Raw genomic sequence first — 72,089 nt, 5'->3', positions numbered from 1 at the left:
TATCAGCCTGTGAGCAGCATGAACAGTGTGTATGAATATGCTAAGATATATAAAGTATGAAAACGGTAAGCAGTATAGTATAAATATATAGATATTAATTTCATGATGATAAACATTGTGGAACAATGATGAAAAATGGGAATGGATGTGGCGACGTAAAACTGACACAAAACAACAACAAACTTTTGCCAGCCAATTGGAGAGTTTCATCAGCAGCACGTGGTAAAAACCACCAATGAGCGCTCAGCTCGAGATACCAGCGAGACGTTTCCCATCAAGCATTTCGCTTCTGCAGCCCGTGGAGAGCAACTGCGCCAACTCGCCTCGCCTCGCTCTCAAGGCTGCGGGCGTCTTTGTCCCGCGAAATTTCAAAGTCTCATGTGGGCGGGCCTCCAGAGCAAGTCGGACAAAATGACTAACCATCATGCAACGCACTAGCAAGACGTTGATCGCAACTGCGCAGGTCTGCGCAGGTCTTGCTTGTCTCAAACAAGCCTAATAATGAGGAAGGGGAGTTCTCACGTGAGTGGGTTGCGTTAAGATAAACAGGCTTCAAAAAAATGCATGCAGTTGAGAACGAATGACCAAGGGATTATTAACATGTTTATTTGGAGCATAGAATAAATATATTACAAACAAAATCAAATGCAACCCAAAAATGTGGTGAGGCTGAACAGCCCACTTAGAATAATTAAATCATTTAGCTCTGATTCACCTTACTTTGAAATGCTCAACCGGAAGTGTATGTTGTTGTGATTGCGCCAACCAAGCAGAGTGATTAGTTTAGTTCTGTTTATAGTTTGTGTTTATGAGCCTCTGGGTGGTTAGTGCCGTTTATTAACCTCACAGTCGGCTGGATACTGCTCCATTCAGCATGATACGTTGGACTAACGCGTGGGTTTAATATGTTTATTTTAGTTTGAGACGCTAACATTAGCTGCTGGCTCTCAGTTAGCATTAGTTATCAGAGCCGTTCACTGACCCTCGGACATATGGACACGTTTTGTTTACGTCTCCAGAGTCCACCGGACAGCTGTAAACTCTAAATAAACTGAAGTAATTCAGCTTGACTGCTGTCTCCAGACATGTCCCAGCCTGCAGACTGTGATGACTCCACTCCCCTGCTCAGGGAGGACGCAGACAGGTGAGTGAATGGCCGTATCTCATTTCTGGAATTTCCCCTCCTCTACTCCTATCCTCGTGTCTTAGGTCGGTTAAAATAAATCCTTGCTTCCCTCACTTGCGGTCGTTTCCCCTGCGTCTAGTCCCTCCCACCAGGGAAGCATGGAGAGACGCAAGGAAAACCACGAGAAGCAGGGAAATTAGGTTTATAAGAGCAATGGGAACGTCCTTTCCTCCGGAGCGTCACGTGAAGCGACGTCCGTTTGTGATGAGCGGCCGCACAGCTGTTCGTCTGACAGCAGTCAACAAGCCTGCTGGGATGAGGCTATGGTCTCAAACAATGAGACCACACCTCATCCCATCTCCTCCTTCCCTCACTCGCTTCCCTTCCTTGCGTCTTAGCTCTCCCGCCTCCGTAAGATGCGAGCGAGAGACACGAGGAGGTGACGCGAGGACAGAGGAGTCCTCAGGTATTAGGCTTGTTTAGACAAGCGAGACCTGCGCAGTTTGCGATCAAACGTCTTGCTAGTGCGTTGGCATGATGGGTTAGATCATTTTGTCCGACTTGCTCTGGAGGCCCGCCTACATGAGACGTTGAAATCTCGCGGGATAAAGACAGCCCGCAGTCTTGAGAGCGATGCGCGGCGAGGGCGAGCACAGTTCCTCTCCACGGGCATGCGGAAGCGAAATGCTTGATGGGAAACGACTCACTGGTTATCTCCAGCTGAGCGCTCATTGGGTGGTTTTACCACGTGCTGGGGATGAAACTCTCCAATTGGCTCGGCAAAAGTTTGTTGTTGTTTTGTGTCAGTTTTACGTCACCACCTCCATTAACATTTTTCATAATTGTTCCACAATGTTTATCATCATGGAATTAATAGCTATATATTTTATACTATACTTGCACTGCTTACCCTTTTTATACTTTATATATCTTAGCATATTCATACACACTGTTCATACTGCTCACAGGCTGCTGTGTATCTAGTGTATTCATAGCCCTCACTGTTTATTCATCATTCAATTCATTCTATATTTTATTCTGTCTATTGTGTACATTACTTTTCACTTCACTGCTTGTTGCACCTGGTTAGAAGCTAAAACTGCATTTCGTTGTCTCAGTACCTGTATATGTGCAATAACAATAAAGTTGAATCTAATCTTGAGGCAGAATAAAATGTATTTACTTAGTACATATCTGACATTAACGATTAAACACATGTGGTCATTCTTTATAAAATGCAAACCGAGTCAAGCCGACTCCGGAGGGTGGCGGTAATACACCTTAAAGTTGTTTGCAATCCGCCAAAAAAACCGAGAGAAGAGAGAAGGAAGAAGACGACTCCCGAGCTGTCCGACTTCAGGCGAGCTTTTTGAGACCTCCCCCGGCTGCGATCGGCTATTCTCGTCTACTTTCGAGGCGAGCCGCAACGCGTCTCAACAAGCCTATTAATTGGATGGCCTCGTTCACAATCAAACGTCACTCTTAAACGACTCTGTTTAATGATGACATGTGGCACAGCTGTATCCCCTCTCATCGGGCCTTAACTGAATAACCCCTTAGAACCCGGCCCATTTGTCGTTAAATATTTATTTAAATGAATGAATCTTTCTCTTGTTAGTCAAGGAATTCAATGTATGATGGTTGGTCCTGCTTTTGTGTTCCGTTTTGGTGTAAAATGTAGCCTACATTTAAATAAATATAGGCTATAATTATAGTAATGTAAAAGCCTTTTAGAAATCAATTGCACATAATAATTCCCACGGAGCTGTGAGCACTTTAGCACTTGTGACGCTTTTCCACTCATCTTCCAGTTGTCGGTTTTCCTCTGTTGAAATCGACCAGCTGTGAAGGTGGGGTCGGGGCTTTATACGCGAGTAGTGAAAACACTTCCGCGTAGTCTGCTCGCGTGTATCCTCCCTTTCGTCTCCTCCCCGTACCCCTCCTCCCTCACCCCTCCTCAGAGGGTTTCAAATGTCCCCTCCTCGACTCCTCGGTCCTCCGGTAGTGACCCGGAAATGAATTTCAGCGCGCCATGTTGAAGGACATCTAATTTCTCTAAATGCACTTCGAGGGACCGAGCATCGAGGAGGCTCTCTGGAGGAGCTCTAACTGAGGAGACACTGATGCATCCTCCACGGCTCCTCCACGGATGCATTTCCGGGAACGGTGGAGGCGTGACGCACGGCCGGACTTATTTCAGCCAATGACAGCTCTACATGCATCCCTTGGATATTACGGCCCGTCTACACTACAGGCATAAAAAAATCTTGAAGCTGGGCGTGTCTGAAGCTTGGCAATTTTTTGCGACCAACAACCAATCACATTGGTTGCCCCCGACATACAAAGCAATAGCAATGTTAAAACGAAGTAAACTGGATATAAAATCCCCAAACAGGCGAAAACCTACCAGTTTCACCCACTGTATCTGCCACCTCCCTCCATGCCTGGTTCCTCCGGTTTGTATCCCGGTAAATCGTTCTGGTCGGAAAGAACCGGGTGATTTGATACCGTAATTTCTCGTTTGGAATATGAGGAAATGAACTGCGGTCTGGCTCTCCCAGCTTGCACGCGGTTTGATTGGCTAGCGATTGGCGGGAATTGCAAAAACGGGATTTGATTGGCTGACGCCAGCTTCGAGCAAGCATCGAGCCTCAAAAGTTGAACACATTGTTCAACTTTTGACGCCGATAGACGCTCGCGATGCTTGCAACGCCGCCTTGCCATGCTACCCACAATGCAGTTCGGCGAAGTTTGAAAATATCCTACGTCACCCCATTCAAATGAATGGGCGAAGCGTTGAAAGCATTTTTTTACGCCTGTAGTGTAGACGGGCCGTTTATAGTAGTAACTGCTTTCATCGCAACGCAATGTTTACAGTGAGAACAGCTGTGAGGTCCGTGCAGAAAGCAGAGCAGTGTGTAAAATATATATCTCTCAGTATAACAGGCCTACATTACTTTCTGTATTTGTATGCTGTAGTTTAGTAGATATCTACAAACAAAGAGTCGATATTTTTCTAAGACCATTAGTGCTTCACATAATAAAATACACAACGGCTGTAGCCTGATTATGCTTTAGGAGCAGTAGGTGTGTGTGTGGTACAGTGTGTAGGTGTGTGTTGTACAGTGCGTAGATGCGGCGGACAGACGGGTCTCAGTTGGTTTGGTGTCCTATGCTTACTTTTAATACTTGTACAACTTTTGGCCCGCAATTTCAATTCCCCATTTCAGCGACCTGAGAGAGGGGTGGGGGGGATAGGCCTATATCCAGTCTCTGATTGTGTTACGTTATTATGAGAGTGCTCTCATACTTGTTTGATTCTGAAATTGTATATATTTATATAAATATTAGGGCGCGTTAACGCAAAAAAAAATTAACGCCACTAATTATTTTAACGCGATTAACGCATGTGTATTTTTTTCCTCGGCCGCCCCGTAGTTTCAGAGCGCATCGAGTTTAAAATACCATCTACAAGCTGATGCTGACAGCCCCGCTCCTGCCGCCCGCTTGTGGCAGACCACACTTCCACGCTCACCGGCAGGCACCGACTGGCTGTTGGGAGGACCGGGAGGGTGTGTGTATGTGTGGCCCGAGCGAGCGAGAGAGAGACCTTACGTGCATTGTTGTTGTTGTTAGCATCTGGTGCTAGCTAGCTGCGCTAACGGATATGGAGCTGTTTAAATGAAAACAGAGGAGCGACATTTCGCCACAACTGCGCCGAGCACTTGACTTTATGCAGGAAGCCAGACAGTGGGACATTGTACGAAAAGTCAGCACACTCAGCACGGATAGTGCGCAACATGATTGCAGCGTCCAGGCAGCTCCCGTTCGAGCATAGGCCTATGCCTTGAGTTGCACATAGCTCCAACGATCCATCTCACACACACACACACACACACCATTTATATTGTATTATTGTATGAGAGAGGTTCCAGGTTGAATTGAGGCGAATATTTGTAATGTTCATAGGTTGTTGTTAGGGCCGGGACTTTAACGCGTTAATTAAGATTAATTAATTACACAAAAATTAACGCGTTAAAAAAATTAACGCATTTTAATCGCACTTATTTTTGCACCGCGGAACGTTTCTCACTGGATGAGTTTCAGGCGTACCGATTATACTGGAGCACCAACTAACGTTCATGACTTCAGACAACAACAAACCACGGTGAACAACAGTGGGAAATGTTGTTTTAAAAAACGGACGGATGGAAGCGTTGATAAGAGCACGGTTGTGTGCAAATTATGCAAAAAGGAATTCGCATATCACCGCAGCACATCAAGCCTCAAGTATCAGCTCAATGCAAAACATATAGCAGCTAGCGTGGAAGCTAGCGTGGACGTTAGCCTCTTTTATCGCGTTCACACCAAAAAGAGCCGGTACTAAAATTAGTTCATGAGAACCTTTTTACCCCCACGAAAGTCCATGCTAGAGAGCAGGGACTTTCGTACGGCTCTCTTGTGAGAAAATAGCTATATTTCTGATTGGCTGGGCGGATTGCAAACCACGCCCCGTAAAACTCCCAAAAAGTTTGGTGAAGCCGCCATTTTATTATCCTCGCATTAGCATTATTAGCATTAGCCCAGCGCAGAAACGCAGAGAGACTAACTTATGGCAACACAAAATAAAACATGGGAGCGGTGGAGATGAGGAGGTGTCGGCGTTCTGGCGATTTACTCGGAAGGCTTCAGTAGAAGCTGCTGGGACTCCCAGCAGCTTCTACTGAAGCCAGTCCCCAACTCCGGGGACTTCCGGCCGGGGACTTTGGGCGGCAGTATACGCCGTGAAGTGGTTTGCGGCCTGCCAGTAAACCTAAAGCAGAAGAAGAAGAAGTGACGTCAGCGGCTTAATTTGTTCTCATGAACTAAGTTCTCATGAACCTTTGTGGGAAAAGTACTGCGGTGTGAATGCGCCTAATGGTATACTAAAATCCATGTGAAAAAAATTGCTTCTCACTGTTCTTAAGTCAAATATTTATATGCGATTAAAAATGCGATTAATTTCGATTAATTAATTACAAAGCCTCTAATTAATTAGATTAATTTTTTTAATCGAGTCCCGGCCCTAGTTGTTGTGTTTAATATTCATGAGAATATTTGTCATTGTTCAAATGATAATAAACATTAGCATAAAGCATATGTGTCCACTGTTGATAACAGTATTAAAAACTTGAAAAATATTCCTCTAAGGTACATTTAAAACAGATAAAAAATGTGCGATTAATCGCGATTAACTATGGACAATCATGCGATTAATCGCGATTAAATATTTTAATCGACTGACAGCCCTAATAAATATATGTGTGTGTGTGTGTATATGTCCGCATCTGTAGCCTGTTATTGTCTCATTATACCGCACTGTGAATGAATTAAAAGTAAATATATAAGTCATCATGAACACATCTGTCCATCAGACAGAGGGCTGCTGTGCCTCCTGTCATCATTAATGGACATCTCTTTAAAATGACCGCTCAGAGGAGAGGAGTTCTCATTTCTCTAACCGCCTGCTGGCTGCTTCCACTCTTCTCTCCTCGGTTCCCCTCAGTCCTCCGCTCGCATCTCCTGTGGGCGGCACCAAGTCTCGAGGAGGGGAGTCGAGGATAGGAATCGAGGAGGGGAAATTTGAGTATTGAGAAACCTCTCGACTCCTCCGTGTGCATTTCAGCTATTGGGACGTCCTTCAACATAGCGTGTCTTGATCAATTTCCGGGTCAAGTCCCGGAGGAGGGGAAGAGAGGAGTCGAGGAGGGGTAGAGAGGAGTCGAGGAGGGGTATTGGGATGAGGCTAGCGTTTGAGACGCGTTGCGGCTCGCCTCGAAAGTAGACGAGAATAGCCGATCGCAGCCGGGGGAGGTCTCAAAAAGCTCGCCTGAAGTTGGACCGCTCCGAGTCGGCTTCGTCTTCTTCTTCTTCTCTCGGTTTTTTGGCGGATTGCAAACAACTTTAAGGTGCATACCGCCACCTCCGGAGTCGGCTTGACTCGGTTTGCATTTATAAAGAATGCACACATGTCGTTAATGTCAGATATGTACTAAGTAAATACATTTGTTCCTGCTCAAGATTATATTCAACTTTATTGTTATTGCACATATTACAGGTACTGAGACAACGAAATGCAGTTTAGCTTCTAACCAGGTGCAACAAGCAGTAAAGTGAAAAGTAATGTACACAATAGACAGAATAAAATATAGAATGAATTGAATGATGAATAAACAGTGAGGGGTATGAATACACTAGATATCAGCCTGTGAGCAGTATGAACAGTGTGTATGAATGTGCTAAGATATAAAAAGTATGAAAACGGTAAGCAGTGCAAGTATAGTATAAAATATATAGATATTAATTTCATGATGATAAACATTGTGGAACAATGATGAAAAATGGGAATGGATGTGGCGACGTAAAACTGACACAAAACAACACACTTTTGCCGAGCCAATTGGAGAGTTTCATCAGCAGCACGGGGTGAAAACCACCAATGAGCGCTCAGCTCGAGATACCAGCGAGTCGTTTCCATGGAGGTCGTTTCCCCATCAAGCATTTCGCTTCCGCAACCCGGTCTAGCTGCGGCCGCGGCCAGTACACGGCGGTGTCAGTACCAGACAGCGGTACACGATGGTACACGACACGCCCACCTGACACTACGGTGGATGAGAGGCATGGCAAATGCAAAGCGAATTGACGACAACTACGCCGCCTACGGTGGAGACCGTACATGGCATGTTATTGTAGCATTTTAAGCAACTAAATTAATAACCTATCCGTTTTAAGCAACTATTAGGCGTTTTAAGCCACTATTAGGCAAATAAATTAATAACCTATCCGTTTTAAGCAACTATTAGGCGTTTTAAGCAACTATTAGGCAAATAAATTAATAACCTATCCGTTTGAGAACCCCTTGGAACCCCTTATCCCATTTTGATGGTTGACATCTCATTTGAACAGTGAAAGCCAGAATATTGCAAAAATGCTTACCAATGATGTATTAATAATGGGATATATATAGCGCCTTTCATGAGACCCAAGGTCCCTTTAAAAAGAAGAACAGGAGTAGAAACAAACATAACAAAAGGCAGTCAGACAAAACAACAAATAGATTTGGGGCCAAAGGCCTTGGCAGACAGATGGGACTTGAGGGCCCTTTTGAAGGCATCAAGCGTGGGGATGTTGCAGATCTCCGCAGGGAGAGCGTTCCAGAGAGTGGGGGCTGCCATACTGAAGGCTCTGTCCCCGAAGGATCGCAGGTTGGTGCGGGGGGCCAGTGTCTGAAGACCGCAGGTTCCGGGGTAGAGCATGTGGGAATTGTATTGATTGAGCCAGTGTTTCATTGTGTACTTTCAACTGCAGTATATGGTCAGGCAAGTTCAGCATTCACTGTGATGTATATAAAATATGACACTGATACCGTTTTCCTCAATGAACATTTATTGAACCGAACATCAAATAGAAAATCAGAGCTGGTCAACTTAAAAAAATATTGAATAAATAATAAACTCCTCGGAATCTTTCACAAGTCCTTCAGCCTTTGGTGCGCTTCCTCACTCATGTTCTTGGCGAGGTCATGAGAACAAAGTTCCATCTTACTGATAAGACTAGATGGTATAAAGAAGTCATATGTAATATTATAAAATCACATGCATCAGGGGTTGTACACTTTAATGTGTCCATTCACTAACCGACTCTTTAGGAAGGAAGCTGTAAGGCCTCTTGTTATAGGAGTGGTCCTCATCAGTGTCCAGGGGCATCTGTAGACAGTCAACCATTATTTTGACAGTGCTTTACATGCACGGTTTTAACTCCTCCAAAAATGATCCAGGCTCGATTCAGAATGACACAGTACCACACAAAACAAATGTTGCATGTACCATAAGTTCTATGTAGTATGTGTTTTAGGAGTAGTAACCCATTCTGAAACAGGCACACAGGGTCATAGATACGTTGAGCGATACACTGACCATGGTGCTGCTTGCATGTGTCCTTTTACGACTGAATGTACGTGGGACATTGTCGCTAAGGGTCACCCTGCCTTCCTCACTATAGTGAGCAAACCTCTTTCCATACCTGCAATTAAGACACATTTTCTTCACCAGAAGGTTGGATTTTAGAGCCAGGTGTTCCCCCCAAATCTTCTTGATAATACAATTACAAATTCAAATGTTTTTGTAGCACTGCAGCATACCCTTCCAGTCCAAAGTTTTCCACCAGGATAACACACCACCACCTTCTCAGGAGAGACATGTCATGCTAAAGAAAGAGCATCAATTTTCATTAAGTTTGTTATAGCATTTTAATGTGACTTCTTTCCTTAATACTTACAATGCTGAAGTCAAAGCTGGCCTCCATGGCAAAATACCAGGCATACTGTAATGACAATTTTATTAGCACATGCAAGACATAATGTACACGTGGCGGCTGGGTGTGACCCGGTCCTTTCACAAAATGGACACTGGAAGGTGTCCGAGTCCAATTTGTTGAGCTCTGGGCGTGCTCCATCACGGAGTGTTGTGTTGTTTGTCTATAGGTGAATAAAATAGAATACAATTTAAGTGACTTTAATATTGGAAATAGTTAACTCCTTAAACAAGCAGCAATGGACTGGCCTGTATAATCCTATGGGACAAAGCTGGTCATACTTCCTCACTTTCAGAAGGTAACCCTTTAATGCACAAAACAACCTCTAGATTTCACTGTGGTTCGAACAGAAAGCCCTTCAGCTAGTTTAAATATCAGGCCTACAGCATAAACCCCATCTAAAAACAGAGGCTCTGTCCTAATTACCTGATTGCATCCACCTGGGTTACTTGGCTCTACCCAATAACTACCATTTAACTTTAAACCACACTTAAAATAATAATTATACATATTTACATGTCTACAGTATAAGAGCTAATACATGTTTTAAATAAAAAACATTCAAATGTGAAAGACACCTTCAATTAATATTTAAAACTTACATAAAATCAGATTCTTGTCAAAATTAGAGTACATGCATGTTCAGTTAGCATATATGCTAAGTTAACTGAACGTCGAGCATGTCAAGCTAAGATATATATATATATATATATATATATATATATATATATATATATATATATATATATATAGCAAAATAAACACAATTACACTGCGCTAAACAGCACATCGACAAACAAACGAGAACCTAAATAGTATGTAATTATATCTAAAACCACAATACGTTAAGTACCTGTACTCGGTGCGCCATGTTGTTTGTTGTCTGTAAACCTCACGTGTTGGGCGTGCTCTCTTCTGACCATATTTGGAAGTACAACTTTTCGCGGCCGCAGCTAGACCCTTCTCAGTCACCGTAGTGTCGTATCAGGTGGACGTGTCGTGTACGATCGTGTACTATCGTGTACTGGCCGCGGCCGCAGCTAGACCCTTCTCCGTGGAGAGGAACTGCGCCGCCTCGCCGCACCTCGCTCTCTCACGGCCCGTCCACACAGCGGCGTGCGCTGAAGCTTCCAACGCTTCTGCCCATTCACTTTGAATGGGGTGACGTCACTTTTAGCCGAAATGCATTTTGGGAAGCGACGTGGAGCGTTGCTGGCGTAGTTGGCGTCAAAAGTTGAGCAATGTTCAACTTTTGACGCCTCGACGGAGGCGTCAGCCAATGAAATCCCGTTTATTCAAATCTGCCAGTACAATCGCATAGCCAATCAAACCGCGTGTATGCTGGGAGAGACTACGCAGGTCATTTCCTCATATTCAAAAAAATTGAGGGGAAATTCATTGTAGCGGTAGTGAATCACCCGGTGCTGTATGATCAGTCTCTGTTCATCTACCGGGATACAAACCGGAGGAGCGAGGCATGAGGGAGGAGGCAGAGACAGTGGGTGAAACTGGTAGGTTTTCGCCTGTTTGGGGATTTTATATCCAGTTTACTTCGTTTTAACATTGCTATTGCTTTGTATGTCGGGGGCGGGAGATTCATGTGATTGGTTGTTGGTCGTGTTGCTCGCAAAAAATCCCCAAGCTTCAGATACGCCCACCTCCAAGCGTCAACGCACGCTGCTGTGTGGATGCTCCGTCAAGGCTGTGGGCGTCTTTGTCCCGCGAGATTTCAACGTCTCATGTAGGCGAGCCTCCAAAGCAAGTCGGACAAAATGACTAACCATCATGCAACGCACTAGCAAGACGTTGATCGCAACTGCGCAGGTCTCGCTTGTCTCAAACAAGCCTACTAGCTCTGTCCCCGTTGTTTTCACAAACACCCCCGCCTCTGTTAGTACACATTTACTGACACAAACATTTGTATAATCTGTTGTAGAAGTAGACCCCAATAAATAAAATAAGAACTCATTCTCAAAAAAGATAAACGCCATTCTTAAAATGTATAAACGAACAATAGTTTGATTAATATTGATTAGAGTGCACAATAGAAATAAAATAATTGAGAGAAGAAAAAGAGATATGTTATCTATCAAAACCCAGTTAGATTAACATTCATTGGATTGCACACTTTGTGTGGATATGTAGCACATTAACATTTTAATAGCACTTAATGACTGACTGAATGGAAATGACAATAACTGAAAATGTAAAACGAAAAAAGCGATCATGAAAATGTTTCCAATAAATGAATAAAATGATTTTTGACCACTTTGTTGTTCAGATATATCACATATTTGTAACTAAATGATACATTAATTGAAACAAAACACGGTAGGCTATAAACTGAGGAGTGACTCTCGTGAGTTTCATTTATTTTCTTCACTCCGCTGGGAAACGGCTCTCATGTCAAGAAGCATCAGATCAGTGCATGTGCTGCATTGTCCAATCAGTGAGCGATACAGAGTAAAGGGGCGGGGCGAGTATCTGAGGATTTCATCGGAGGATGGTCTGGTGGTTCCTCGGTTATCGCTCCTCCATTATCGCTCCTCGATCCTCGGTCCTCCGGAAGAAATAAGAGCCATGGGACGGTACTCAAGATGGCGCAGACAAATCAACTTCCGGTGAGACAGAGGACCGAGGAGCGAGAAAATGAAAAAAGTCGACTTGAGACAGGGCCTTAGTCCCGCCCACAGGAGATGCGAGTGGAGGAGCAGAGGAGGGGAGCCGAGGAGAGAGGAGGGGAAGCAGCCGGCGGTTAGAGAAATGAGAACTCCTCTCCTCTGAGCGGTCATTTTAAAGAGACATCCATTAATGATGACAGGAGTCACAGCAGCCCTCTGTCTGATGGACAGATGTGTTCTTGATGACTTATATATTTACTTTGATTCATTCACAGTGCGGTATAATGAGACAATAACAGGCTACAGATGCAGACACACACACACATATATATATATATTTATATTGTAGTGCCGAGAGAAGGGAGTCGGAGGCGGTGCATCGAAGGTGCAAAGTTGGCTTTATTGAGCAGCAGAAAAGCACATGTTGTCCGGTTGCAGTCCGGGAAGAGAAGGGAAGAAGAAAAAGGAGGGCACACAGGAGGTACAGTCAACATGTGTGTCCGTGCGGAACAATACCCCCAACCAGTTCCATGAGTGAATTATGATAAACAGTGATCACTACACAAGCCCCCCCAGAATTCAAACATGGACACAATCCTCGCGTCCGGGAGGGAGCACCACAGGGGCCGAGGAGGGTGGGGCATCAGGCGAGGGCCGGGCCATGGAACGGGCCGTCGGAAGGAGGCCGCAGGAGAGGGCGGGGGCAGGCCACGGAACGTCGTAAGGGGGCCACGGAACGGGCCGTCGTAAGGGGGCCACGGAACGGGCCGTCGTAAGGGGGCCGCGGTAGGCATCGTGGCGAATGAAGAAAACATCCGCCAGCCGTAGAAATCTAACCTAAATGTAATTTAGGTTAACTTCATGTTATTTAGAAGATGCTTTTATTTTGAAGGCGAGTTTACGCTGTTGACAGGAAGTTGTTGTTGCTATGGAAACAACGTGACGGTGAAAAGGAGCGGAGATTAAACTACATATAAACACGGAGAAAAGTAAAGGATAAAAGTTTATGTTTAAGTTTAGCACCCCCCCGAAGAGGCACAAGGTTGGTATTAACTGTAATATAAAAATGTAGGTTGTGTGCTAATTCGTTTATATACTGTTTTGTAGCTTTACTGTCTGTTTACAGTTAACTTTTGGTAGTATGCTAAAGTGATTCTAATACAGATGGAGCCTAAATGTATTATTTTTGTGTCTTTATAGCTCTTACGTTGATATTGGAGATTTCAATAAATTCATATCATCAGTCAAGTCTTCGACCATTATTCGGAGGGAATGCTACAACGATGCTTGGCAATGGGCATTATTATATATTATTATAGGCCAGGCCTACCTTAAAGTAATTTTTCCCCCTGGTAAAAGCTGGCCCACCCTATTTTATACAGGCCTGCCCTGAAGTAAATTTCTGCCTACGCTACTGAGCTGTGCTATAATACTGTCCTGTCTCTCCCCTGCATAGGTATGATGACTATCAGGATGAAGACTACAAGCCTCGCTGGAGGTCCATCAGAGTCATGTACTTCACCATGTTCCTCAGCAGTGTGGGTGAGGAACCACCGAACCAGCTACACATAATTAAAAAATAATAACATTAAAACTATCCTGTCACTGTGAATATAAAAACATTTATCCTGTGCTTAGTGTAAGAGGATGAGGATGTGTGTCTCGAAATGCTTTCAGGTTTCACCATCGTCATCACATCTCTGTGGCCTTATCTTCAGAAGGTGAGAAGATATTTTCCTTATTGCAAACAGGAAGTAAGAAAAGCTGCAGAGGATTTAGACTTAGGATATCTTTACTATTTAATGTTTAATATTTAAGGTGGATGGCAGTACCACTGCCAGCTTCCTGGGCTGGGTGGTGGCAGCCTACAGTCTGGGGCAGATGTTGGCCTCGCCTCTCTTCGGTCTCTGGTCCAATCACCGCCCCCGGCAGGGAGCCGCTGGTCTGCTCCATCCTCATCAACCTGTTCGCCAACATCTACTACGCCTACGCCTACCTGCCCCCCTCCCACAACAAGCTGCACGTCTTGGTGTCCCGGGTGCTGGTGGGCTTCGGAGCAGGTGAGTGTTACTCCGTCCTGCAGTGAGTCTTCCTATGCTGCAGTCATGTGACCTCTTTCTGTGTCGTAGGTAACGTGGCAGTGGTGAGGTCTTATGTGGCTGGAGCTACGTCCCTGAAGGAGCGCACCTCAGCCATGGCCAACATGAGCGCCTGCCAGGCCCTGGGATTCATCCTGGGACCAGGTACTCTTCATCACAGTCTTCAATTGATGTCAACCGAGCCAGTTGAGGAAGTATCTGAGCTCCTACATTAAACCACCTGTCTTTAAGGTTTAACACTCCTCAGCGGTGGTTAATAATGTTACTGCAGCCTCTCTATGTGACACACACACAGGCTTTAAACACAGATGTGTAAATGTCAGCATTGGGAACAAAGCTGTACACTGTTAGTGCAGCCTACAAGTAATCAATGCATGTTGTTTAAAGGTCTCCTATCATGCAAAATGCACGTTTTGATGTCTCTTATGCATAAATGTGTCCACGTTGTGTCAGGGGACTGTTTTTATATATTTTTTAATATATCCGAGACCTATAATATATGCCTAAAATAGTATAACAGGAGACCTTTAACTCCTGCATCGTGTGTGTGTCTGTGTGTGTGTGTTTTTGTTTGTCAGCCCTGCAGGCGGGTCTCTCCTTCCTGGGGGAGGGTGGGGTGACCGTGCAGATTCTCTCCCTGCAGATCAACATGTACACGGCCCCCGCTCTGCTGGCGGCTGCGTTCGGCCTCGTGAACGTGCTGCTTGGTGGCTGGTGCTTCTCAGGTTTGTGTGTGTTCAGCTCCGTGTGTGTATGTGTATGTTGGAGTCTTACTCTTTGTGTTTCTCGCTGCACACAGAGAGCACCGTGTCGATGACCATGGAAGACAGATCAGAGCCATCAACTACACATCAGAAGGTTTGCTTGCTCCTGTAAACACAGAGTTTTATTTTGAAAGGACAGGAAACTAAAATATTGTTTTCCTTCCTGTAGACGAAGATGAGCTCAGTGAGGAAAGTGAGGAGAGCCTTGATCAGTTGGCCGTCGTGACCTCCAATGTCCTCTTCTTCATCGTCATGTTCATCTTCGCCGTGTTCGAGACGTAAGAAGGACATAACCGAATATATTATCCTGTTCCTGTCAACCAGTATTTTAAACCTGAGTGTGTGTGTGTCCAGGATCGCCACCCCCCCTCTCCATGGACATGTTCTCGTGGACCGGGAGAGAGGCCGTGCTGTACAACGGCATCATCATCTGCGGCATCGGCATCCAGTCCATCCCGGTGTTTGTGGCGGTGAAATTGGCCTCTCGGAGGTACGCCACCCCCCACCTGAGTGTCAGACAGAAATATGCTGTATATATATTTATTTATTTAATTTCAGAATTAATCCAGAGAGAGTTTTCTTCCTCAGGGTCGGAGATCGTCCCGTGCTGCTCGCTGGCCTGGCCGTTATCTTCTGTGGCTTCTTCATCCTGCTGCCATGGGGGAACCAGTACCCCCAGATCCAGTGGGCAGGTAAACATAAAAAGTGCTGATTCTCTGTCTGTTACTTTAGATGAAAATAAGGAGCCCCTCCCCACGCCCCTCTGAGAGATATTTGGTTAAAAAGAACACAATGGTGCTCTAGGAGGAGATTCAGGTGATAAGGTGGGGGGGGGGGGGGGGTTACCTTGGTTGGTGATTGGCTGATGGTTAACCACCTTTTTAAAACATTATAATTACAAAAAGAAGATACATAATTTGAGGTTCAATCAATCAATCAATGTCTATTTATATAGCCCAATATCACAAATGTTACATTTGTCTCAGGTTGTGCTTTTATTTTGAAATCTCAGACGTGACAAACAGCACATTGGGGAGGGTGTCTGCAGCCTCCAACAGCTCTGTGGAGCCCGTTGGATGCCCCTACCAGCAGACCTGGTGTCAGTACACCCCCGTCATCCACCTGGCGCAGTACATCTCTGCAGACGTCCTGATCGGTGTGGGGTACCCCGCCTGCAACGTCATGTCCTACACCCTCTACTCCAAGATCCTGGGCCCCCGTCCTCAGGTGAGTGTGGAGACGCTCAAAGGTTAAACCTCTTTGAATAACCACCTGATCAAATTACGTGTGTGTGTTTGTGTCTCTCTCTGCAGGGTGTGTACATGGGGTGGCTGACGGCCTCGGGCAGCGGGGCCCGGACTCTGGGCCCTGTGTTTGTTTCTCAGGTCTACACCCTGCTCGGCCCCCGCTGGGCCTTCAGCCTGATCTGCGTCCTGGTGCTGGGGGCCGGCATCCTGCTGGGCTCTGTATACCACAGACTGATCCCCTTCTCTGTGCGCAATGCACAGACCCCAACGTAACAACTGAGACTTCCTACTGCAGACACTGTGACCTCTGACTCTGTGCTGCGTTCACTGACTGCAACATGCTGCCTTCACTGACTGTAACATGCTGCAGAGAGACTTTTAACCCTGTGCTGCGTTTAATGACTATGACATGCTGCAGAGAGTCTCTGTGCTGTCTTCACTGACCAAGTTAAACGGGTGCTAGCACTGCAGAAAGAGATTTTTTAATAATGGTGTGTGAGGTGGGACCATGATCAGAGATTTCCTGAATGTGTACATATATATATATATATATCAGGGCTGTCAAGTTAACGCGTTAATAACGCGTTAACGCAAAAAAAAATTAACGCCACTAATTATTTTAACGCGATTAACACATGTGTATTTTTTTTCCTCGGCCGCCCCGTAGTTTCAGAGCGCATCGAGTTTAAAATACCATCTACCAGCTGATGCTGACAGCCCCGCTCCTACCGTCCGCTTGTGGCAGACCACACTTCCACGCTCACCGGCAGGCACCGACTGGCTATTGGGAGGACCGGGAGGGTGTGTGTATGTGTGGCCCGAGCGAGAGAGAGACCTTACGCGCATTGTTGTTGTTAGCATCTGGTGCTAGCTAGCTGCGCTAACGGATATGGAGCTGTTTAAATGAAAACAGAGGAGCGACATTTCGCCACAACTGCGCCGAGCACTTGACTTTATGCAGGAAGCCAGACAGTGGGACATTGTACGAAAAGTCAGCACACTCAGCACGGATAGTGCGCAACATGATTGCAGCGTCCAGGCAGCTCCCGTTCTAGCATATGCCTTGAGTTGCACATAGCTCCAATGATCACACACACACAGGGGCGGACTGGCCATCTGTAGAATCTGGAAAACCACAGAACGGCCGGTGGACAAGGGCCGTTGACGGCCGGCCCTTTAATTTTTTTTGTTTAACGTCATAATTTAAGTTGCGCTTCCGGCCGACAGAGGGCGACAGCGGCCGCTAATGCAGTTGTGTGTTTCTTATCTGTCAAAAAATCACACACGAAGAAGAAAAAAGACCGGCCACACAGACGCCGCGGCAGACAGGGAGAATGACAAAAAATGGATACAAATAAAAGAAAAAGGTGGGGCCGAGAAGGCAAGAGAAAAAAAGGTGAAGTCACTCGCAGGTAATGCTAATAAATGTCGCAAATTGACAGACCTTTTTGGCAGCAGCGCCGCTGCTACAACTACAAGCACTATCATCACCAGCAGCAGCTTAGAACAAGTGCATGATGAAGAGAATGATGAGGGCGCGATTTCATATATACAGCCAGCCTCCTGCGTTCATGAGGGACAGAGAGTTGAGCTGGTGGAAGAACCAGCTCAACTGGCACATGCAAGTGCAGGGCAAGAGCAAGAGGTGGTAAGTACTATAGAGAAGACAAGTATATTCAACCTATTGTTTCCAGTTAGTGTGTGGTGTGTTGCTCATGCAAGCAATAAAATAAATACAACTGAGAGTAGGTGTAATAGACTATATTAAAAAAAAGTATAGATTAAACAAAAGTGTATTACTTGTCAACATTTAAGTATTAATTCAAGTAGTAGCCTATAGTATTATAAAAATAATTAACATTATTTTTATCATTAATTTATAATTGTCTATAGGTTGAGGATGGAACAAGGACTGAGGATGACAGCCACTCACACGGCAGCTCAAGCCTGAGGTATTTCCAACGCCCAAATTCCGACAATCACAGTCTCAATAGTTTTTTTTCCTATCACCCTCAGACCAAAACAAAATATTTGACAGTACAAAGACTGTTTAAACGCATGAACGGCACAGATAGAAAATGGCTCACATACTGTGAAGAGAACCACACATTGTATTGTGGAGTATGTTTAGCATTTGCCAAGCCATCTGAAAACAATCCCTTTGTAAGTGGCATGCAGGACTGGAACCATATCAGTCAGAGAGTAGAGGAACACGAAAGGACCATCATGCATAGAATGTGTGCGGAGGCCTACTTTTTGAGGGCATCCAAATCAGACATAGCCAGCCTACTACATGGATCACAAGTAGTGGCCCACAGAGATCAAGTGAAGAAGAAACGGCAGGTGTTGGAACGTGTGGTAGATGTAGTAAAGTTCATAGGAAAGAGAGGACTTGGCTACAGAGGGAAGGAATATGAGGCAGCATACACTCTAGATGATGACAACATTGACCATGGGAATTTTCTAGAGCTCATCATTCTTCTTGGAAAATATGATGTGTGTCTGAAAGAACATATCACTGAGTGCACAGAAAAAAGTAAGAAGATGCACCAGTCACACTCACAGGCTAAAGGTCGGGGTTCTGCTGTAACATTCTTATCCAAAACAACTGTAAACAACGTCATTTCCACAGTGCAGAGGCTAATTCAGGAGACCATTGCAAAAGAGGTTGCTGAAAGCGGTATGTTTTCTGTACAAATAGATACAACCCAGGACATTACGTCCCATGAGCAGTGTTCTGTGATTCTGAGATACGTCACAGACACTGTCCAGGAAAGGCTTCTTGCAGTGGTCAAATGTGAAGCATCCACTGGCCAATATTTTGTCCAGATGCTGACAGATGTAATGGATCGTTTTGATTTGGATATCAGCAACTGCATCAGTAATGCTACAGATGGTGCATCCAACATGCAGGGTCAATATCGAGGCTTCTCCGCACTTCTGTCATCCAAAGTCCCAAACCATGTACATGTATGCACATGTGCTAAACCTCGTTCTGTCTGATACAACTGAAGTGTCCATAGCTAGTGGGTCCCTTTTCTCCCTCATGAATGACATTGCTGTGTTCATTCGCGAGTCATACAAAAGAATGAATGTGTGGGAGCATAAAAGCCAGGACACTCGACACAGACGCCTCTCCCCAATTGGAGAGACACGGTGGTGGGCTAAAGATGTAGCCTTGAAGAAGATCTTTGGCTCATTTGGAAAGCCAGACCAGTCTCTGTACATTGATGTCTTCATGACACTAAGTGAATTTCAAAGTCAGGCCAATTTGAAAACTGCAGTGCGTGTCAGAGCAAGAGGATTCCTAGAGGCGCTCCTGAGGTACGAGACAGTGTTGACTGCCCAGCTTTTCCTTCGGATTTTTGAAGTGACAACACCTCTTTCAAAATACTTGCAGACATGTGGACTAGATATCCTCTCTGCTCACAGGATGGTTCAGGACACTCAACATGCACTGATGAACATGACAAGAGATTTCATGACAGTGAAGACAGCTGCTGATACTTTTGTTGAGTGGGCAAATGCAAAACTGGAGGCAGAAGAGGACTGTGAGCTTGAGTTGGAAACAACACTTCCACTGAAGAGGAACAGGAAAAGGAAGATGATGGCTGGCGAAATGGCAAGTGATGAGAGATTGACAGATGCAAACAGGGCTTATGAAGTAGAGGTCCATAACCAGGTCCTGGATACTGTCACAGACAGTATCAAACGACGCTTCATGACCCACGGCACTCTGTATGCTGACTTGGCTGTCCTTGATCCAAGAAACTTTCCCCAAGTGTGTTCAGCAGAAGCTCTGCCTGACTCTACATTTCAAGATCTAAGCAAATGCTTGCTTAGGTTTGACAGCAGGGCAACTGCTGCAAATTTGCAGTCTGAGTTGAAGTGTCTGGCAGCCCAGTGGCCACGGCTTAAAATGTCTGCACTTGAAGAGTACAGAGTACGAATTTGCTCTGGTTGTGAGGAAGAAGAGACAGAGGTTTTAAACAAACAGTGCAACTTTTGTAAAGAATGCTCAATATGTTGCTACCAACTTCTGAAACGCTACAACCTCTTCACAGATGCCTATCAGCTCCTTGGTTTAGGATACAAGTTTATTCTCACTCTGCCTGTGACACAGGTAGCTTGTGAGAGAAGTTTCTCTGTACTCAAGCACATCAAAAGCCGAATAAGGAGCACACAGTCACAAGAACACCTGGAAGCATTCATGCTTATGTCAACAGAAAAAGACATCCTCATGTCCCTCGACAATGACTTGGTCATCGACAGAGTTGCAGAAAAAAGCAACTTACTAAAGAAACTGCTGATTCCCCAACATTAGGTTTACAAACCGCCTCAGACAATCTTGTTTATTTCTTTTAGGTGAGAATTATCCCTTAAACTGCAGCCTAATAAACAGCTGATTTGTGTGTGTGTACTGTTATATGATGTCCCATGTGTTAAGACATCTGAGGAGTGTCCTCCCTATTCTCTTTAGGGGAGAATAATAAACACCCCCCCCCCCAAGGTACATTTAGAACAGATCAAAAATGTGCGATTAATCGCGATTAACTATGGACAATCATGCGATTAATCGCGATTAAATATTTTAATCGACTGACAGCCCTAATATATATATGATTAACATTTGTAATTTTTCTGACTACAAGCTGGAAAAGGTTCTCTGATTGTCTTTATATTTTTATTTGAACATGAAACTGTGAATCTACCGGCACAAGGAGCACTGGATTCTGGAGGACACTGATAATATTTCTGTTATTAGCTCCAGATTTGGTATTTTACCTGAAATAATTGTATTAAGTGAAGTTTGATGAAGGTGTGTGTGCTAATGATGGTGTGATGAGTGATGAATAAAATAATTAATAACATCTTATTTATTTCATCTTTTGGTGCAAGCTGTCAAGCACTTAATTATTGTTATCATTGTAATATTACTTATTGATAATATTTATATTTTGTAAATGGCTAAAGCAGTATGGATGTATCAAGTGTAGCGTAGGGTGTCAGTCCAGCAGGTGGCGGGAATACAACTCTAACTTTGTTAACCATTAAACACCAAAGAAAAAGAAGAAGGAAGGAAAAGCAGCCGCAGAAGAAGAAGAAAAAGTGGAGAGCGCGGAAACAACATGCACGCTGCCAAAGTTAGAGAGATACATTAACGCTGTTTGGCGTGTGATTTACCTAACTTAACGAGTTTATGAGGCTGTGGGAGGATTTACGTTACTAACATGGATATATTTAGAGAAGAGACGGGTAAGAACATGAGGATATTTAAAGCTGTCTGTAGCTAATGTGGCTAACAAGCTAACAGGCTAATGAGTCCTGCTGATAAGCCTGAACAACTTCTTCACCAATGTAGTACCAATTGTTCACTCTTAACGATGATTTACTGCGTAACGAAAGATTCAAATGTAATTTACTACATGATGTCACATGTTTGTTTGTATTCTTTTTCAGAGTTTACAGATATCCGGATGGTTGTGAGTACACTTTTGAAACTTTTTACTGCATGTTGACAACGTGTCTAACGTGTTATTATCTGTGTATATATGTATATACATATGTAAGTGTATACATAATAATGATTAATCACAGTTTACAGTGCCTTAGCACACATAAATGAACTTTTAACAAAACTATCTCAAATTAATTTCATCTTGTTGTCAGACATTTAACTTGCATGTAACGTACTACATAGGGCGTGTGGGTTTTCCTAACGTTACTACAGACTCAGAAAGAGGATTATGTTGTACTTTTACTGATCTTGAAGCAGAGAGTGAGGTGCATCATGGGTAAATGAAGTGTGTGCACAGTATGATGGTAAATGTTTGTAATGTATGGCTCTCCTGTGCAGCATAGGATGGTGAATCTGTTTGAGAGCCGTCCTGGAATCCAGGGGAGATTTAGAGTTGGCGTTGTTGGTAAGAAGTAGCACAAATACTAAAGTGAATAACACATGTATTCAGTGATTTTTAACTTGTTATCGTTTTGTTTCCCAGCTAATATCAGCAACAATGGAGAGTGTGGTGTTACGGAGGAGGTTTATGGTGAATGGGGTCTTGGGCCTAATAATTTCACAGCGTACTCAAACCTGGCAGACTGGAACAGTGGGACTGCATTAACGGGGGGCTCTGCTTATCAGCCCCCCGACAATTATTACCCATCATCCTCTGCAAAGGTCCAGCCTAAAGAGAGTGTGAGTTGACTGTTTAGTCTTTCTGATATCTTACTCTGTGGCGGAATGAAAAATAACAAAATATAAATATGTTTTAGGACGCTGAAAGAAGAGCCAGATTATTAGAAGAAGTTATAAAAAGCAAAGAGAAGGCTGAGAAGAAGCGAATTAAGAAACAGGTAGATGTATATATAAATAAATATAATGCATTTATGTCAGATGATATATTAGAAACTGAATTATCTGTGTTGCCCTGTAGAAACGTAAAGAAAGAAAACGGCTTGAGAAGTTGGAGAAGGAGAAACTGAACCCCGAAACAAACAAAGAGGTATTTATGACCCATGAGGTCAAATACAATCATAATCTTTATTATGTTTGAACAGATTCAGCAGGAGTTTGTCTCTTTTGGTTTCCAGGCAGGAGAAGCTGCACAGCAGAGCAAATCAGAGGGAAGCGCCGCAGGAAGTGAGGAATCCAAAAACAAGCCGCCGGCCGAAGCAAAAGACAGCGGCGGCGGCAGCAGCGGCAGCAGTGAGGAAGAGTCCAGCGATGAAGACACCAAGAAGGACCCCGCGGACTCTGAGGTACCACATCCTCGCCTCTATGGGATTGAGGTACAATTCGTTTTTATTCCACCCATTAAAAGTGGTCTCATGGTGACGAGTGTGTTTCTGCAGGAGCTGGACATGAGCAGCACGTTTGTGAGTAATGCTGCTCAGATCGCCAGGCGACAGCTGGAGCAGAATCCCCGCGCCGAGAGGAAGAGGAGGCCCCCCCCCACCACCACCACAGAGGAAGCTAAGAGCCCCCCTGAGAAACCTGAAGGAGCCCCAGAAGAAGACAAGAAGCAGGTGAAGAGAGGACCGAGCTTTATTACCGTATTTCTATATTATAATGCATTATTAGAATAACATTTACTCATCTGTGTGTGTCTGCAGGACTTTGCCCCCCCCCACTTTGGAAGATAATGTTAAAATCAGTACTGATCTCGCGGGTGAGTTTCGTTTTTCATGCATAAACCGATCCATTTGTTCATATATTATTATATGATATTCTGTGTTAATTCTTCCTGCACTTTCTCCCTTTTTCTCCAGTTATTGGCAATAAGTTTGCGAGTGCTGGAGACTTTAATATGGCTGTGAAGTATTTCACAGACGCAATTAAATACAACCCCACGGAGTTTAAGTAAGGACACACACTCTTACCACTCTCTCTTGTAATGCACCTATTTACAGGAACCGGTTTCTATTTAATTATAGAGGAATGTAAATGTTGATTCTGCTTATCAAGTCTTAAAGTCCTGTTAGCCTTGATACGGAAATCTTTGGTAAGTCTGCAGGAGAGCTAGCTAACGTTAGCTGTTAGCCTTCAGAGGCTGCATTGAGTTACAGTATGATGCGTTCAAGGGTCATCTTGTAAAAATGAGTTTTTGTCCAGAAAGTTGAATGAGCAGGATATGGAAATCGACTTGGTTAGTGGTTATTAAAACAATAAAGAGTGACTGGTCAGGAGTTAAAGTCCAGATGTTTGTGTGTCAGGCTGTTTGGGAACCGCTCGTTCTGCTTCGAGAAGTCTCAGCAGTTTGAGAAGGCGCTGGCAGACGCAGAGCTGTGCCTCAGCATGAACCCCGGCTGGGTCAAAGCTCACTTCAGGAGGGGGAGGGCGCTGGCTGGACTCAAGGTAAACACAGGGATCAATGCGGACACATGGAGGAAACATTTAGTTATATAAAACAAGGGAGACAGTAGTTCAGAGTTCTCCTCTTACTGCCCTTCTGGTTCCTCCTGCAGAGGTATGCGGAGGCGGCCGGAGCCTTCAGGGAGGTGCTGTCTCTGGACGGCTCGTGTGCAGAAGCAGCTCAGGAGCTGATGAGGGTGCAGATCACTCAGCTGATGGTGCGTCACACTCACACCTGACTTTATTCAAACATCCTCTTAGAGAAGGAGGTGGTGTATGACAGCTATTCTTGTTTGTTGTGTTGCAGGAGTATGGCTTCACTCGGGAGCAGAGCTCAAACGCTTTAATAATCCACGGCACGGTGGAGAAGGCTCTGGAGGTGCTGTCAGCTTTAAACCGTCCCCCAGGTGAGTGTCACGAGGAGGAGAAACTCCTCCTTCCAACACTAACTTCATGTGTTTTAAACATTGAAGCATATAACTACGTTATAGTTGAAATAATCCTAACAATCACCATATGTTTTTTCCAAGAGTTCTTCCTCATCCCCCACATTTTCCTTGCTTGTCTATCTCCCTTCAGCCATCACAAAGATCTCAGATCCATTAGCTTTACTCTCCGCCAATAGCATAACTCCTTCATGGGGGGCGGGGCATCTAGAGCAGTAGGGCTTCGCCTGATTGGCCAGACGTATTAACATGCAGAGAGTGACTGCATGGCACATGGAATAGGCTACTATTTATTGCAGTTCGAGCAGTCTTGCAATATGCATACCACAAATGTTGATATAACGTTTACAATAGATTTTTGATATGTTGTGCAGCCCTAATACATATATGTATGATCGTTCATTGTGTGTTTGTTACAGGAACTATTCAAGGTGTCCCCCTCAAACCGGCTCAACTTGTTAACATCAACGGAGTGTCTCCAGTCCTCTCTGCCAACATAAGCCCTGCTGCTCTTCCTCTTCTTCATCCTCCTGCTGCTCCTTTTCTCTATCCTGTTGCTCCTCATCCTCACAGTGCTCTACAATTATTAAAGAACAAACCTTTAGTCCAGAATATGTCCAACATCCAGAGTCAACAGAAGATCGTTCCTAACCAGGCGATGAAGAGCGGGGCTGAACAGTCAGTCATTATTGTTGTTATTATTATTATTTATTTATTTTTACTACACTTATTATTTTTTAAATATGACTTTTTGTATTTATTATATTATGATTATTTATAACTAGACTATTTTAATTATTATTAGTAGTATAACGTGTTGTATGTGTGTTTCACAGGGAGCTGTTTCCAGTGTGGGTGGGGAACCTGGTGTACCCATTGTCTGAGGCCATCCTCAGCAACATGTTTAACAAGTGAGAACATTACTCCTTTTCTCCTCCTGGTACTCCTTCCCTCTCTCCTCTGGTCACACCTCCTGACTCCTTCCTTCCTGTCTCCTGCTGCAGCGTGGGGCCGGTCCACAGTGTGAAGCTCCTCATTAACAAACGATGCGCCTTCGTTAACTATACCAAACGAGATCACTGTGATGAAGCAATCAGACGCCTGCATGTGAGTACTACTTCCTGGAAGTAGTTAAACTACACTTCATAGATACTGTCACTGTGAGGCGCACACCTTGTCACCCCCTGTGTCCTCCTGGAGGTCCGTGTGAGTGTTTCCGCTGTTTCTCCTGCTGAACAAACATGTTGTGTTGGTGTGTTCAGGGCTCTGATCTGAACGGCATGAAGATCGCTGTGCGCTATCCGGACCGCATCCCTCCAGGAATGGGGATCTCCAGATCTGCGCTGAAGGCTGAAGACCAGCAGGACGAGAACATGAGGCGAGTTCTTCCTCGTTCAAGAGTCAGCGTGTTAGCTTAGCATTAGACTGTTCATTGTGCACAAAGGCCACACTGGTCTTATTTGTATAATTGCTCTCACTGCCTGAATGGTAGACACAGGTTCACAATGCAAGTCTAACGAACTACGACATAAGCGTTTGAACATGAAGTGGGAAAAGGGGTGGGGCTACATAAGGTGAAAATGTCAAATATATAATAGTAAATATATATTCCCTCCTCTGTGTTTTACAGGCAGAGTGGGACTTTCTGGCCCTCCAGACCGGGCCCCGACTTCAGAGGCAGCCACAAGTTCTGACAGGAAACGCAACCCACTGCCCTTCACAATAAAAGCAGAACAATCTCTAGCATCTACAAGGTTTTCAAGCTTTGCCTCTTTTGAAGAGTTTTTTAAAAAGGAAAGTCGCTGGAAAATACTTCTACTGATGGGGAGATCATTTTATAATTCTCTAAAAAAGAGAATCAGGTATAAGTGAGATGATGGTATTAAGAAACGCTTCTTTATGCAAAGATTTAATCCAGCAGGAGAATCAGCCAAATTCTCTTATAATAATTATAATGTTTGAAAAATGTTTTATTCCTAAATGATTTTAGCATTAGGCCCCACAATCAGTATTACACCAGCCCTCCAAGAGACGTTTTATTATTCATTTTACAGTCATCCACCATTATTAATCATTAATGGGTGACGTTGACTTTACTCAGGTATTGTTGATTTGTCCGAGCCTAACTATTTTCACCATTATCTTTTTTTATTTACTATATGTTTTACCCTGCTATAAACATATTTAACACAGTATATTGCCTTATGGGTATTTGTATCCAAAGGATCACTCTGTGGTGATCGTGTGATTACTTTAGTTTATTCAGACGCCGTCATCATGAGTTTGTTCTTAATGCAAGAATTAAAGATTCTGTCATATTCTGTTTCCTGTCTGCTTATTTAACCACCAGTAGTATATTTCACAATCCATACTTACTTTTTCGTCTTTTAACTTTAATATGATTTTTAAGACGTACTATGCCATCAGTCCTTCCACACAGGTTTCTTATTTTGGATTTAAAAAACTAAGAGGCAGAATACATCTCTGTGTCTGACTGTTACTTGGATAATATATTAAATGAATAAAATATGAGTTTAAACTCATATATTTCTCCTGACAATAAACACAGGAGTTTCCTATGAGAGGCGGGGAGAATAAAATACTAAAGTATTTCTTTAGTGAAAAAGAAGATGAAATTATTTTTGACAACCCTTTTGTGAATATTAATAGTGACATAGCTAAATACAATTTGAGTTATGAGTTGAAGCACTATGGTTGAGTGAATGTGTTCCTGATGAGTCCAGCAGAGGGCAGCAGTGAGTCAGACAAAGCTGATCGAGTATGAGCTCGGAGCCAGGATCTACAATCAAATATCGATAACGCCTTGATTGTTGTGAGGATGTCAGACTGCAAGCAGATCGCCGCTCAGAAGAGGTAAAACTCTTTATAAATAATAACCTTGTCTATCTCTTAAATACTGATAATTCTGCAGACCGTTATTCTGTGTATCAATATACATATATTCTGTGTGAATATATTGTGTTGGCAATAATTATGTAATGTGTTAGCAGACTGTTATTCTGTGGGTATACTAACATGTATTCATTCTGTATACGAAAATGCCAGCAGACTGACTGTTGATCAGCTGTATTTATGTTTTTGTTTATGTATGTATATTTATTCTATGTACTAAGGTATTGTGATTTTAAATATTGTTCTCCCGCAGCGCTAAGATCGCAGCAGGAGCAGTGGTGTGTGTGGAGAGCGAGATCAGAGGAGATGTGACCATCGGTGAGTTTTATTATTATCATTATTATTATTATTATTATCATCATTTATTTACTCGGCATCCTCCATCACTCCTGCTGCTACTCCCTCAGGAGCCCGGACCGTGGTGCACCCCAAAGCCCGGATCATCGCGGAGGCGGGGCCCATCATCATCGGAGAGGGGAACCTGATCGAGGAGCAGGCGCTCATCATCAACAGGCAGGAGGAGAACACATACAATACATGTAATAAGAACATACTATTGTAACCTCATGTTTTATCTCCTCCTGTGTGCAGTTACCCGGAAAACCAGCTGCCGGACTCTGAGGGCGCGGAGCAGAAAACCATGACCATCGGGACCAACAATGTGTTTGAAGTGGGATGTGGTATCCTCTAAAGTGATATATAATATAATCTAATCTATAGCATCCTACTGAATATTGCAGTAATGTCTGAGTCAATGTCAGCTGAGAAGTAACAGAAAATATGAATTTCTATTGTTATTAATATCTATTTTGTCCAGCAGAGGGCGCTGTTGGTTCAGGTTTACTTTATAAATGAAGTCCTAAGTTTAAAATAAGATATGCAAACAGTGTACAAAAATGTTCATATGAAAGACAGTTTTAGAACAAAAAGTCATGTGATAATCAAACATTCAGTCTTTGAACATACATCTGTTGTATAATAGTGATTACATTTAAATCCTTCATGATGAGGATCAGTGTCTCAGGCCCTGAACATAGGAGACAACAACGTGATCGAGTCAAAGGGTGAGTACTGAAATCCCTCTCTGTGTACTTTGTATATACATATAAAAATGTATATAATACATAATCAGAGGTGTAAAGTAACTAAGTACATTTACTCAACTACTGTACTTTAGTACACTTTTGAGATACTACTTTACTTGAGTAGATTCATTTTATGCTACTTTGTACTTCTACTCCACTACAATTCAGAGGTAAATTGTGTACTTTTACTCCCCTGCATTTATTTAATACCTTTAGTTACTTTACAAATTCGTATTAATGATGTGAAATAATAATCAACACTAAGACTTTAAATACACCTGGAGTAAATTCACAAGCTACCTTGCAGTATACAAAGTGATTAAAACTAGCTGCCTCTTAACCACTTTGATAACACTTTAATGCATCACTATTTCAAAACATATCATATATATATTATTCTGAAATGGGTCAATCTGCATAACTAGTGCATTTTACTTTTGGTACTTTAATTACATTTTGATGCTGATACTTTTGTACTTTTTCTTGAGTAACCTTTTGACTGCAGGGCTCTAACTTGTACAGAGTATTCCTACACTCTGGAACTTTTACTCAAGGTCAAGATCTGAGTACTTCTCCCACCTCTGTATATAATATAAAAGTGTAACCTGTGTATGTGTCTAACTACTCCCCCTGCAGCTGACCTGGGCAGGAGGGTGGTGCTGAGCAGCGGCTGCATCGTGGGCGCCTGCTGCCAGCTCAACACCTGCGAGGTGGTGCCGGAGAACACGGTGGTGTACGGCTGTGGCACCAACCGCCGCCTGCAGAGCGAGAAGCCTCAGGTCAGTGCTGCACCTGCACCACCCACATAGCTGACGGAGGGTTGAGTTTATATACCTGAGGGTGGTGTTTCTGTGTTGCAGCCTCAGACTCTGCAGCTGGACTTCCTGATGAAGATCCTGCCAAACTACCACCATCTGAAGAAGACAGTGAGAGGAAACAGCACCACCCCTGTGAGGAACTGACTCCCCCTTCTTTACATCCACATGTGAGGATCTCACTCCACCCTCTTTACCTCCACCCGTGATAATCATTTTTCAGCAGTTTCTGCTTTTTCACTTCTTTTTCTGATCTATTTTAGACCTGACATTGTAAATCTCCTTGTTAATTAATTACATTTAAATGTCTTTATAATTGTTCTGGTAAAGATTGCAATAAATATTATCTTCATTTTTCAAATATATGTTGTTGTATTTGTATTATTTATAATAACTTTTAAATGTTATATATTTTACAAAATTAGTTAATATCTTTAATTCTTTCTAAATGATAATTGTATCAAGCACTCGTCAAATGTCATGCTAAGCAAGTTTCTTAAATTGAAGCTTTTATTTATTTATTCATTTATATATTTGGTATTTACATTACCTTAGTTTGACCACCAGGGGGGACTGTTGAGCTGCTGTCTGCTCTTAAGGTACACAATAACAGTTTAATTATTCGTATTATAAGTAAAGTAATTGTACACAGTCCCAGTTGTCATTGACCTCGGTGTGGTTACACTCCTCCAGCAGCATGGCCTGAATAATGCCAGGTACCCCCACAGTGTATTGCAGGTGGAGCTGGGTGCAGCATGCAGCTGCTGCACCCAGCTCCACCTGCTGTGGGGTCAGATATGGATGAGGGGGGCTAATTATTTGAGTAAGAGTGCAGCTGGGACCTCTCTACTATAACTTATTCACCTCCTCCTCCTCCTCCTCCTCCTCCTCCTCCTCCTCCTCCTCCTCCTCCTCCTCTCCTCCTCCTCCTCCTCCTCCTCCTCCTCCTCCTCCTCCTCCTCCTCCTCCTCCTCCTCCTCCTCCTCCTCCTCCTCCTCCTCCTCCTTTTGTTTAAAGTGGCGGAGGACAGATGCTGGGCACAGTTGCAGGATGTAGAGTGACGGTGGTCTCATGGGGGGGGGGGTCTTTTAGTCTACACCATGACTGTGATGATAGCAGCTCATAACATAAATGCTTGTCTATATTTGGACACAGTTATCACCCCCCCCCCCCCCCAAGTGTTGTGAAACTCAATCACTGCAGCACTTTGTTAGTGCCAACATCCTCTCAGCATTCTGCCTTTAATACAGTCAGTTATCTTAAAGACAAAGATCCTGAGTGAACATTCATAAATATAAATACATATATCTGGGTAGAGACTCGATCAGCTAGGTTTGGAGCTCCACCCTCTCCACCATATATACAGTCTATGCTCTCCACCCTTTAGTAGCAGTTGGGTAAGGCTTAGTGACAGCTGACCTTTGCCTGCAGGTCCGCTCCATCTTTACAGAGTGATGAGTGACCTATAGGTGCAGTCACCTCCTCTGCAGACCACAGGAACCATTAATCTCATCACAACAGGGACTCTGTGGTCCCCTCTGAAACAGACCAGCAGCTGGAGACTGACACAGACCCCCCCCCCCCCCCCCCCCCCCCCCCTCTTCCTGCACCACCACCAGCTCCACTCCACTGTGGTGCTTAACATACAAGCATCCTCTTATTTTACTTTAGGGTTCCCAGCGAAATTGGCCCTATCCTGCTTATTGTGGTTTTCACACACACGCCCCCCCCCTGCCTGCAATGCCTCCATTGGAACCCTTTGTTTACTTCCAAAACATGCTGACATCAATACTTAACACTTGCGCTTCTATTGGCTAGCGCTGCAACACATTGTACGTTATGGGCTAAGGGGCGGGACATCTATAAGCGGTTGACCAATCACAACACAGTCGGCCAGCTAACCAATCAGAGCAGACTGGGCTCTGGTTTCAGACAGAGGGTGAAAAGAGGTGATGCAGCACAGGCAGTATGAGAAAAAAAAAGACCTTTTTGAACATCAAAGCATGGAAACATGTCACAGGAGAAGCACAGAATGCTAATATCATCCAAAACGTGTCACACACAGAATGCAAGGCCAGCATGTGTATTATAAGTCATCTTTTGTTCCTTTACTGCACACCATAAACACTAAAAGATAACAGTAATAGATGGAGATGTACCCTCAGAGCAGTAAAGGTCAGAGAGGTTTATTGTGTGATAAAAACTGAAGGACTCAGGTTTTCAGTTTTTATTGGATCCACTGCACAACACAGAGAGAATGTAACTTCACCTAGTTCCTCTACACGGCTTTAAGACATGTCAGCAGTTTAGAGGAATATTATAGACCTTTACACACACTGAGTCCAGGTTTAAACTCAGGTTAGCACACATGCTATGCACCAGTTTCCCCAAAACACACCGATACCGCCACAGAGTTCTTCCTCCTTCTCCTAGCTAGCAGCCGCTCCTCATTTAACTCAAACCTTCAATCTTCCTCACACACCTGTCTCCTCAGTCTGAGCCTTTTTCTTCTCATTGTCCAGCTCATCTGCATTATCTGACAGTGCACAGAACATAAAGATATAAGGTTAAACAAAGATGCTATAAGTAGCTTTGTTGAAGATGACGCAGGCCAGACATGTGATCATGTGCATGTTGATGCTAAGCTAACATGTTGAGGCTAGCTTCATATTTAGCCTGCAGACATGAGAAACTGTTGAAGTGAGCGCAAACAAGATGGAGAAGTGGGTGGGGAAGTGTTTTCAGGGTATCGTTTTCGACTTTACTAGCTTATCTTTGTGCTAAGCTAACCCACTGCAGGTTAGCTTTATTTTAAGCCTACAGATACGAGATAACTGTCTCTGTTATTCGTTGAAACTAAAATAACTCCCTGCAGCATTTTATCTGCATGTTTATCTGGTTACTCTCTGATAACACAGAGACGTCTCCTTCATGTGGGGGGGGGGGGGGGGGCACTCAGAGCCATGAGATGTTACAGGACAGCGTGACCAGACTGTCTCCTAGCCACACACACACACACACACACACACACACACACACACACACACACACACACACACACACACACACACACACCACACAGAGAGAGGGGGGGGGGGCTCCCTCTCTTAGCATCAGACCACACAGAGACCTGTCAAACACAGCTGGGATATCTCCCCGTCTCCTCCCCTCCCATCTCCTCCCCTCCCATCTCCTCCCCTTCCATCTCCCCCTTCCCCAGACTCCAGCAGCAGCTTTGATTCCTGCTTGTCGAGAAGCAAGGGGAGCATTTCCATTTGTATCTCCTTGCAGAGCTCCTTCAGATGTATCTGTGATGGATGTAGACGTGATCTGAGGGGAGGGGGGCATCACTGCTTTTCCTTCTTTTGTTGTTTTGAGGTGCATGCTCAGCAGAAATGACTGCCCGGCTGTCACATACTGCGAGTGTGTGTCCGCTGCACTGAGCGTCAGAGAGGAAGCTGCTGGAGTGTACCGTCTGAGCCGCAGACCGCCATAGGCGTGGAGGGTTTCAGACGGCACTCCCCTTGCTCCAGGCTTCCCCCCCCCCCCACAGGTCATAAATCAGTCCGGATCAGTTACCACCTACAAATGTTGAGCAACGCGCAGGTGTTGTCTTCTGATCTTCTCTGTAAATACACACACACAGTCCTGTTGATAATTGTCCACACACATGATGCATCATGCTGAAACTCTCCTGAGTGTGCACACTAACACATCACATGATGCAGCCGAGGGTCACACAGGCAACAGGTAATAATCTACAAGAAGATCTAAAAGAAGAAGCATTCATAGAAAACAACGGTATACTATGTCATTCGAATGTGGAAAAATTACACAAACTGTGTTATACATCTTGTGGAGTTGTGTAATTACTTAATGTCTCTGTTTCTTATTGTTTATATGGTGGCCGACAGGTGATAACCATAGACTGGTGATAACGCGCTGCATCTTCAGAAACGATGCAAATAAAAAAACACAAATGTGCCAAAACACAGGCGAATGAAGAAACATCTTCACCAACTTGACAAAACATGCGCAGCATTTACTAAAAGTGCTGCAAATACAAAATGCTGGAAGAGGCGTAAACAAAACGGAAACCAGGGGACACTAAAAAGTGACACACACAGCTGGGACCGGAGCACTTGTTGACCTTCGGGGATTACAATGATGGCCAACTGTCTCTTTTGGAAGAGTTAGTCCGTTTTCATAATTGTAAGTGTTTTATTTCCGTATATCTGAAATGTCAAGGTTAGCTTGGTAAGCTAGCTAGTTTACAGCAGATCTGCAATTATTTCGGAAGTAATAATGCGATCCCATTGTTAAAATAAGCCGATAAAACCAACATTTTAGAGAAGTTTCCAACAACCGTGTCATCCACTGTAGTTTGAAGCACAAAATGAAATATTGTCCTTTAAAGGTCTCCTATTATACTGTTTTTCATCAATAGGTCTCAGATATATACAAACCATGGCTCGAAATACCAAACAGATCACAATAATCCCCTCTATTTCAGCCCTGTTTCAAAAGCGCTGATTCTCTGTCTGTTACTTTAGATGAAAACAAGGAGCCCCTCCCCACGCCCCTCTGAGAGAGATTTGGTTAAAAAGAACACAATGGTGCTCTAGGAGGAGATTCAGACGATAAGGTGGAGGGGGTTACCTTGGTTGGTGATTGGCTAATGGTTACACAATCCAAAAAATCGTTATGACATCATAAAGTGGCCAAAATCTGATCAGCTCATTTTCAGACAGGTTTTATAGAAATCAGGACAAAAAGTGAGCAAATGTTCCTGAAACTTTCAGAATCTCTTTACACAGAGGGGACACATGTCATGTTTATGTATATAAAAGACAGGAAAAAGTGGATTTTGCTAGGTGACCTTTAAGTGAGAGATTCCAATATAATTTTAAATGTCACAATGTAATGTTTTTGTCAGGGTAACCAGCAATGTTTTGTTTATTCCACCTTGAACATTTTACTAATGTGTTTGCAATCACACTTTTCTATTGACAGTGACAGTGACTGTGTCTGTCAATGAGAATACCTGTTTAAATGAACGCACATGTAAAATCAGCTGAATACAGACACATTAGTAATATTTAGACTAAAAATAGGAATATTAAAGCAGCTGCTGTTAGAGAAATATTGTAGGAATGTTGCAGAGACTAAAATAACACGCATTGCTATTACAGCGTTTATAAACCTGATAGAGCAGCAGCAGCAGACCGTGCATCTACACCCTAACCCCACCCTAAACCCCTCCCTCCTCCTCCTTGTCCTCCTCCTCAGCTGGGAGAAGTTTGCAGCAGTCTAACAGCAGCGTGTTTCACTGAGAGCAGCAGAGCAAGAGGAGAAGCTTTCTGTCTGATTTTACTCGCAGCTTCAGATTTTACTTTGAATCCGTGTCGTCACTGATGTCGCGTAACTAGCAGCTGCAAGCGGACTGAAGTCTGTCGGAGGTACTGGAAACCTGCAGCGGGAGGAAGAGGAGCAGAGGAAAACTGACTGAAGAAGAAGAAGACAGTCCCGTTGATAAAGTCGTCAGGATGAGCAACAACAAAAGCGAGAAGGAGACCGAGCCGAGTGAGTTCACCAACCACGAGGAAGAGGTACGATCCGCACGCGACTCCTACATTAATCATTACTCCATCACTAAAATACTCCTAAATAGCCTACTCTAATTTGCTGGTAAACCTGTCAAGAGTTATACTTAGTATTATTATAAGGCTAGGGCTCATAAAGGCACTCTTTCATACTTTAAAATATGTGCACCTTTCATACTTTAAAATATGTGCACCTTTCATTTATTATAAAAATATAGGCTTTTTATTTCGCCTTTAATCTTTGTGACCTGCCTCATATTGTATGTCCTTTTTTATTCTGAAAAAACAGCAGTCTGAACCCGAAAATACCTAAAGTGTTATTTTAGGAGTGTGCAGTATGGGTCCCCAGCAATAAGAAACTGCCGGATGCTAATTTAAATGTGTTGGGCAATTAGCATAAATTGCGTTAATTATCAGTATTTAGAATTAGGGTCCAATAGTCAAAAAAATTGCCAATCTTTACCGTTCTGGAGTGATTTGGGGGGTTATTGAGGATGCTGAATCAATTTCCGTACTTTTCAGGATAAAAAATGGCAGTTGAAAACAGAAAATTGCCATAATTGTACTCCTGGCTGATTCTGAGTCATTCTGGGTCGATTTCTAAGTTTTAGGGGATGCGGAACATTTTGTTTTGGACAAATATCTTATATTTTTGGAATAGGTTTACTTCAAAGCAGTTAAAAGTGGTAGAATATCTGCAACAATGAATCGACCGATGCAGAAAATGTACATCTAATTTGCAGACCAATACAAGAACTGAGTTGAACATTTGATATTGGAGATAACAAAGGCAAGTATACCAACTGAAGATGTATGCAGGATAAAGAGAGGACTGGTGATAGATGAATCCATTCTAATGAATCTTAATGCGTGTCTCTCACACATACACACACACACACACACACACACACACACACACGCACACACACACACACTAAAATAAAGTGTTCAGAGTGAGTTTCACACAGCTGCTGCCCCCCCTCATTACAGATCATCTCAGTGAGTGACATCTTCACACAGCCAACGATGTTTGTGCAAAACACCAATTCCTCCAACATGCTGCACAGTTGTTGTGTAGTCTTTGTCCTTTTCTCTGGGTGTGTTTGTAGTTCCCCTCTCATGTGCAGCCCGGTGTTGTCAGAAAGGCATATGAGATTAAGTCTGATATTTCTCTTGGAGAATTAGATTAGGCTCAGTGCATGTGGTCACTGTGTAACTGAATACCCAAACACAGCGGCTGATGTAACTGCACATTCACTGAGAAAAGGCCGTGCTGCAGATACACACTGACTGTATTCACTTTATACACTGCACTCTTTAGGGTTTCACATTCTGGATGAATAATAATTGTTGTACATGTTTTGTGTACCTCTGAATTCACCGTATGAAGCCCCGCTCCTTTCCCCACTCCCTGTTCAAACGCCTATACATGTTACGCTTATTAAAGATGTATACATTTGGCGACGTAAGTAATTACACTTGAACCGGAAGTATCAACACATTATACAGCCATGTGAAACCGCCCTAGAGCCGGTGAAGCATAAGGTGAATCGAGACTGATGTCCGGAGTTAAATCTCCTCAGCCTGTTTCTCTGCTTTGCCTCACACCATCACAGTTAATCTGGTGAGGAACATAATCTCCAAACATGGACCTGCAACACAGCAGGTATGCCGCTCCAGCAGCTACCCTAGTGATAAGCTTCATTATCAGGTGTTCTGGTCCTTTATTATCAGGTGTTCTGGTTCTTATGCAGTGCCGCTGACATGCTGCCCCTCACATGCTGGACGTCAGATGTTTCCAGGCCTTTTAAGGAGCCGGGCTGCGGGCTCTTCAGAGCACATTTCTGACCTCTTCAGTTCAGTGTTTTCATAATGACGGAGAGAGGGGACGTGCTCCTGCTATCAGGAACAAGCACAGTCCAACTTAAACTAATCACATCAACACTTCATCTTGTTATGCGGGAGACATTTTAACAGTCCCCGCTTATACAGTCTGAGGACTGTTTTCTAATTAAATACTGACTGCTATCAGTATTAGTGGCACTCATCCTGTACCAGCAGCAGTGTTATTAGTTTGTGATCACTTCAAGCCCACTTTGTGTTAAGCGGTGCAGGTGGTGAGCTTGTGGTATGCGTCTCGGCTCATCGCAATGTGACCTTTGACCTCCTCTCTGTCAGGCTAACTGCTGTGTGTTTAAGGAGCGCCAGCAGGTCCACCTGAGTTTTGACAAATGAGGGAACACAGAGGGTTGAGCCTCTCTGTTCTTCTGCAAGCAGTGTGTTGACTCCATAAACATGTAAGTGGATCTTTACAAGCGCACGGAGAGAATCCGAGTATCACTCGTGCAGAGCTTAGCGAGTCTCCCGCGGTGTATCTGGACTGTGTCTACAGCAGGTCCTCTTCAAATCGCAGGTCATGTGTCCAGCGTGACCTTCTCCACCCGGAGACGTGGGTGGAGGAGCTGTGGTGCATCGGGCAGTGGCACGTATCTCTGAAAAGGGCACGCAGAAATATTAACGCTGTGTGACAGGAGATGCTATGAGAGGGGAAAGTGGCCATGATAGGAAAACATACAAAGACTGGTGTAGAGTCTAGACAGTGAGAATATAAAGGCGCATTACACATTGAATAAAGCAGCGGCTCTGTGTCTGATAGGTAGCAGGTTATTTATAAAAGCGTCTTATCTTGGCCATTTGTCAGCTGCGCGACAAGAGGTATTTGAAAAGGCAACAACAAGGCTTAGCGTCAGGAGCGGCTGCTCGCTGATGTGAGGAGAATGAAGGAGAATTTAAATATCTACAGCTATATATATAAATATATATTTATTTAAAAGTGTCCAAGTCTCCTTAAAAGGCTTTGTTGTTAGTTTGTTTGTAATAATGTGTCAGCCATCTTGTCTTTATCTTCTGTCCACTCCACTTAATATTGCTTACTCACAGCTATAATTATCCACCTTCTTTTTCACAAAGAATGTCTCTAACTCATCTCGTTGTACACTTTAATCTCCCTCCCCTCCGTTTCCTCCTTCCTCCCCTCCACCCTCTTTCTGCCCTCTCTTTATCTGGTTTCCTCCCTCCTTCCTCCACCCGGCTGCTGTTTATAGTCTGCCTCTCTCCTCTCTTTAGTCCCAGTAGACTGACTCCTTCTCCTTATGGTCCATACGTTGACAGCATGATGCCAAGGTCTGTTAACAGAAGGACCTTATATGGTCATAGGAAGAGTGTCAAGACAGGAGCAAGGAACAAAGAGAAACTGTTCGTGTCCGACTGTCCAATCGTTTCACGGCGGTCAGAGGCAGCGCAGCAGATAAAATATTAAACATGGAAACTTAGAGTGAAGACAGTCCTGTATCCTAAATGTTGAAATTATAAGGTGTTATCATCCGTTATGACAATGGCTAATCTAATATGATTTTGGGCCATTGTCATTGTCTATCTATCTATCAAGCTAGCTAAATATGTTTCTATCCACCTCCCTAGTTAGCTACCCATCTAACAAGCTAGCTTCTGAATGTTAGCTATCTAGCTAGCTTTTTCAATATTTCTGGATCTAATCATTTAAATGGGAAATATTTTTTAAAACCCTATGGTTAGACTTGCAGTGCGGACCTGTCTCTACCGTTCAGGCAGTGAAAGTAATTATAAAAACATGGTTGACGTCTTTTTTAACAAACCGGGTATTCTCATACGTCCAGCAGCTCCTCAGCTCAAAACATCGCTGTAAATTCTCATATTCTCAAACATTGTTGCGATTAAGTAATCGCATATTGATCATTAAAACAGTTAGCTTCTCACCTTAAAAACTGTTAATAACTTAATTATAGTTAATTCAAAAGCTTTAAAAGGTTTATTGGGCAAGTTGATAAAGTTGGAGATGCTATGCTAAGCAATAGCAATTCCCTTTAACTGGAAGGACTAACACATAATAAGACAATGCGGAAGCTCGTGTGCATATGAATCTGTATTTGTATTTGAAAGAGGCAGATTGAGTAGTAAACATTGTCAGACAGGAAATATATTGTCTCTGTAGTTAAAGTGCAGTCACTGATGCAGCAGGTCACATGACGGGTTCATGCACTCTCCATCTCATGTTTTTGTCTCCACTTTACCGCTCTGCCAACCCAACCTGAAGAGCAAACAGTGGAAGGTGTCCACTTGGGCAGGAGCCAACAAAGGCAGTGAAGGAGGGGCTCAGTTAATGAGTCTGTGGAGGAATGTGAGTCCTTCATGGAGACGCACCGAAGCACACACACAGGAGGAAGAGTTGAACTCTATGTCATACATGTGACTCCTAAAGAGCACATGTGTGTGAGTAACACACAGGATGAAGGAGAAAGGCAGTGAAGTGCTCCTCAGAGGTCATTTGTTGAAATGTCTCTTAAAGGTTAACCTGTTGGAACATTAACTGAGCTGTAGCAGTTCAGTCGTGACGTTTGGAGTGTGTTCAGCCTCTCAGGTGACCTCTCACCTGCACACTAACCTGTGACCCCGCAGGTCTAACATGACTGCAGAGATTAACACACCTCTGCAGTGTGTCGTTCTGAGAGGATGATGGAGAGCCATGTCAGTCCACGGTTTTAATAACGCAGAGCCAACTCATGCAGGAACAAAGAGAGGCCAACGCTAGTAGAAATGTAGCTCTGAGCTCTGCTACGTGTACATCTTTGTTTCCCTCTGCAACGCTACAGTAGACTCCTCTACTGTTCAAGGTCAGAGCTGCATCCATCACACACACTCGGGAGGAGGAACTACACAGTAATCATCTCACGGTACTCCAAGGTCGCGTCCCTCATCCCAGCCCAGACTAGCGGTCAAAATAACGCTCCGTTAAAGTAGCAGCAGATATCTAAGAGAGTCACACATAGCGGCGCAACGTAATGAGGCTTTTCAGGAAAAAGGTTTAACACATTTACACATGCTGAATACAAACGACACATGAATAAGGACCAAGGCCATTTTATTAATCAAGAGACACAGTGCATTCTGTGATGGAGAAAATGGACATTTTTGTGAGTCTTGATTTTTTTTAAATATAAATGGTATTGGTTGCTTGGTTCCCTTAGAGTTTCAGACAGCAGTAAGACAACCAGTTAAAAAAACTCCGACTTTTTGGGAGGTGTAAACAAAGGGAACAGTTTAATAATGACGGCAATAGTTTGTTGTAACAGGCAGGCTGGATTTCAGTTTATTGCTGAGGGATTATTGCTCTGGTTTAAAGGGCCTATTGTGCTCATTTTGATATTAGTATTTAGTGCCTCTGCTGTGACGTGTTTCCATGCTTTAATGTTCAAAAAGCTTTTTTCTTTCTCATACTGCCTCTGTTGTTATTGGTCAACTGTTAAGCGATTTCCCACCCCTTAGCCTATCACGTACAATGTGTTATTTTATTCTGGGAACATCCATTACTGGTCAGTGTGTGTGTAATCGGTTAATAAAACAATTCTACATCTTTATTTGAATTTGGGTTAAGCCGAAATTCTATAGAAACAGAAGGGCATCTGATAGAGAGCTGGTGGAGTAAAGGTGGGTCTGTGGGTGGAGGTGCATTGATCTCCTGGGCCTGGCTGCAGCAGTGGCTCTAATAGGAAGTGATGTCTGTGGCCGGGGGCTCCGTGCCCCGCTGCACCCCGCTCAGGCGTTGCCAGGGAACTGCACGCTGCCTGTTGCTGCTTCTGATCCTGCTGTGTGTGTGAGCGCACGCCATACATGGTCAATGATTCAGTGGGTTTTCAGCACTTTGGAGATGAAGGTATGTGACTCACGAGGAAGCAGTAAAACCAATATCTCCTAAAAGCCAATAAAGCAGAGCGACCTTCAGGAAACTTCACTACAGCAGGAGTGTGTTACTTACACACTTAAACACTAGTGTGTCACAACAAATGACGTCAGGAAGTGTCCCATTGTTCAGTCTGCAGAGGTTGAATCAGAGTTTGTCTGAGATGACTTCAGATGTTGTGTGTGAGGAAACGCTGGAACCACGTCATGTAGAAACACTCCACATGTCATGACTGTAATGTGATCTACAGTCGGAGCCAACACACTTTAACACTGCCTGTGTTTTCTGCACATTTTAAACATTTTTCTTTATATGAAATAGATTTGCTCTGCTGTCAGTGTGTGATTGAGGTGAGGTAATAGTGAAGGTGGGGGTCTGCCCCCCCCCTCTCAGTTGCTAAGATGTTATGTGTGTTTGTATGGAGTCAGATTACCTGTGGGAATGAGGCGTGCTGTTAGCTCAGCAGCTCTGTGTGTACCGGCTGTCTAATAAATCTGCTGTGTGTAATCATACCTGCTCTTTATTCTATATTCAGTCGTAAACACATGTTTACAACACACTGTGTCATTATTGTGAGGATGTCTAACTGCGCACAGCCTGCACCAAGCCAACTTCAGTCAGGTGATGTGTATGAGGTTTGATTAGTGGCTTTTTATTTTTCGCTTACATGGAATGGGAACCGCGGTGCATTCTGGGGCTGTACAGGTTAAGTCAACGGGTTGCAGTCGCTGGTTTCCTCCAAAGATGGGCGACTTGCTGTTGATGACATCATATTCCCATAAACTATCAGAGAAAGTAGATTAAAGAAATAGATATTTGTTAATTAGTGAGATTAATAGGAGTTTTGTTACCTTCAGACATTCATGATAGTGTAACTGTATTTTTAACTGGGGCAGGAAGTCTCCATTACTTTCCTGTCTTACTTTATTTCTTAATTTTATATTCTAGCTCAGTGCCATTGACATCTTTATATTTTCAACTTTATTTGTAGAGTTCACTTTCAGGTTGTACTTTACATATGCAGTTTAAAATAAAAATGAAAGTAATGAATGCAGGTGTTACTTAGAGTTTACTTGTATTCATCAACACATGATGATAACTTATATACTACTCCCTATGTGGTTTCCTTCTTCAGTCTGTTCAAACACACTCTCAGTGACTCCCTAGCATGGCTCCATCTGAGAGTTGAACAGTTGAGATGTGATGCTGAGTTTAGAGACCGTATTCTCACCTGCTCTGTGTCTGCAGGTAGCTATTAATACCTGAGTAGGTCAATGACTCGCTCTGCTTCTGCTCTTCCTCAGGTCCGGACGCTCTTCGTCAGTGGGCTGCCGCTGGATATCAAGCCTCGCGAGCTCTACCTCCTCTTCAGACCTTTTAAGGTATGTTTGTATTTTCTTCGCTATTCTTAGAAGCTCCTCTCTGCATGGACTCCATGAATGGTGAGGAAACATGGCAGAGCTGCAAGTGCTCCTAAAGCCCGGCTTCAATACGTCTTATCCACAGGAAGTGCACCTCTGTGTGTGTGTCAAGGAAAAATGCTGCCTGCCACAGAAAAATAAAGCTGTTTGCTTCACCTCAGAAACTCTGTCCTGACACACACACACACACACACACACACACACACACACACACACACACACACACACACACACACACACACACACACACACGCACACACACACACACAGAATCAGAGGTTACTTCAGGTCACTGCATGTTGGAGGTGTTGCAAGCCTTCTGCAACGTCGCCCAACCATTATGAGCTTTAGTGGCTTAAAGGGAATAATGCCACATCAGCTATGTATGTAGAAATGTTGATGGTATGTACTGTGGGTAAATGGTTTATATCAGGTCCAATTACATCTGTAATAATAATGTTTTTATAGAAATTATATATATTCACCTTATATAGCCCCGCCCTGCTTTGCCTGGTTCTAACTCTTATGTGTTAGTTCTTCTGGTTTAGCGTTAGCACTATTGTAAAGAATACATTTTCTGACATTTACAGATACACTGCAGTGATCACATGGGTTTTACAGCACCCATCCTCTGTTAGTGAGTGCAGGATGAATATGTCAATGGCCCAAAAGTTAGCTATCGCCAAGATGGTGGTAATTTAAATCAGAATTATTATTTACAGTTCTGACCCGTGTCTACCGTTCGGGAGTGAGAGTCATTCTCCAAACATTGTTTATGTTTTTTTAAGCAGGCCGGGCTCTCTCATACAGCCAGCAGCACCTCATAGCTCCAAACATCGCTGTCAATTCTCAAACTAATGTTATTGGATAAAGTAATCACATATTGCTAATCTAAATGGTTAGTTTCTTGCACACAAAAACGGTAATATCTTAATAACGGTTCATTTAAAAGCTAAAAAACGGTTTATTTGGCAAGTAAAGATTGATAAAACTGACAGCGCTATGCAACAGTAATAGCAATGACGCTTAAACTGGATATACCAACACATAAAAGACATTGTGAAAGTGCCCTAAAGCTGGTGAAGCATACGCTGAATGAAGTCTGTTCTCTCTGTGTTGCAGGGATATGAAGGCTCCTTGATAAAACTCACATCTAAACAGGTATGTACAGATGCACGTCACACCTTCCTCTGTGCTTCACACCTCCTCTTCCTCCCCTGTGTGTGTTTCTGTTGGGGCGATGACGGATTAGCACCTCTGTCAGGAAGTATCTTGGTGATGGTTGAGCTGTTGCAGTGACTTGCCCGTGGCGGTGGAGAGTCTGCTTGCAGTCACACACTGGACCCCGGTGGGATGGATCGGGGGGGAAGTGTCAGCAGCAGAGACAACTCTGCCTGGGGGGTGGGTGGGGGACTGAAAATGAGCTGGGCTGGCAGGTGTCAGTGATCAGGAGCACATTACACTGTTTCCATACAGCTCGTTACGAGGGTTTAGAGCGATTACAGAGTGCCGAGAGTAATACCACAAATCTAAGAACAAAGGACCCAACCCCGCTGCATTATGGGACTTCTTTCCTTGTGCATGCATGCTGTCAAAGACTTTCAGGAGGCAATTAGCACCCATGATAATTAGCAGAGTTAATATATTTCTGCTTAAAATAGAGGGTATCCCAACTAACACCCCCTGAACGTCTTGATGCTTGACTTTTCACCCTGCTGCAGTGATGTCACAGTGATGTCACAGTAATGTCACAGTGATGTCACAGTGATGTCACAGTGATGTCACTGTGTACCGCAGTGCACCGTGTTGTCACTACTCTCAGTCAAATCCACTCCCTGAAGCAGGCGATGTTCTCAGGGTTCACTTTAAGTTGTTCCTGTTAAATTAATAAGCATTCCTTCATAATGGCCGCCTTCCTCCTGACAGATGTGCGCTTTGTTTTTTCTTTCAAAAAAGTTTCTGTAAATCAATCAATCGTCTCCCGGTCCCTGAGCAGTCGTCTCCATATATAGCCCGATCCCAGACCTTTCTATTTATATTCCTCTTACGCTGCCTCCTCCTCCTCCTCCTCCTCCTCCTCCTCCTCCTCCTCCTCCTCCTCCTCCTCCTCCTCCTCACGTATTTTTCCATTTTCTATCTCCTTTCCTCCTCCTCCTCCTCCTCCTCCTCCCCCTCAAGATCACACGGACCAGCAGCAGAGCCTCATGGGAGCAACATGTTTAGAGATTTCACACACACACACACACACACACACACACACACACACACACACACACACACACACACACACACACACACACACACACACATACACACACACACCCTGCAGTCTTTTTTAAAAATCTTCAGCAGTTAGAGATGTGACATGAGTCTCTTATAGGCTCCACATTCATATTAAATATATTAATAACACAGATTTTTTATTTTCACCTTTAAACCCTTCTTTATGCTCTTTCTTGGGCCCCCTCTGTTTGCCTCTAAATGCCCGTATTTGGGCATAGTTCAGCTGGATTCAGCAGCGTTCAGTTATTATGCTCCAAATATCTGGAACAAACTCCCAGAAACCTGCAGGTCCGCTGCAACTCTGAATACTTTTAAATCCAGGCTGAAGACTTTTCTTTTTGTCGCTGCTTTTAATTGAATTATTCATATCTTAAACTGCACTGTAACTTTTATCCATGTATTTTTTCTTTTAATGTTTATTTTATTAGCTTTTCTTTTTAATGACTGATTTTAAATGCCCTTTTCTTAATGTCTTTCATTTTTTGTAAAGCACTTTGAATTGCCTTGTGTTGAAAAGTGCTATATAAATAAACTTGCCTTGCCTTGCCTTGCCTTGCCTTGCCTTGCCTTGCCTTGCCTTGCCTTGCCTTGCCTTGCCTTGCCTTGGATGATGAAGGGTGCTGGACAAAGTGAGCGTCCAGCCTTCCTCTCTTTATAAACAGACCAGAGAGAGGGGGGGGGTGTGTGTGTGTGTGTGTGTGTGTGTGTGTGTGTGTGTGTGTGTGTGTGTGTGTGTGTGTGTGTGTGTGTGTGTGTGTGTGTGTGTGTGTGTGTGTGTGTGTGTGTGTGTGTGTGTGTGTGTGTGTGTGTGTGTGTGTGTGTGTGTGTGTGTGTGTGTGTGTGTGTGTGTGTGTGTGTGTGTGTGTGTGTGTGTGTGTGTGTGTGTGTGTGTGTGTGTGTGTGTGTGTGTGTGTGTGTGTGTGTGTGATACAAATAATAAAACCATGTCTCTGTCACTCAGACAGAAGTGCCGACTCAGTTTTTGCCTAAACCGTGTTTCTGTCTCTCCCCAGCCGGTAGGCTTTGTCAGCTTTGACAGCAGATCAGAGGCCGAGGCAGCGAAGAACGCCCTGAACGTAAGTCGTGCCCTCACATCTCTCTGTGCACATGCATTAAACAGGAGGAGACACTCACACACCACCCATCACAAGCAGAAAGAAAGACGTTTCTGTTGGAGTAAACAAAGAAACATGCTGCAAGGTCAACATCAGCTCATTTAACCACCACATATTGATCCAGGGTTTAATTTTAAGCTCTCTTATTGCAGAAAGTGGCCTTGATGAGGCAGGATATGAAATATTCTCTGTCTTTCTGTTATTTTCCCATTGTGTTATTTAAGGTGTACAGATATGTTCTCATATTCTTAAGCCTGTGAAACAGTTTCTCATCCTGCTAAAGTGTGACTGTCAGATCTGGAGATATCAAAGGCAGGACAGAAAGAAAAGATAAATGATGTTCCAACAATAGAGCGTCTGTTTCAGTCACTGAGAGGGGTTGGGAGCTGAACGCCTCGTGTTTTTCAGGGAAAGCTGCGTCCCCTGGGTCGTATATATGGAGATAAGCTAGATTCTGCATCTGCATATTGAAATATGGGAAATAAAACTGAAGGAAGGGGGGGGGGGTGCAGCAGAACTCTGTGAGGTGGAGACCGGACTCATTATCTCCTCAAAACTTATTACACCTCTGCAGCAGCACTGAGGCGCTGAGCCAGGGCAATCCCACTTAATACCCCCCCCCCACACACATGAGGAGTTTCAGCTCAGTATATACCACCCTACACGATGGGGTGTAGGGGGGTATTTACTTGTTTCAGCACAGTAAATACCCCCCCAGGTGAGGAGTTCTCTCCTCAGATCTGCCCTCCTTATGGACCGTCAGACAAGCTTCCTGCAGACAGACGGCCACTCTGTGTTTTGATGAGGAAGATTTCTGTTAATGTTCCTTTATCTCCTCAGGCAACAGGCACTGAGAGTTTTAAAGTATTGCACACTGAAAGAGAAATAAACCTTTCCTCCACTCATCATGAGCTGAGTGTTTCAGGAGTAGTGTCGCCATCTCAATAATTTGACAACATTTTGTGCTCTTTTTAAGCTGGGATGCTTCCAATGTGTCATGGCCAGTGGTGAATATGTTACAGAAATGGAAAAGTATAACAAATGTTCCAGATATTAGCCAGGTCCCACTGGGCATCTACACAACACAACAAGTCTTAGCAGCAGCAGGAAGACATGCATGATCACTACATGAATCTGCCTTTCTGCACTGCAGCGATGCATTCAGTGATTCATTGTGTTGCTGTTACTAATGTGTGATGTCTGCAGCTTCATCATGTGCTCAACACTCCTCCAAAAATGGGGAAATTCCAGAAGACATGCAAAATGTCTTCTGGAACAAACTCGTCTTATGTTCACTGGGAACAATAGCCTATGTTGTGACGCCTTGCAGGAATTATTCAAACAATCAGAAATCTGTAAATAATATGAAACATCCATCCTCTGTTAGTGACTGCAGGATGACATATGACAATAGCCCAAAATCTCAGGACATTTTTAATAGTGTCTTGTGGTGTAGCTAGCCCATTCTATCAGGAGCTACGAAAAGTACCAAAACATATCTGTTGATCAGACTGCATACTAAAGCTCATATGGACAGTTTATAATAACTCTCACTGCAAGAAGGGAAGACAACGGTCCAAAGTTTTGACATTTATATAAAAAAAATCTAGAGATCCAACTCAAGTACCCTATCAGTGTGCTATTTAGCTAACAAACTTTAGCTAGCGAACTTTAGCTAGCAAACTTTAGCTAGCAAACTTTAGCTAGCGAATGTTAACTATCTGTCTTTCTAGTTAGCTAGCTTACATTAGCTACCCATCTAACAAGCTAACTAGCGAATGATAGCGATCCATCTAGTGAATGATAGCTATCCTGCAAGCTATTGCCAAATTGATGACTAGTCAATTCATAATTATTGTTTCTACTAATGTGATTCAGATCTCCTCCAACATGTACAACCACTGTTGTGTTCTTTTATTCCAGGAAAGACAAACAACTTCTAAGTTCAACTATTTATTAAAAGAGAGCAAAATATATATTTCACTTGGCCAATTAAGGACTCCGTCAGGTCATAGAAATCACAGGCAGCAGAGCTGTAATCTACTCTACAGTGTCTGCACCTGGTCTTTGCATCATTTCTAAGCAGCTAAACTTTCTTCTATGACTTTTCCCTTCGTTTCGTATCCAACCCATCAGAACTTGGGATTGGTGATTGTGTCTATTTATTCCAAAGTCATAGCAACATCTCATGAGCACAATGAACATATAATGTAATAATAAGAATCACTCTTATAATGTTGTAGACTCCACACCGCCCACGCTCCCCTACAATGCTACACCCTCCCATCATGCTATAAATAATCCCAACTAGTAGTTTCTTTGTGATCCTGATCTTAAAACATGATGCAATGATCCACGAGTGTTTATTATACTTGAGATTGTTGTTCTCTGAGGATAAACGGATGTATAAAGCTACCGCTGTATGTTGACAGGGGGTCCGGTTCGATCCAGAGATCCCTCAGACCCTCCGGCTGGAGTTCGCCAAGGCCAACACCAAGATGGCCAAGAACAAGCTGGTGGGCACTCCCAACCCCCTCCCCTCCCAGCAGAGCCCCGGGCCCCAGTTCATCAGCAGAGACCCCTGTGAGTATACCCAAGTGTGTGTGTGTGTGTGTGTGTGTTCCTCACTGAACACACTGATCTGAGTGCTCTCTGTGCTGATGGTTAACTGGATGTGATGAATGATTGATCAGCTGTTGACCTCTCATTATTAGAGCTGCAGGCCAGTATTTGTGCTCTGCTCTCTTTAGTTAAATATCTCTCTGAGGTCAGGGACTGTGTGTTGATAGTTGAACATGCTGAACACAGGCCAGCTGTGGTGGTACATTCCTCCTCCATGACCACCGCTCTTATCTGGGAGAAAGGGTGTGTAAGGAAAGGATTAATGAAGCCATGACGTAACCACTGGGAGAGTTTCTGTTGTTCCTGATAAGAGATGTTTAAATATCAGCCAGGTTTCTGACACTGAAAGCAGGAGGGTCTCTTAACTCTGTACCACTCTGCACTGTCACCTCGCTGCTCCTTCTTTACTCGCTTCAATAAGTCAATCATCACATCAGACTATTCCTCTCAGTTTCCCCTGAATAACATCAGCTTCACTGGGTTTAGGGGGAAATCATCCACTGTCTGAGATCCCTGCCCCCACTCAGTCAGTGTTTCTACGCCTCAAAGGTGTCCCTGCTCACACGAGACACTTTACAATAACAACAGAAACACGTTTTCCTCTCCAGACACAGAGGGACAACTGATACAACTTAACGACAGTTCATTCTAAAGCTTACAAAAGGTTGCTTTGGTAATTAAAGTATGATAAAGCTGGCGTTGCTATGCAAAGTAACAGCAATTCATCTTTAATAGGAAGTACCAACACATAGTACGGCAATGTGGAAGCACCCTAGAGCTGATGAAGCTTACGGAGAATAAATTGTCGCAATATTGGCGGTATAACAAAAAAAACAGTGTCAGATTCAGCGTACCATTCCTGGTAGCCTCGCTTATGTTTTGAATGTTTTCACTTTCAGCTACATGATGCTAACTCGCATATCTGAGTTTAATCAAATGGAACAGAAAGCGCTGAATAACCTGTACCCCCCCACTGCACTGAATTCTCTCTGACCTGCTAGGCGTCAGTAGCGAGGGGAAGCTGTAGTGCACCTCCACCCTCCCCTTCCTCCCCCTCCTCCCCCTCCTCACCCTCCTCTTCTCTCTCCACAGATGAGCTCACAGTGCCCGGTCTCTATCCCAGCAGCCCTGATGTGTGGGCGTCATACCCGCTGTACCCGGCGGAGCTGTCCCAGGCACTGCCACCCGCTTTCACCTACCCCTCCTCGCTGCACGCTCAGGTAACCTGCACCACCCCCTCCCCTCCCCCTCCACCACCTCTATCACAGCTGCTGCCTCTGACACACCAGCCAGAGGGGTTGATGACCACCAAATGCTGACTATGACTCTCACGGTGTCACTGTATTTAGCCGATCACAGCCTCATGCACACATCTGAGTGTTTGCATCGTGGTTGGCCCCCTCCACTTTCTTAATTATCATGGTTTGCCCCCTTCTCTTGGTTGATTAAAGCCTCTGTTCTCCGGTTATCGAGGCCTCTAATCTGCAGCGTTCCTCTGTGAGTTCATACCTCAGTTCATTATCGATCGGTGAGTTTCTTCTCATGGAGCCTGACCCTGATGAGTTCTTATTTCTGCTTTGTTCCAGAATCTGGGTTACAGTAACGTCTTTCATCTCTGCGGAGAACATCTCCACATAAATAAAATGCAGAGACTCAGATTATCTAAGAGGAATGGCCCAGAGCAGAGAGACTACAGCAGAAGCTCACATGATGTCAGAATATGATATGAAAGAGAGATGAATCTGCTGAGCTGGCATCACACACACACACACACACACACACACACACACACACACACACACACACACACACACACACACACACCACACACACACACACACACACACACACACACACACACACACACACACTAAAAACTAAGGACTAAAATCATCTAAAAGGAAAAAGCTTTCTAACCTTAAGGAATATTTTTGGCAAACACATGTATTCATTTATTTCTGAAAGTTAGATAACGCATCCATACTGTACCACATATCTGTACCATGATCTGTACAGAATAATCTGCAGCTAACGGCAGATGGCCAACTTTACCATAAAACTGAAAATGGAGGGAAAGAGCTAGCCTTGTCAAATTAAGTATGCTGTTTAAATTACAGATATGTACAGGGACTGTATGTGGAGTTTGTCGTTGTGCTAAGCGTAGCAAACAGCCCATTCCCCTTTTTTGATTAAAAGAGCCGCTTTTGTAATGTTAATGAATAGTAAGCAGCCGTTAGCTTAGCCTAGCATTAAGACTGGAAATGGGGGGAAAAAGCTAGCCCTTCATTGAGTGCCGTCAAGTGGAAAAGCTAAACTAAGCTAACAGCAGATTTTCCTTATGGATTAAAAAACAAACTTTTGTAATGTTGAATGAAAGTGTGTTAATATAAACTGCATTTAACTAAATGTATCTCTGTGTTTAGATACGCTGGCTCCCTCCTGCAGATGGAAGTCCTCAGGGATGGAAGTCCAGGCAGTTCTGCTGAAGTATGTGTGAGTACCACACGCACACGCACACACACACACACACACACACACACACACACACACACACACACACACACACACACACACACACACACACACACACACACACACACACACACACATACATACACACACACACACACACACACACACAGAGAGTACAGTGTGGTTTAAACAGTTGCAGAGATGTGTGGATAGGTGAGGATTATCTGGGGGGTTACTGAGGCTCCTCTCCCCTCTCTCATGAGAAACTTGTTGCAGCTGCCTTCAGTCTCTGCTGCTAATCAGTCACGTTTCTACTGCTGGACTTCAAACACACACTCCTAACACTCCAGCCTTTGAGATGAAGAGGTGGGAGTGTAAAGCCACATCATCATGAGACATGAAAGATGCAATTTAGAGGGGACTCGGGTACAGAGACCCCTCCACCCATCAAAAAGCAGTCAAACAGAATATATCTTGTGGTTATAAGAGTTCAGCTACCATAATTCAAAGGCTAATATCAGGCATTATTACATGTTGGTGCTGCTGTATTTCATCATGCAAGAACTCATAATATCACCTTCTGATAACCTGCAGATATCACACTGTGAGATCTAACTCACTCTCCCCTCCACATACTCTAAACTCTGTCAAAACATATTCTGCTCGCTAGCATGCATGCAGGATAAAAAAACAAATAAGGAGCTTAAAGAGCCTAAAACACTACGTAGAGCTGAGGGTGATGGTAAGATATGTATTTGTTATTTCACTAGCAAGGACTATGCCAAAACGGGATGAAGGAAGGGATGTACGAAGGGATGAAGGATCCAGTGGATGTAGGGAGGGATGAAGGGTTGTAGGAAGGGATGAAGGGTCCAGTGGATATAGGGAGGGATGAAGGGATGTAGGAAGGGATGAAGGGTCCAGTGGATGTAGGGAGGGATGAAGGGATGTAGGAAGGGATGAAGGGATGAAGGGATGTAGGAAGGAATGAATGGATGAAGGGTCCAGTGCATGTAGGGAGGAGGGATGAAGGGATGTTGGAGGGGATGAAGGATCCAGTGGATGTAGGGAGGAGGAATGAAGGGATGTAGGGAGGGATGAAGGGGTGTAGGAAGGGATGAAGGGTCCAGTGGATGTAGGGAGGGATCAAGGGGTGTGGGAAGGGATGAAGGGAGGGATGAAGGGGTGTAGGAAGGGATGAAGGGTCCAGTGGATGTAGGGAGGGATGAAGGGGTGTAGGAAGGGATGACGGGTCCAGTGGATGTAGGAAGGGATGAAGGTCCACTTGATTGGATCAAGGAATGTAGGAAGGGAGGGATTGGTGAAGGGATGTAGGGGTCTAGGGAGGGGATGATGGGCCCAAGGGATGTAAGAAGGGAGGGATGAATGGATGTAGGGAGGGTTGAAGGATGCGATGAATGTATGGAGGATATGTACGGAGGGATGAGGAGATTAAGGGAGGGATTAATGGATATAGCAAGGGATGTAGGGTTGTACAGCGGTAATTAATTCATGTAGGGGAAAAGAGAGGGTGGTGTGTGAATTTGGTCACAATCGGTTTTGGATGTGTTGACCAGTGTAAGTAACTCATCAGGTGATCAGAGGTGAGGTGGAGGCGTGGCACCGCTCTGAACCTTAGATAACTAATTCACTTTATTTAACTCAACATATTGATGAGTGAGGCTTTAATTAAGGAAGCCTTCCTCCACTTCTAACTTCACTCTGACATGTAGTTCATCAGGTGTTCCTGCGTATCTGAAGGACATTGCCTCATATGTATTGCTGTCATTTACACAAAGATCCAGCTCTCCAGAGTCTGAGTGTTTATAAATATAAATGTTTTAATATTATTATGATACACTAACATTGCCATAAAAACCCTGAATATGGTCCTGGGATGCTGTTGGCACTGTGCAGCAGATATTAGGGTGTGTTTGTCACTTTGTCACCCGCTGTCAGGATGAAATACATTTTTTAATTTAAAGGCACGTTATGACACACACCGGAGGAGTGTAAAGGGAAGAGGAGGAGGAGGAGATCGTAAACGTGAAACCATGAGTCCGAGGGCCGCTCTGATGAATCTTTATTAAAAAATGATTAGCACGGGTTTATTTCAGATAAATTACACAGTTAATGTTACTGCAGACTCACGGTGATCAGATAATAAGAGGAGAGGAACGTGCACACACTGAACACTGACTGCTGCGTGTGTGTGTGTGTGTGTGTGTGTGTGTGTGTGTGTGTGTTTGTTTGTTTGTCGGCGCCAGTCACCCTGTCCCCGGTCCTCCTCCCTCTACTCCCGGGAGTCGGGACAGGAAGCAACATGTTGTGCCCCCCCCTCAGGGAGGCTAACACACTCAGGCTGCTGCTTCAGACTTCTACATGAAGACACACACACACACACACACACACACACACACACACACACACACACACACACACACACACACACACACACACACTGTGTGATCTGCTGTGTGGGGGGTTTCCTCTCTCTATCTGTCTGTCTGTCTGTGGGGGGGTACAAGAGGAAGTGAGGGGCTTTGGGGAAATAATTACTCCTCAATCTAACCAGCAGGAAGTAATCTGCCTGGTCAGTACTATAACAACAACATCCCGACTTCATAATAACGTATATACTCATGATGTGCACACACACTGACAGGTGCACCTCTCATGGTTTCCCTCCCTAACATTAAGGATGGTTAATATCTGAGAAGTGCATGCGTGTGCGTGTGTGTATGGACTAATGGTGAGATCACCTTACGTCCTATCAGAGTAGTTATTCATAAAGAGTTTTACAGCAGTGTCTCCACTCTGGCTCTTTAAAACATATTACATATTACATTATAAGATTGTATATTGGTATTGTATATTGGTATATCTTCAGGTCAGTCTTCTGTCTGTCTGTGTGTGAGTGAGTGTGTGTGTGTGTGTGTGTGTGTGTGTGTGTGTGTGTGTGTGTGTGTGTGTGTGTGTGTGTGTGTGTGTGTGTATAGCTCGATCAAACCTGACATTCATGCTCTGTCCACACACCACATCACTGTGGACATTAAAGCAGTGACCTGCAGGAGAGTAATCCAGATTTTCCATCTGACAACACATGGTGTGTGTGCGTGCGTGTGTTTACATCTGTGTGTGTGGCTTCCTGCCCTGAGGAGTTTTTTTCAGCCAATAGCCTGACAAACCAGTGGTTCCTGTGTAGCTTTGGACTAACTCCCACTGGAGAGCCGAGGGCCAGCTGGGGCCCCTCTAATAAGGAAGAGGGACTTATCCTACATGCATAAGCACACACACACAAGCACACACACACACACCACACACACACACACACACACACACACACACACACACACACACACACACACACACACACACACACACACACACACACACACACACACACACACACACACACACACTCATAGATGCAGCGTGGCCATGAGGCTGTCACTGCTCTGTGTGATATGTGAGGAACAGGGCGGATTAAAGCGCTTCACACTCAGGGACGCTCTGCAGAGACCACACTGTTTAACGTCCTCCATTATTGATTCACAGTACTTTATATTGAATCTTATATTTATAATTCCCACAGTTGTTATTAGTTTAAAGAGAGAGTTCTTCTCCCACACACTCCCCCCCCCCCCCCTGCAACGCCTCCATTGGACTCCTTAGTACTTCCGAAACATAGGGACATCACTATGGAAAACTTGTGCTGTAACACATTGTACTTGATAGGCTAAGAGGAGGGACATCGCTAAGTTGTTGACCAATCAGAGCAGACTGGGCTCTGGTTTCAGACAGATGGTGAAAAGAGGTGCTGCAGCACAGGCAGTATGAGTAAAATAAAAAGCTTTTTTACAGTGGCCCTGAAGTGCAAGACACCACAGCATTTCAGAAAACACCACAGCATTTCACATTGGACGGAAAGGGTATTACTTTAGGGAGAACACTTCTTGTTTGTAATTGGACAGAGCCAGCCAGAGAAGCACTGTCAAGAAATGACGCTTCGTGATTGGTCAGCACCCGACAGCGCAACATGTCTCAACGGTCCCAACCATGGACTGTGGTCCCAACACATCAGCCATTAGCTGTTAGCACACACTCAGAGCTCACAGTCACAGCTCCTCATATCTGTTCAGAAACTGGACAAAAGTTAAACATATACAAAACACAGACTTTCTATGTCATGGCGAATACAGTCGCTGCTTTATTTATGTCTGTATGACGTTGTTGTGAGTATGGACGGAGCAGCTACAGGTTAGTTTTCTGAAATGCTGTAGTGTTTTGTGAAATGCTGTGGTGTTTTTTTTTAATACTTTATTTTTAAGTTGTTAAGACATTACAAAGGAAACAACACATAACATACAACATACAGGTCACTGGGGTAATACATCATCAATATGTTCTCAGCAATTATTCTTGTCATATGGGAAAATCTCCCTCACAACGGGTTCACAACAAATCTGTGTGAAACATACAGTAGTAGCAAAGTTATGCAAGAATTATAGACTATTGTACCAAAAGGAGTAAAGCAAAAATAAAAGAATTATCTCAGGGTTATCTGAGCCCCCTCTTCATGTGCAAAACCCATTTGGACCAGTAATTGTCAAATGTTTCACTACAGAGTCTTAAGGCCCTGACACACCAGGCCGAAATTGGCCGTTTTCGTTAGTCGGACGACGAAGCGTCCCCTGTCGCCCAAACTCAATTTGGTGTGTCCCGCACCGTCGGCCGTGACACGCCTTATTCGGCCACAAGCAGTCGGACAAAGAAATCACTCTGATTGGCTCTTCAGCTAGCGAATCAGTGCATGAGAAGCGAAACGGTTGCTTGAGAATAGAGTGGCGAAGTCACGCCCATCTACTTCCGCCCCATGGGACCTTATTTCTGAAAAATTATGTATTGAAGTCAATGGAGAGAGAAAACGTATCTTTCGATCCCGTTTGAATTGTGCCACGAATTACACATATGATGTTTGTCAATCTTAAAAAATCATTTCCATGTCAAAAAAGTCACATTTTGTCTTAAAACTGTTGAAATATAAGACTATGAAAAATACGCAACTAGAAAAACTACAAATCCCAGAGTCGCGTACATTAACGTTACACATTACACTCGTGTTACTCACCAACACCTTGTATAGCTGGTCCCGCATGCTGGCTCTTACGGAACCGACTAACTCCCCTTTTGTGTATGTACAGTTCTCAACATGGCCAGACTTGTAGAGATTTTCACCTATTTTAATACTTTTCACTTCATTCTGAAAGAAAGAGGTGAAATGTGCTAACGTGACGGCCATCTTGGTGTTGGTGACGTATGCAAGACCAGAGTTGTAGTTCATTCAGCGGTTCACACAAAAAAATGTGTTACTTCACAGTTTTACGACACTTTTTTTTTTGACTTGCAAAATTATCTTTTAAATTGACAAACATCACATGTGTAATTCGTTGCACAATTCAAACGGGATCAAAAGATCATCTTTCTCTCTCCATTGACTTCAATACATAATTTTTCCAAAATAAGGTCCCATGGAGGTCCACCGGAAAGGGAGGGACTTCGCCTCTCTATGTCTTCCACAAGCAACACTCCAATGGCTGATAGCTCCAGTACCGCACGAAACATGTTTTCGATGGACGAGAGTGAAAATGGAACGCACATGCTATTTGTTGTTTGTTTATATCACGCAGTCTGTTCTTCTTCTCTGTCTTTCGGTTGTTGCCTCTTTTGAATGACGAATACACACTACCGCCGCCTGCTGATAAGGATAGTTATTGCCACTCACGCATGCGCAGTTCGTACGTGCTCGGCTGAAGTCTTTGCGGTGTGTTCCAGTGCGACACATGGCCAAGACGCAAGAGAACACGGCGACGCAACAGTCGGCGTCGGCGAGTTCTCTGGTGACTGCTTGGTGTGTCAGGGCCTTTAGAGAAAAAGTCAGCCACTCCATACGAAACAAGTCATTTACAATGTTTATCCATTCTCCCTTTGTTGGCGGATCTTTCACAAGCCATTTTTTGGTAATTGCCTTTTTGCTGGCTGTCAGTAATATTTTAAGAAGATACTTGTCCTGAACACTAAATTCCACTGGTATATTAGCTAAATAAATCCCATCAAAACTGTTTGGAATCTCAAAGCCAAGAATTGAATTTATTTCCGATAGATAGCCAATAGGGTTTGATCACTGGACAGTTCCAGAATATGTGGAAATGATCAGCCATAATATTACTACACTGCCTCCAGCAATGTCCAGATTCTGGTCTGCCATTCTGATGGTATTTTATTCTTGAATCGAATAATATTCTTCCATGAGAATTCTCTCCAAAGGCCAGAGCTGGAGGTGGTGGATTGTATTTTACATATGTTAGACCAGGCATCCTCAAACTACGGACTCCGGTCCGGATCCGGACCGAACCAGCACTGTCTCCGGACTCTGAGCAAATTATACTTTTCATATGTATTATCTCTCTGTATTATATGTGAGACATCGCCACAACGCATTCGCAACGAGTCAAAATTCTCCGCTATGTCCACTGCAAACAGCGCTCTGCATGTCTGACTGTTCCACTGTGTTCCACCTGTGTGTGTCAACGCTTTGGTCCAATCACATTCAGCATCCAGTCAGCGTTTTTTCCCCCCAAACAATCTGCGAATCAGAGGCACAGTAGGGCGGGTCTTCGCGGACTGCGGGTGGGAAAAATGTGTGTGTCTCTTTCAACCTGTCTAAGTCAGAGCGAGAATTAAAACAAAAACAAAAAAATTTCAGAGCGAGAGTTAACAGCTCATCTAGTTCCATCTGTACTGTAGCTAGTAGCCTAGTTTCACCTACCGGGGTGGCAACTGACACCCTCAAAATAGGCCTTGCCACCCCAGCTGCCACCCCAGTTGGCAGCTTTGTTTTGAAAGAAAAGTTGTGGCTCATCGGACATTTATGAGAGAAAGTCTCTAATGTCCGAGTGCAAGTGAATGCAGCACAAGATGCACGTCATGTAACCCCTCCCCCGGTCCTGGCGCGAGCGTGGACATACGATTTGGCGGCGATTTCATTTTTAACTGGACGGCGCAAAACGAGAAGCATTCGGACCCAAGCACTGAAGGAATGAGTTATTTGCGGTCTACAATGACAGAGAAGAGACTGTCAGTGTGGCTGTACTCAGCATTGAATCAAAACGCACTGAAGCTGTTGATCTTAATACGTTTGTGAGGCGTTTTGCTGAACACAATGGTAATCGCCGCATTCAGCTGTAATAGACATGTCAACTTGATGCTCTGCTCACGGATGAGCATACACAACTATTAAGATGATGACCTTACGTGTGTAAATATATTTTTTTCTTTGAGGGGGTCTGCCCCCAAAAAACTGTTTTAAGTCCTGAGAAAGTCAAATAAGACGGTGTTTAAAACTACACTGCCCAGCCAAAAAAAAGTAACCACTTTGATTGAACTAGGCCAGTAGGTAAGGACTTTCCACTGGATAATAACTGCAGTATAAAATAATGCATGACTGAAGTGATGGAGACCATGTTGAAGGCAAACAAAAAGAGGAAATAACAGGTAAAATCAAGCAAATCCCCCTCTCAGATTGCACAGCAACCAGAAGAACATAAATACTGGCTGGTGATTTGATTCATCAGCTTTGTGATGGAATAAAAAATGCACAGTGCATTTCCTTAGCTGTGGGTGAGTCCACTGACACCACTGACAATGCTCAGTTGCTGGTGTTTGTGAGTTTTTATGATGAGGCAAAGGGGGAGTTTGTTGAAGATGTGTTGGGCCTGACGAACCTCAGTGGACACAAAAGGGGGAATACATTTATAAAGCAATAATGGGAATGCTGAATGAAAGAGGGTGCAGCTGCCTTTATTCATAACTGTGCAGCTCTTACACTGCGACTCTGAGGGGTCAAGCACAGACACAATAACAATGAAAACTGCTGCATACAGATTATTTTTGTTTTTGCAACCTCGTGTTAAGAATCTTGTTGCAATTGTTTAAAAGTTTGAATGACCGTAATAAACGGACCTTTGTCTTATTGAAACATTTATTTTGGACCTTTAAGATTTGTATTTGAGTACCCCTGTGTTAGACCATTCCTCTTCTGTAATAGTAATATTAGCTTCTACTTCCCATTTGGCTTTCACATATAGGGTTGAGTGGTTCTTGGCGGATTGTAGACAGGAGTATATTCTAGAAACCAGTTTATTTTGGGTGTTGTGTATGCGCCCACAAAAATGTCAATCAGGTCAAATTCGAAAAAAATATATAAATGGTGTTTTCTGAAATGCTGTAGCGTTTTGTGAAATGCTGTAGTGTTTTCTGAAATGCTGTGGTGTTTTCTGAAATGCTGTAGTGTTTTCTGAAATGCTGTGGTGTTTTCTGAAATGCTGTGGTGTTTTCTGAAATGCTGTAGTGTTTTCTGAAATGCTGTGGTGTTTTCTGAAATGCTGTGGTGTTTTCTGAAATGCTGTAGTGTTTTCTGAAATGCTGTGGTGTTTTCTGAAATGCTGTGGTGTTTTCTGAAATGCTGTGGTGTTTTCTGAAATGCTGTGGTGTTTTCTGAAATGCTGTGGTGTTTTCTGAAATGCTGTGGTGTTTTCTGAAATGCTGTGGTGTTTTCTGAAATGCTGTGGTGTTTTCTGAAATGCTGTGGCGTTTTCTGAAATGCTGTAGTGTTTTCTGAAATGCTGTGGTGTTTTCTGAAATGCTGTGGTGTTTTCTGAAATGCTGTGGTTTTTTCTGAAATGCTGTGGTGTTTTCTGAAATGCTGTGGTTTTTTCTGAAATGCTGTAGCGCTTTCTGAAATGCTGTGGCGTTTTGTGAAATGCTGTGGTGTCTTGCACTTCAGGGCCACCGTACTTTTTGAACATTAAAGCATGGAAACATGTCACAGTAGAGGCACAAAATCTCAATATCAACTTGAACATGTTTTCCCTTATGACATAAACACGCACATCTGTCTTGAGATTTAACTATAAAATACTAGAACTGTCAGGCAAATGTGCATTGTGAGTGTGCAACAAGTTTGACAAGGATCCCTTGAATTAATGATTAAAGAATTACAACAAGGGTACAAAGCACAAAAATAAACTTCACAGTGACAAACTGTCATGTAATCGAGCCTAAATATATCTTGTGTATATATATATTTGTTTTAAATGTACTTCCTTATTAGCCACAGAAGATTCAGTATACAGGAGATGAGATTTTGAAGAATGAACAGACGTTTGATGTTAACTGTGGCTGATTCTCATATCACACAGAAATAAATGCTAGAAAAATACATGTTAACTTTACAAGCCCTGCAGACTATCTCATTGTGTTGAAAGGTAGTGTGATGTTGAACATGACTCCCTGCTGTCAGTTCATGTGCAGCCCTGGTAACATTAGTGTGAGAATAATACACACTTCATGAGAACACACTGCCGCTCAGTGTTTACCTCTCCCACACCGCTCTGGTTTCTGGAGGTAACTCATTAACCCTGACATCAGTGATGTGCACGGACGTGTTCAATGATCAACCCGTTGCACCGTGTGTCTCAGGCAGAACAAACAGCGCTCTGCAGGCTGCGGCTCACTGAGCGGCTCAGTGACGCTCCGATTCCCTCGCCCCCTGAACGCACCACGCATCAGACCAGCCCCCCTCCTACTGAGTGAGCTTTACTCTCTTGTTTATTGTTCCACACAGTCCCCGAGACGATTCTATTCCTGCCTCACATCTGGGGGGTGAGGAGGAGGGGGGGGGGGGGGGGTCGAGGGTCGCCCCCTCTCTTTGGTCTGCTGCGGCATCATGGGAGACATGGCTGTTAGTTCATGAGTTCAACACGGGTCTGAGAGTCAGCTGACATCCTGTTCGTCACACTGTGTGTGTGTGTGTTTGTGTGTGTGTAATGCCTTTGTCAAATCTTTAAGACTTTAGCAGCGTCACTTCTTCTTCATGGTTTGAAGGCTACACTTTAACAAAAAGTGTGTTCACATTTCAGCGTGTGAAGTTCTAATGTTGTCAGAAACTGTCAAGTAATTGAAGTAATGGCTTGTATTAATCACATTACTCAAATCCTCTTTAGAGTGGGTCACCTTTTTAGTTATTTATTTAATCGATCCATGGGGCGTTATAACTTGCCATCACCACCCACTGCTTTGCTAGTGCTGTATTTACTGTGATTAGCATGTAGCTTGTAGCATGTTAACAAACAGTGATCGTTCCAATTGTGGTTTGAATCAGCAGGTGTAGTGTAATGTTTAGATTATTTGTGCATATGAATCAATAAAACAAAAAAGGAGGAATAAACTATAAAAGAAGAACATGAAAGACCACCTAACAATTACATTAATTAACATTTAATCATATTTTTCTGCCCTGATTTCATACACTGTATATCACAAATCAGTGTGCTCAAGGCTGTTAAAGATGTTCACTCTGTATAACTGGACCTCATTGTGTGTGCAGGCTCCTGATGTGTGATGGTGTGCGGCTGTGACGGTGTTGCTGCTTCTCGTGTCCCATTGAAGGAGGAGGACTGCCCCCCCCCCCTCGAAGCAGCACCGTCGGTGAGTCTCAGCAGGAGAGAGGGAGGTGTAAATCTCACCTCCTCCCCCCTCAGGCTCTCTGTCGCTCTGATGGAGAGGAGCTGAGGATGAAGCTGTGAAAGGGGGGAGGGGGGGACATACTGTAGCAGCGTTTTGTTCATGTAGTCAAAAGTTATTTTAATCTGAGTGAAGAAAGACCAAACTTTTTTAGCTCAAGCCACTGAAATAATTTGTTAATATATTTAATAATGATCAATTTGTGCTTATTTTGTCACTGTAACTTTATTTAAGTCAGTAAGTCTCCCACACATACTGAAACGCCTCATTTGGACTTATTTGCTTAATTCTGTAACATAGTGACATCACCTATGTAACACTCGTGCTCCTATTGTCTAGCCCTCCAACACATTGTGCGTGCTAAAGGGCTGGACATCTCTAAGCAGTTGACCAATCACAACACAGCCAGCCAGCTAACCAATCAGAGCAGACTGGGCTCTGGTTTCAGACAGAGGGTGAAAAGAGGTGCTGCAGCAAAAATAGACCTTGTTGAACAATAAGGCAACAATCATGTCACAGTAGAGGCACAAAATATTATGAACCTGAACAGAATATATCATGTTTACTAAAATACAGCACCACAGTTTCATCTCTCATGGTTATGTCGTTATCTAAAAATCTCTGGTGTTTACCGCAGAGGCAGTGTTAGATATTAGACATTATGTTTGATGCATGTGAGGTTAGGGTGTGTGTGTTGTGAGGTGTGTGTGTCCCTTGTGTTGTCATTAGTGTACAGTGCTGCTGTTTGGTCTCCAAGGTAACCTCTGTCTCTCTCCCAGCAGCCTCCTGGGCCTCAGGACAGACCGCGCCCCCCTCGCCTCCATCACACATTGAGCACCCCCCCCCCCGCCCCCCGACTGTTTTTATACTGTTACACACTCCTCTTCGCAGCGGCAGTGCTCCCTCCTGGTGAAGGTACCCCCTCCCCCAACGTTAGCACTGCCCGCTAATGTTATTACTATAATTATTACTACTCTGTATATCATTCATATTAATGTTATTATTATGATTATTACATACATGTTAAGCATGACTTCGCAAAAAAAAGGAAAAAACTCAATGCTGTACATTTTTAGATATTTTAAAGAAATACAAAAAAGTATTTTTGTAATCGAAACTGTTTGAAATGTTTGATCCTGTTTAAGTGTGCAAGGAACCGTGTGTGTGACATCATATAATTATGAGTCATCATAGAATAATCAGTCATAAAACAATGAGTTATCATAAAACGAGTGGACGTAATGCATCAAAGCAGAGTGTGTCTGCTTTTCTACTTCCTGTTTCTCCGTGTGGGTACCCCATGGAGCCAACATGTACTCCTGATAGAGCTCACATGTAATCCTGATGGACCCAACATGTAGTCCTGATGTAGTCCAGATAGGGCCAATAAGTAGTCCTGATGCAGCCAACATGTAGTCCTGATGGACCCAACATGTAGTCCTGATGTAGTCCAGATAGGGCCAACATGTAGTCCTGATGGACCCAACATGTAGTCCTGATGTAGTCCAGATAGGGCCAACATGTAGTCCTGATGGACCCAACATGTAGTCCTGATGTAGTCCAGATAGGGCCAACATGTAGTCCTGATGCAGCCAACATGTAGTCCTGATGGACCCAACATGTAGTCCTGATGTAGTCCAGATAGGGCCAACATGTAGTCCTGATGGACCCAACATGTAGTCCTGATGTAGTCCAGATAGGGCCAACATGTAGTCCTGATGCAGCCAACATGTAGTCCTGATGGACCCAACATGTAGTCCTGATGTAGTCCAGATAGGGCCAACATGTAGTCCTGATGCAGCCAACATGTAGTCCTGATGGACCCAACATGTAGTCCTGATGTAGTCCAGATAGGGCCAACATGTAGTCCTGATGCAGCCAACATGTAGTCCTGATGGACCCAACATGTAGTCCTGATCTAGTCCTAATGGAGACCACATGTAGTAGTAAAGCCAACATGTAGTCCTAGTACAGCCAACATGTGATCCTGATGTAGTCCTGATGGAGCCAATATGTAGTCCTGACGTAGTCCTTAAAGAGCCAACATGCAGTCCTGACGTAGTCCTTAAAGAGCCAACATGCAGTCCTGATGTAGACCTGATGGAGCCAACATGTAGTCCTGATGGAGCCAACATGTAGTCCTGATGGAGCCAACATGTAGTCCTAATGGAGCCAGCATCTAGTCCTAATGGAGCCAACATGTAGTCCTAATGGAGCCAGCATGTAGTCCTAATGGAGCCAGCATGTAGTCCTAATGGAGCCAGCATGTAGTCCTAATGGAGCCAACTTGTAGTCCTGACGTAGTCCTTATAAAGCCAACATGTGGTCCTGATGGAGCTAACATGTAGTCCTGATGGAGCCAACATGTAGTCCTAATGGAGCCAGCATCTAGTCCTGATGGAGCCAACATGTAGTCCTGACGTAGTCCTTATAAAGCCAACATGTGGTCCTGATGGAGCTAACATGTAGTCCTGATGGAGCCAACATGTAGTCCTGATGGAGCCAACATGTAGTCCTAATGGAGCCAGCATCTAGTCCTAATGGAGCCAACATGTAGTCCTAATGGAGCTAGCATGTAGTCCTAATGGAGCCAACATGTAGTCCTGACGTAGTCCTTATAAAGCCAACATGTGGTCCTGATGGAGCTAACATGTAGTCCTGATGGAGCCAACTTGTAGTCCTGACGTAGTCCTTATAAAGCCAACATGTAGTCCTGATGGAGCCAACATGTAGTCCTGATGGAGCCAACATGTAGTCCTGATGGAGCCAACATGTAGTCCTAATGGAGCCAGCATCTAGTCCTAATGGAGCCAACATGTAGTCCTAATGGAGCCAGCATGTAGTCCTAATGGAGCCAACTTGTAGTCCTGACGTAGTCCTTATAAAGCCAACATGTGGTCCTGATGGAGCTAACATGTAGTCCTGTGTAGTCGTCCTCTATTTTTCTTCTTATCTCTTTGTTTTCTTACCTGGGACAGTTGTAGACAGATGTAGACGGGTGTATTTGGGTGGAGTTGCCCCCCTCCTGACGGCTGTGGTCCTCGCTGAGATTTCTTGTGAAGTTTGACGTTATTTTAGCTTCCTGTCTCCTTTGGTGTGACAGCAGAGAGCTGCTCGGCGTCTGAAAGAAAGCGTTTAGTCTCTTTTGTCTATTTTTAGTGATTTGCTCGTTGATGATTGGATAAAATACTCTTTGTGTGTATTCTGGGCCTGCAATAATCTTTGCTGTCTGACACATCACTGATCACACTCCTGTGACACTGTGACGACTCCTTGATGTGGCGTTCTTAGAAAAATTCGTGAAGAGGCCGGGTCACGCTGAGAAACAGTCCTCCCTGTGATGTTAAATCATATATCCAGTGTTTGTAATGAATAATAATATTAATATGCACATCATGATTTTGTTTCTACAAACATTTTTTAAGCCAAGTGTGGCAGCAGATTTACTAGAACAAGTATTTATAAGGTGTGTGTGTGTTTTTTTGGGTATCATGTTTTTAAAGTGAGATGCCCATCATATAACTCTCTGTAAGTATTCCTGTAAGTCTAACTGTATATTCCTTTGGTAATTTTGTAGAGCTTTGTGTGTTTGTATATGAACAATGATAATCACTGTGAGCTGCAGAGGTCAGCAGTGTGTACTTTGTGTGTTCCTGCTCCTCTTGTACAGTGTGTGTGTTCTCTGTGAGGATCAGTGAATTACAGAGGTGTGTGTGTGTGTGTTTGAAGCAACAAAAAAAGTGATCAAAATGAGTTTTTATGAAAATGTAAAGACATTAAAGATTGACGTCATGTCATGATTACATTTAATCTTCTCTGAGTTATTGTGCTTTACACCAGTGGGTCACTCACCAGGTAGCTTTTCACCCACAATGCATTTCCACCTGCTCAATTTCCTCCTTCCCCACTCGTTGGATAACACCTCCTCGCCCTCAGGAGGCCACGGACACCATGTGGGATCCTTTAAAGAGCTGCAGACCTCTCTCTGCCCTCTGTAAGAATAACCCGCTCCTCCTGAGACACACACACACACACACACACACACACACACACACACACACACACACACACACACACACACACACACACACACACACACACACACACACACACACACACACACACACACACACACACACACAGGAGGACAGGCCCTGTGTGTGTGCCTACGCCCCACTGGCCGCAGTTAGTAAAATAGTTTGACTCTGACAGCCCATGGGTGAGCCTCTGAAGCATCTCTGCTACAGTTAGCTTTGAAAGTCAACGGCTACAGTTAACTTTGAAAGCTAATGGTTAAAGTGTGCGTTGTGGGTTGCTAGTGGGTTGTTAACAGCATCAAACACAAAGTCAAGCTGATGGTGATGGGCTTTACTCTCCAGGTGTCATCGACATTGAGCCAGTTGTTCTGTAAGGTTTAACCCCTGATCTCAGGTCAGTGCTACTTTCAGCACGAATACACTTCACATGTCTCAGTGCTCATATGTTTAACATTACTGTAACCACAAACAACTCAGACAGCTGCTGACAGTCACATCTGTGCAGTCAGCAGATCTCCAGCACTGAAAAACAGTGACTCAGTAGCCTTCATATTTTTGCACAGTCACTGGCTGATCTGTCTCCTGTACAGAATCTCTGAGAAACTGACCCCCTCACAGCCGGGAACCCCTCCTCCTCCCCTGCTGGGGCCCCTGCTCCTTTCTCCTCCACTTCCTGTTTCTCACACACTTCATGTTGCTTCAGTTTGCCTCATGTTATCTTAATAACTAAAGCCAATAATTGTGAGAAGGATCATGTTGCTCTATTGTGTGTGTGTGTGTGTGTGTGTGTGTGTGTGTGTGTATTTGATGTGAGTGTGATATGATAACCTGGCTGATGACATCATAGAAAATATAATAAAAATAGCTCCACAGCGCTGCCTGGTGGTTATACAACACATTACATCATGTAGTAGAGTAGAAATACTCACATTTTCATATTGTATGGTGTGTTTTTATTTGCAGTAGTTTTAAACTGGTACCTGCTGAGCTGGTACCACACAAACTGGTGTCAGGGCGCCCTCCTGTGGTCACAGAGGCTCAGTGCATCTCATCTCTGTTCCTATCACTGAATGGATCCTTTTTTCAGACATCATGTGAGCAGTCAATTCATATCAGCTGACTGCAGAGGCCTGCAGGCAGCAACACAAGATCCAGACTCTAGAGCAACTGTTCATTTATTCAAACTTAAATGATCCACCAACATTAGACTCATCCACATGGCTTCATCGTCACACACTAAATATTAAAAGTAATCGGAGCAAATTAGTTTCTCAGCTCCTACCACAGCTGATCATCTGTCTGCACAGCTGCAGGAAGTGAACTGCAGTTATAAAGAGTTTATTTAGAGGACTCTTCTCTGACAACTCTTTAGCATGTTTGACTAACTACAACAGATGTGTTAGATCTCTATATCTTGATTAAATATCACTTGGTTACTGCTTCTTGAAGAGACTATTATGCTATTTGTGGTTTTACCTTTCCACCCAGATGCTCTGTAATTGGTTGGGTTGTTCACCAGCCAATCACAGTGTTCCACATCATCAAAAGTGGACGAATGTTAGGCACATGCTCATCTATTAATCATATTGTTCAATTACAAAAACTATCAGAGGAAATACTTATCAAACAAACTTTACCTCAGAAGATATCATATCATGTCCTAAAAGGTAACTATAAATACTTAATGTTTTCGAACCAAAACACAATCTTTTATAAACCTGTTCATTTGTTTGAATTCACCACGTTAACCCTGTGAAAAAGATTTAACCATCTGTATGTGAGGAGTTGAGAATGCGAAAAGGAATGAACAGGAACATGTGTTTTAATAATTTATGTTATTGATTTATTGTAAGAGGGATTACACTCACCTGTTAGACCAGTGGTTCTCAAACTTTTTTCAATAATGTACCCCCTTTGAAAATAAATTCTGCCAAGTACCCCCTGATCAGCGCAAACACAATTTGTTAAGGAAAAAATGCCTATAAAGAGGTACAGTAGCCTACAGTGCTGCACCATCAGTGTCTGATTTATTAAAACAACAACATTGTAACTGAGAAACACTTAAATGCTACATTTCAAATGTTTACAATCCATCAATAAATTCATGGCAAACCAAATTTAACATCATGCAATAACACAGAGACGTCATTAGTTGCATTGAACTGATCTTTTTAATAAGTTGTACTTACAATTTAGTGAGAAACATGGGCTTGTGCTTCACTGAGGATCTTTGTCATTCTCGATGACAGGGAGGCCACTGCAGTTATTACACTTCGCGTTTTGAAATATGTGGAACTGTTAATTATAAAACCCACACTGCTCAAACTTCGTTACTTTTCCTATAATTGGTATATCCATTTATTTATTTATTTTGGGGTGTGGGGAATGAAGAGAAAAAATATATGAGCATTTTATGAGCATGGGATTTTGACCCCTCCTATAAACCTATGCATAATATATGCTGCGCTATACTTTGCGGCCACAAGCCGTTGACAAGCGACGCTTATTGTTTCGGTGTCCTTTGATAAGCAGGCAGTCATATAATTAACTAGAACTAGCTAGATCTGATAGATTTGGACATAAACGCGAGTGAAGTATAACCGGACGCGAGAGAGAGATCAGAGATCAGGGGGTATACTACGAAGCAGGATTTTCGCTTAGCCGGCTAAATTCAGGGGAAACTCCGGCTTTCCGGTCCTACGAAGCTGGTTCTCTTTTTAGCAGGCTAGATCTCCATGGTAACTTATGCTTATCGGCTAACCTGGGGGGTATACTACGAATCTAGTTCAACCTATCCTGGATATGTTTTGAGTTATCCGGTTGACTTAATCCAAAACAAAGCCGCTCTCGCTAAACTGTCCTACAACGCTGGCTATCAACTCGTTCGCTCAAGCCAGCCGTGGCTGCGTGTCCTAGTTAGGTGCGCGTTCACATGAAAGGGGTGGTATCTGGAGCATTCGACCAATCACAAACATGGAGAAGCGTACTGACAGCGCAGCGTCATACTTCTGAATGAAAAGTCAACTATAATATTAGTCAAATGTGAAGAAGTTAAACTTTAAACATCCATGACTTAAACACTTTATCCAGGATCAAAGCCACATAGCTGCACCTGCAAGGTGAATACAGCTGGCAAAAGAAAAAGTGTTTGAATGCGTACATTAACAGGTTTATGATATCACTGCCCCGTCTAAAACACGAGTGGATCTGACTTTAATTACATTTGACTCGAGTGTTTCGTCAACTAAATGTGTTGCTTAAAATAATACTTCTGCATACAGTAGGCCTATGTGACACTGTGAGTGTTGCACAGTCAGATACGGCTCAGCTGACTCAGATAAGGAAATATATGATAGCCTACATTATGATGTGATATGATGTGATATGAATGATAATGGGACACATCGACGTCTGCAGCACTCACAGTGCCGCGGACTGTAGGCAACGTAATGTTACTTTGATCTGGTTACTTATGTTGTGGCAGATATTTAATTAAGCTTTCTTAACATAGGCTAATAGTAGGCTATAATAGTTATAATAGTCAGATTGCTCTGAAGATGGGAGGTGATATTCTATTCATTTTCACGTTCACACAGTCGGTGATTTTGTCCGGCCGTCTTTCCTGCAACGGCAGTTTAAAACTGTATTTCCTCCGCACACTGAGCTCTGATTGGTCAGCAGGCGTGGTGCTTTCGCTGAGTTGATCTCTTATCCTGGAACATATCCTGCTTCGGAGCACAGACTAGGTTCCAGGATAAGTCACCATGGAGATCTAGCCCGCTAAACAGTGAACCAGCTTCGTAGTACCGGAAATCCCAGAAGTTATCTTGCTAAACGAAAATCCTGCGTCGTAGTATACCCCCCTGGTTAGGTTGCAGGCTAAGAGCTCAACTCAGTGAAAGCACTGCCTGCTGACCAATCAGTGTGCGGAGTTTAAAGCGATCAAGTCATATTACAGGAGAAAGGAAATACAGAAAAGCTGTCGTTGCAGGAAAGACGGCCGGGAACATTAATAGAATATCACCTCCCATCTTCAGAGCAATCTGACTATTATAACATTAGCGTTAATAAAGCTTACTTAAATATCTGCCACAACATAAGTAACCGGATCAGAGTAACATTAAGTACAGTCCGTGGCATATCACTTCATAATGTATCATATATTTCCTCATCTGAGCCGTATCTGGCCGTGCAACACTCACAGTGTCACATACTGTATACAGAAGTATTATTTTAAGCAACACATTAAGTTGACGAAACACTCGAGTCAAATGTAATTAAAGTCAGATCCACTCGTGTCTTGGACGGGGCAGTGATATCATAAACCTGTTAATGTATGCATTCAAACACTTGTTCTGTTACCAGCTGTATTCACCTTGCAGGTGCAGCTATGTGGCTTTTATCCTGGATAAAGTGTTTAAGTCATGGATGATTAAAGTTTAACTTCTTCATATGTCTAATATTATAGTTGACTTTTCATTCAGGAAGTATGACGCTGCGCTGTCAGTATGCTTCTCCATGTTTGTGATTGGTCGAATGCTCCAAATACCACCCCTTTCATGTAAACGCATCTAACGTTCCGCTGTTCATTATAATAAAAAAAAACAGAGCATTAAACAAACCATACTCTTACTTTGAAATCATGCGGAAATGTCGTCATCAGCAGGCCATCACGTGGTTTCCGAAAATCACCGAGTGACACGAGTAGATTTTAGCCGAGACTGGCGGAAAATATGTCTCAAAATTCCGTGTGTGTAAAAAGACGATCCACAAGTATGGCGTTATATTTGTGCCTCTATCCTGAGCACGCAATGAAACATGTTGAGCATAGAAAATGCTATTGAGCGCGCACTTGAACATTTTTGAGCACAGAGAAATATATTTTCTCTCATAAAACTCCTGCTCCGTGCGCAAGCAGACCGCTGCACGCGCTCTCTCTCCCTCGCTCGCTCGCTCGCTCGACCTCTCCAGCCTGTGCGCGCTCAGCTTTGCCTGCGCTCGCTCAAGTTGTCACAGCGTTACAAATGTGCCACAAAACCAACCAATCGGTGAACTCGAGGTCAATTCTGATTGGCTGGTCCAGCGCCAGTAGAGTTGCGACAGCGGAAGTCCAAAATGCTTGATCGTCACGTGGTTCAGAGAGACTCAGAAAGTTCCCGGAAGTTCGTGGCGGGCCATTTGAATCACGATTTGAATGCATTAATAATAGGATAGAAATGCAATTTTTGCTAATTAGTGGTCAATAAAGGTTTTGATTTGCAATATGTATACAACATATCGATATGTGTATGTAGTTACATCAATGTGTTTTGTTTTTTTAAAAGTAAAATGTGCTAATATTTGAGGATTAAGATAAAATAAGAAGTACTTTATTGATACCAATTGGGGAAATGTTTACGCTGCAGCAGCAAAAGACAAGGCATTTCACATTAGACTAGAATTAAACAATCGAAAATGTAAACATCTTAAATAGAAATAACATAGCATTACAAAAAGTAGAAAATATACATAGTGTGAACAGCTATCTTACCTGTTAACATATACATGTTAGGCTAACGGTGCCTTTGTTACAGAGCCTGTTGCTGTTGTTTATTGCTTTGAATTCTTTAAAACAAATATTATCTTCTTAAACTTATATGGTAGTCAGGAGCATCACTTTCTAATGTTTATTGATATATTTAGAGGGAGGGGATGGGAAGGAAGGTTTCAAAATTCAGATTAGAATAATTTCTACCATTTCTTTAATTCATGGTGGTTTCAGTAATCCCCTGGTAATCGAGGACCCAAGTAATCTAAAGTACTAATGTAATCTTTATGACTTTCAGAAAGGACAGGAGACCCACAGGTGCCTATCAATGATTGTCAACTGACAGCAAAATGAGTCAAAGGGCTAGCAGCAGCAGCATGATGATGTTACATGTGTTGTTTAAGGAACATCCATGTAAATAAATGGAATTCAATAAACATTGCATATCATGCAGTTTGTCTGTGCCTTTTCCTCTGTTGTCCTGGCATATCGTCTCCCCCATGGTTTGCTGTGCTGCCTGGGGATGCTCCAAGCGCTCAGAGAAAGGAGTATGAATGTAAGGTTTCCCCACTGACAGAGAGGAGGAAAGAATGTCTGGCTCAAGTCAGCAGGAGCAATTTAACTATCACAAAAGACAACAACAGCAACAACATGTGAGGTAATCATATTTTCCCTAAACAAAGACCACACCATTGGGAAGCTTAACGTCTGTTTAATCAAAAATAAGGAACAGGGAGAGGCTTGCAAAGCTCTGAGAGCTGAGACTCAGGGTCAGGGTCTCAGTGGGTATTCAGGCTCTATTGAATCCCCCTGGGGTTCTTGTGCTGAAAGAGGGAGACAAAGACAGGAGAAAGGGTTAGATACATCTAGCAACCTATAGGATGGGAAATTGCTGACCCATTTTAAACTTACCTTGTGTTTTCACTCTCACTTAAGTCCCTCTCCCTTTGCCATCAATCCAAAATCAGCTGAGCTGCAACATAATACAGACAGGTAATAATCAACAGAATCACAAGGACAATATGGCTGTGATAAAAACACTCACCCATAATAATAATAATAATAATAATAATAATAATAATAATAATGCATTTTATTTATGGGCGCCTTTCAAAGCTCTCAAGGACACCTTACAGAGCATAATTAAAAACAATCAACAAAGAAGAGCACACAGTAATACAAGACTTAAAAAAAATACTTAAATAACAGAGACTTAAAAACAACAATCAGTTTAGCAGAGATTAAGAAATAGAATACGCCAGTTTAAAAAGGTGTGTTTTCAGGCTGGATTTGAAGGGTGGGAGGGAGTCCATATTGCGGATGTCT

The 72,089-nt window shown here is 43.5% G+C and overlaps 4 protein-coding genes across 7 annotated transcripts; all 4 read left to right on the top strand.

Moving 5' to 3' along the window:
- Nucleotides 1–377: 377 nt before the first annotated feature.
- mfsd8 (major facilitator superfamily domain containing 8) lies at nt 378–16,743 on the top strand. Its single transcript, XM_034237571.1, is given in 14 exon segments — nt 378–1,144; nt 13,556–13,641; nt 13,777–13,820; nt 13,918–14,028; nt 14,030–14,159; nt 14,229–14,342; nt 14,777–14,905; nt 14,967–15,056; nt 15,132–15,240; nt 15,317–15,326; nt 15,328–15,452; nt 15,551–15,654; nt 15,975–16,189; nt 16,276–16,743. Coding segments are annotated over 14 exon segments (1,533 nt in total). The 5' UTR covers nt 378–1,085; the 3' UTR covers nt 16,483–16,743.
- A 4,478-nt stretch (nt 16,744–21,221) lies between these two features.
- Nucleotides 21,222–26,828, top strand: LOC117560300 (tetratricopeptide repeat protein 31-like). Its single transcript, XM_034237183.1, is given in 19 exon segments — nt 21,222–21,465; nt 21,670–21,692; nt 22,067–22,133; nt 22,212–22,408; nt 22,486–22,566; nt 22,647–22,715; nt 22,804–22,971; nt 23,065–23,147; nt 23,149–23,238; nt 23,326–23,381; nt 23,482–23,572; nt 23,926–24,067; nt 24,178–24,282; nt 24,372–24,471; nt 24,930–25,188; nt 25,347–25,421; nt 25,515–25,617; nt 25,773–25,888; nt 26,141–26,828. Coding segments are annotated over 19 exon segments (1,914 nt in total). The 5' UTR covers nt 21,222–21,440; the 3' UTR covers nt 26,205–26,828.
- Nucleotides 26,829–27,291: 463 nt separating this feature from the next.
- LOC117562764 (dynactin subunit 6-like) lies at nt 27,292–29,688 on the top strand. Its single transcript, XM_034240680.1, has 7 exons — nt 27,292–27,384; nt 27,677–27,741; nt 27,831–27,936; nt 28,015–28,103; nt 28,440–28,487; nt 29,145–29,287; nt 29,369–29,688. Exons 1-7 carry the CDS (start codon nt 27,350–27,352, stop codon nt 29,468–29,470), a joined length of 588 nt encoding a protein of 195 aa, XP_034096571.1. The 5' UTR covers nt 27,292–27,349; the 3' UTR covers nt 29,471–29,688.
- Nucleotides 29,689–34,604: 4,916 nt separating this feature from the next.
- Nucleotides 34,605–65,009, top strand: LOC117560082 (RNA-binding protein with multiple splicing-like). Of its 4 annotated transcripts, none has more exons than XM_034237027.1 (9): nt 34,605–34,932; nt 42,007–42,084; nt 43,246–43,284; nt 45,420–45,482; nt 47,954–48,104; nt 49,236–49,363; nt 50,567–50,630; nt 61,063–61,163; nt 61,982–65,009. In XM_034237027.1, the coding sequence occupies exons 1-7, from the start codon at nt 34,870–34,872 to the stop codon at nt 50,627–50,629; spliced, it is 585 nt and encodes a 194-aa protein (XP_034092918.1). In that variant the 5' UTR covers nt 34,605–34,869; the 3' UTR covers nt 50,630; nt 61,063–61,163; nt 61,982–65,009. The 4 variants fall into 4 exon arrangements, with proteins under 4 accessions (XP_034092918.1, XP_034092993.1, XP_034092769.1 ...); XM_034237102.1 differs by having other exon boundaries at nt 61,979–65,009; XM_034236878.1 differs by having other exon boundaries at nt 34,607–34,932; nt 50,567–50,636.
- Nucleotides 65,010–72,089: the final 7,080 nt, after the last annotated feature.

The sequence above is a fragment of the Gymnodraco acuticeps genome, unplaced genomic scaffold, assembly GCF_902827175.1.
Source record: "Gymnodraco acuticeps unplaced genomic scaffold, fGymAcu1.1, whole genome shotgun sequence".
Lineage (NCBI taxonomy): Eukaryota > Metazoa > Chordata > Actinopteri > Perciformes > Bathydraconidae > Gymnodraco > Gymnodraco acuticeps.
The sequence above is the reverse complement of the archived record's forward strand: the minus strand, read 5'-3'. Positions and strand labels throughout refer to the sequence as shown.

Bases quoted from the DNA above. Each gene is read 5' to 3' on its own strand.
- LOC117562764 (XM_034240680.1), top strand. From the start codon at position 27,350: ATGTCAGACTGCAAGCAGATCGCCGCTCAGAAGAG. The intron at 27,742-27,830 runs GTGAGTTTTATT...CTACTCCCTCAG, and splicing joins CAGAGGAGATGTGACCATCG to GAGCCCGGACCGTGGTGCAC. The intron at 28,488-29,144 runs GTGAGTACTGAA...CTCCCCCTGCAG, and splicing joins CAACGTGATCGAGTCAAAGG to CTGACCTGGGCAGGAGGGTG.
- LOC117560082 (XM_034237027.1), top strand. From the start codon at position 34,870: ATGAGCAACAACAAAAGCGAGAAGGAGACCGAGCCGAGTGAGTTCACC. The intron at 43,285-45,419 runs GTATGTACAGAT...GTCTCTCCCCAG, and splicing joins TAAAACTCACATCTAAACAG to CCGGTAGGCTTTGTCAGCTT. The intron at 45,483-47,953 runs GTAAGTCGTGCC...GTATGTTGACAG, and splicing joins CAGCGAAGAACGCCCTGAAC to GGGGTCCGGTTCGATCCAGA.